We start from the raw sequence: 72,089 nt of genomic DNA, 5'->3' as shown, positions 1-72,089 counted from the left end.
AGTATGAACGCTTTGAACACCATTGTTGATAATGATATAGAAAGTTCTAAGCTTGGGGAAGCTGGTTTTCATGATCTTTTTAGTCCCCCAAGCATTGAGGAGAAAATTTTCTTTGATGATACTTTGCCTCCTATTTATGATGATTATAATGATATTGGTCTTTTAGTGCCGCCTACTATGGAGAGTAATTTTTATGATGATAATACTATGCCTCCTACACTTGATGAGAATAATAATGATAGCTACTTTGTTGAATTTGCTCCTACTACAATTAATAAGAATAACTATGCTTATGTTGGGAGTAGTAATAATTTTATGCATGAGACTCATGATAAGAATGCTTTATGTGATAGTTATATTGTTGAGTTTTCTCATGACATTACTGAAAGTTATTATGAGAGAGGAAAATATGGTTGTAGAAATTTTCATGTTACTAAAACACCTCTCTATGTGCTGAAATTTTTGAAGCTACACTTGTTTTATCTTCCTATGCTTGTTACTTTGCTCTTCATGAATTTATTTGTGTACAAGATTCCTTTTCATAGGAAGCATGTTAGACTTAAATATGTTTTGAATTTGCCTCTGGATGCTCTCTTTCGCTTCAACTACTATTTCTTATGAGTGCATCATTAAAACTGCTGAGCCCATCTTAATGGCTATAAAGAAAGAACTTCTTGGGAGATAACCCATGTGTTATTTTGCTACAGTACTTTGTTTTATATTTGTGTCTTGGAAGTTGTTTACTACTGTAGCAACCTCTCCTTATCTTAGTTTTGTGTTTTGTTGTGCCAAGTGAAGCCTCTAATCGAAGATTGATACTAGATTTGGATTTCTGCGCAGAAACAGATTTCTATCTGTCACGAATCTGGGCTGTTTTCTCTGTAGAAAAATCAGAAAAATATGCCAATTTACGTGCGTGTTCCTCAGATACGTACGCAACTTTCATTAGTTTTGAGTTTTCTGATTTGAGCAACGGAAGTATTTATTAGAAATTCGTCTTTACGGACTGTTCTGTTTTGACAGATTCTGCCTTTTATTTCGCATTGCTTCTTTCGCTGTGTTGGGTGGATTTCTTTGTTCCATTACCTTCCAGTAGCTTTGAGCAATGTCCAGAAGTGTTAAGAATGATTGTGTCACCTCTGAACATGTGAGTTTTTGATTATGCACTAACCCTCTAATGAGTTTGTTTCGAGTTTGGTGTGAAGGAAGTTTTCAAGGGTCAAGAGAGGAGGATGATATACTATGATCAAGGAGAGTTAAAGCTCTAAGCTTGGGGATGCCCCGGTGGTTCACCCCTGCATATATCAAGAAGACTCAAGCGTCTAAGCTTGGGGATGCCCAAGGCATCCCCTTCTTCATCGACAACATTATCAGGTTCCTCCCCTGAAACTATATTTTTATTCCGTCACATCTTATGTGCTTTGCTTGGAGCGTCGGTTTGTTTTTGTTTTTGTTTTGTTTGAATAAAATGGATCCTAGCATTCACTTTATGGGAGAGAGACACGCTCCTCTGTAGCATATGGACAAGTATGTCCTTAGTTTCTACTCATAGTATTCATGGCGAAGTTTCTTCTTCGTTAAATTGTTATATGGTTGGAATTGGAAAATGATACATGTAGTAATTGCTATTAATGTCTTGGGTAATGTGATACTTGGCAATTGTTGTGCTCATGTTTAAGCTCTTGCATCATATGCTTTGCACCCATTAATGAAGAAATACATAGAGCATGCTAAAATTTGGTTTGCATATTTGGTTTCTCTAAGGTCTAGATAATTTCTAGTATTGAGTTTGAACAACAAGGAAGACGGTGTAGAGTCGTATAATGTTTTCAATATGTCTTTTATGTGAGTTTTGCTGCACCGGTTCATCCTTGTGTTTGTTTCAAATAAGCCTTGCTAGCCTAAACCTTGTATCGAGAGGGAATACTTCTCATGCATCCAAAATACTTGAGCCAACCACTATGCCATTTGTGTCCACCATACCTACCTACTACATGGTATTTTCCGCCATTCCAAAGTAAATTGCTTGAGTGCTACCTTTAAAATTCCATCATTCACCTTTGCAATATATAGCTCATGGGACAAATAGCTTAAAAACTATTGTGGTATTTAATATGTAATTATGCACTTTATCTCTTATTAAGTTGCTTGTTGTGCGATAACCATGTTCACTGGGGACGCCATCAACTACTCATTGTTGAATTTCATGTGAGTTGCTATGCATGTCCTTCTTGTCTGAAGTAAGAGAGATCTACCACCTTATGGTTAAGCATGCATATTGTTAGAGAAGAACATTGGGCCGCTAACTAAAGCCATGATCCATGGTGGAAGTTTCAGTTTTGGACAAATATCCTCAATCTCATATGAGAAAATTATTAATTGTTGTTACATGCTTATGCATAAAAGAGGAGTCCATTATCTGTTGTCTATGTTGTCCCGGTATGGATGTCTAAGTTGAGAATAATCAATAGCGAGAAATCCAATGCGAGCTTTCTCCTTAGAACTTTGTACAGGCGGCATAGAGGTACCCCTTTGTGACACTTGGTTAAAACATGTGCATTGTGATGATCCGGTAGTCCAAGCTAATTAGGACAAGGTGCGGGCACTATTAGTATACTATGCATGAGGCTTGCAACTTGTAAGATATAATTTACATGATACATATGCTTTATTACTACCGTTGACAAAATTGTTTCATGTTTTCAAAATCAAAGCTCTAGCACAAATATAGCAATCGATGCTTTTCCTCTATGGAGGACCATTCTTTTACTTTTATGTTGAGTCAGTTCACCTATTTCTCTCCACCTCAAGAAGCAAACACTTGTGTGAACTGTGCATTGATTCCTACATACTTGCTTATTGCACTTATTATATTACTCTATGTTGACAATATCCATGAGATATACATGTTACAAGTTGAAAGCAACCGCTGAAACTTAATCTTCTTTTGTGTTGCTTCAATGCCTTTACTTTGAATTATTGCTTTATGAGTTAACTCTTATGCAAGACTTATTGATGCTTGTCTTGAAGTGCTATTCATGAAAAGTCTTTGCTTTATGATTCATTTGTTTACTCATGTCATTACCATTGTTTTGGATCGCTGCATTCGCTACATATGCTTTACAAATAGTATGATCAAGGTTATGATGGCATGTCACTCCAGAAATTATCTGTGTTATCGTTTTACCTGCTCGGGACGAGCAGAACTAAGCTTGGGGATGCTGATACGTCGCCGACGTATCGATAATTTCTTATGTTCCATGCCACATTATTGATGTTATCTACATGTTTTATGCACACTTTATGTCATATTCGTGCATTTTCTGGAACTAACCTATTAACAAGATGCCGAAGTGCCAGTTCCTGTTTTCTGCTGTTTTTGGTTTCAGAAATCCTAGTAACGAAATATTCTCGGAATCGGACGAAATCAACGCCCAGGTTCCTATTTTTCCCGGAACCATCCAGAACACCCGAGAGCCGCCAGAGGGGAGCCCTGGGGGCCCCACACAACACCCTGGCGCGGCCAGAGGGGGGGCCGCGCCGCCCTATGGTGTGGGCCCGCCAGAAGCCCTCCTGCGCCGCTGATACGTCTCCGACGTATCGATAATTTCTTATGTTCCATGCCACATTATTGATGTTATCTACATGTTTTATGCACACTTTATGTCATATTCGTGCATTTTCTGGAACTAACCTATTAACAAGATGCCGAAGTGCCGATTCTTGTCGTTTTGCTGTTTTTGGTTTCAGAAATCCTAGTAAGGAAATATTCTCGGAATTGGACGAAATCAACGCCCAGGGGCCTATTTTTCCACGAAGCTTCCAGAAGTCCGAAGACGAAACGAAGAGGGGCCACGGGGTGGCCAAACCCTAGGGCGGCGCGGCCCCACCCCTGGCCGTGCCGGCCTATGGTCTGGGCCCCCCGTGCCGCCTCTTGACCTACCCTTCCGCCTACTTAAAGCCTCCGTGACGAAACCCCCAGTACCGAGAGCCACGATACGGAAAACCTTCCAGAGACGCCGCCAACACCGATCCCATCTCGGGGATCCAGAGATCGCCTCCCGGCACCCTGCCGGAGAGGGGAATCATCTCCCGGAGGACTCTACGCCGCCATGGTCGCCTCCGGTGTGATGTGTGAGTAGTCTACCCCTGGACTATGGGTCCATAGCAGTAGCTAGATGGTTGTCTTCTCCCATTGTGCTATCATTGTCGGATCTTGTGAGCTGCCTAACATGATCAAGATCATCTATCTGTAATTCTATATGTTGCGTTTGTTGGGATCCGATGAGTAGAGAATACTTGTTATGTTGATTATCAAAGTTATATCTACGTGTTGTTTATGATCTTGCATGCTTTCCGTTACTAGTAGATGCTCTGGCCAAGTAGATGCTTGTAACTCCAAGTGGGAGTACTTATGCTCGATAGTGGGTTCATGCCTGCATTGACACCTGGGACAGTGACAGAAAGTTCTAAGGTTGTGTTGTGCTGTTGCCACTAGGGATAAAACATTGATGCTATGTCTAAGGATGTAGTTGTTGATTACATTACGCACCATACTTAATGCAATTGTCTGTTGCTTTGCAACTTAATACTGGAGGGGGTTCGGATGATAACCTGAAGGTGGACTTTTTAGGCATAGATGCAGTTGGATGGCGGTCTATGTACTTTGTCGTAATGCCCAATTAAATCTCACTATACTCATCATGATATGTATGTGCATGGTCATGCTCTCTTTATTTGTCAATTGCCCAACTGTAATTTGTTCACCCAACATGCTGTTTGTCTTATGGGAGAGACACCTCTAGTGAACTGTGGACCCCGGTCCAATTCTCTTTACTGAAATACAATCTACTGCAATACTGTTTTACTGTTTTCTGCAAACAATCATCTTCCACACAATACGGTTAATCCTTTGTTACAGCAAGCCGGTGAGATTGACAACCTCACTGTTTCGTTGGGGCAAAGTACTTTGGTTGTGTTGTGCAGGTTCCACGTTGGCGCCGGAATCCCTGGTGTTGCGCCGCACTACATCCCGCCGCCATCAACCTTCAACGTGCTTCTTGGCTCCTCCTGGTTCGATAAACCTTGGTTTCTTTCTGAGGGAAAACTTGCTGCTGTGCGCATCATACCTTCCTCTTGGGGTTCCCAACGAACATGTGAGTTACACGCCATCAGCCGCCTCTTCGCCTATATAAAGCCTCCGTCGCGAAAACCCTGATGCGTTCGACGAAACCCACAGAAACCTTCCAGAGCCGCCGCCATCGCGAAGCCAAGATCTGGGGGACAGGAGTCTCTGTTCCGGCACGCCGCCGGAACGGGGAAGTGCCCCCGGAAGGCTTCTCCATCGACACCGCTGCCATCTCCACCGCCATCTTCATCACCGCTGCTGCTCCCATGAGGAGGGAGTAGTTCTCCATCGAGGCTTGGGGCTGTACCGGTAGCTATGTGGTTCATCTCTCTCCTATGTACTTCAATACAATAATCTCATGAGCTGCCTTACATGATTGAGATTCATATGATGATGCTTGTAATCTAGATGTCGTTATGCTAGTCAAGTGAATTTTACTTATGTGATCTCCGGAGACTCCTTGTCCCACGTGTGTAAAGGTGACAGTGTGTGCACCGTGTGGGTCTCTTAGGCTATATTTCACAGAATACTTATTCACTGTTGAATGGCATAGTGAGGTGCTTATTTATATCTCTTTATGATTGCAATGTGTTTGTATCACAATTTATCTATGTGCTACTCTAGCAATGTTATTAAAGTAGTCTATTCCTCCTGCACGATGTAATGGTGACAGTGTGTGCATCCGTGTTAGTACTTGGTTTATGCTATGATCATGATCTCTTGTAGATTGCGAAGTTAACTATTGCTATGATAGTATTGATGTGATCTATTCCTCCTACATATGCATGAGGGTGACAGTGTGCATGCTATGTTAGTACTTGGTTTAGTCTTTTGATCTATCTTACACTATAAGGTTACTAAAATATGAACATTAATTGTGGAGCTTGTTAACTCCGGCATTGAGGGTTCGTGTAATCCTACGCAATGTGTTCATCATCCAACAAGAGTGTAGAGTATGCATTTATCTGTTCTGTTATGTGATCAATGTTGAGAGTGTCCACTAGTGAAAGTGTAATCCCTAGGCCTTGTTCCTAAATACTGCTGCGTTACTACTGCTTGTTTCTTGTTTCATCAGACACTACTGCTGCAATACTACCACCATCAACTACACGCCAAAGAAGCTATTTTCTCAGCACCGTTGCTACTGCTCATATATATTCATACCACCTGTATTTCACTATCTCTTCGCCGAACTAGTGCACCTATTAGGTGTGTTGGGGACACAAGAGACTTCTTGCTTTGTGGTTGCAGGGTTGCATGAGAGGGATATCTTTGACCTCTTCCTCCCTGAGTTCGATAAACCTTGGGTGATCCACTTAAGGGAAAACTTGCTGCTGTTCTACAAACCTCTGCTCTTGGAGGCCCAACACTGTCTACAGGAAAAGGAGGGGGAAGTAGACATCAGATAGCCGAAGGCTTCGACTAAGGACTCGATGGAAAGCTAGGGTTGTGTATGACCTAACTCTCGACTTATGGTGGTTATGGCTGGATTGATCGTGTGTCCCTCGGCAGACCCTCTCCTGGCCCTTATATTGGGGGCCAGGTCTCAAGAGTTCTGTCCGGGTTCGACTAGATTACAAAGAGTTTTACATCTATACTTTCCTTGTTTCTTCATCTTCTTGCCTTGTTCGTCAAGATTCCTCCCCTGGAACCGACATAGCGGCCCACCTTGGTTAGTAGATGATCTTCATGGGCCCCTGGATGGGCCGTAGGAGGTAGTGCAATTCTAGTTACCCGAAGGGTAATGTCCACATCAGTAGGCCTCTAGTGACTGGCCAAAGAAGCTTCGGGCAGGGACTAAAATTGCCTTATATCGAACGTTCATAATTGCTGGAAGATCTCGACTCCTTCGAAATAATACCGCCTTTTGTATCGGGTGCGTGTTCAGCGCTCCCGATGGGAGCAGCCCCCGAGTCTAGGCACGGATTCTTGCAACCGTGTGTAGACTCAAGTTGTACTACTCAAATGTTTTTCTTCTGCCGATGTTTTCCGCAAACTGGCGTGGTCACCCGATATCTTTTTATATCGGGTCTTCAATACCTTCAAGTAAGGTTATGCCTGTTGGTAGTATGTAAAGGATGCTGAGTAACGTGCCCAGCTTTACTCGATAAATCGATACTGATTAACTGCCGATGGCAAAACAGCGTTACCCTACTCAGAATCAAGTCCCCGGGCATGATCCTGGATCGTGTGATGTCTTCGAGTACACAATTTTTATCGGGTGCGCGTTCAGCGCTCCCGATGGAATTAGCCCCCGAGTCTAGGCACGGATGTTCGCAACCATGTATAGACTCAAGTCAAGCAACTTGATTGTTTCAATTTCCTTCGAATGCTCTCTTCTGATACTTTGTTCGAACGTTGATACTTCCCATGACATCATCAGTGACGTCGCTCCTGCGGTGGTTCGATTGACAGGACATGACCTGGCGGACCCACCCAACTTATGCGCGGTCAGTTAAGAACTGACTAGTCTTTGCACATTGTCAAAGACGCCTCCTCAATTTCCGCACGTAGTGGAGGAAATGTCCCTTGGTTAAATAGATGCTACGACACGTGGTGACCTAATTCTAGATCCCCTTTGATAACTTTTACTCTACAACCGTGAAGGGCGAAATTTATTCTTTCCATTCTCCCTTTCTACGGCCCTTCTTCCTCGCTCGCCCTTCTTCCTCAAAGCTACTGCGCCGCCACCGCTGTTCTTGGAACTTCCTCCGATTCTTCCGATGATGGTGAAGAAGAGGAACCTCACGACCGCCACCGGCGCCGCGACCAGCGGTACTGCTACCAAAGCCGCATCCGGCGCGCCAAAAAAGAGCATGTCAGAAGTTTCTGCTCCAGCGCCTACGCCGCCCGTACCAGAGGCTTCCATCGCGGGGCCTGCGCCTGGTGACTGGCCTGCTTCCACAGCGACCAAGCGCGACGAGAAAAAAGCTCGTAGCCTTTGCATAATTTCGGCCGACAAGGGGAACGTCATTCTTCCAGGTTCGGATTCACGCCCCAATCCTCCTACCGGTTTTACCGTGATGTTCATGTCCTTTCTATACCATGGGCTTTCTATTCCTGCCCACGAGTTTCTCCGGCGTCTTCTTCACGTGTACGAGATTCAGTTATGGCAATTGACTCCCAATTCGATCCTTCACCTTGCTATTTTCATTACTCACTTCAGTTTATGGAAGAAGATCTTCTTTGTAAAACGTTATAACTGTAGTAGCGGTTCTTTCGTCACTGGTGGAGTTGGATTTGTTGTCCGCAAGGAGGTGAACTACTTCAACTTCCCAATGAGAGAGTATGTTCAAGGATGGAGGTTGAAGTGGTTCTACATCAAAGATTCAACAGTAGCCAAAATGCGTATGCCGAAGTTTGTCGACGTTCTTGAAGCCGTGCCCAAAAGATCTTGGAAGAATATTCTGTCACCCGAAGAAAAACCGGCAGTCGACAAGTTGTTTGATAGATTTCTTCGAATCAAAGAATCTAACGGCCAAACTATGATGGGTACTGAGATAGTTGTCGTTTTCTTGAAGCGTCGAATCCAACCAGTCATGTCTAGAGCCCACCCGATGTGGTTATATTCGGGCCCCATGGATGAAACTAGAGTAAACGTTGCTGAATTGTCCGAAAAAGAATTACTAGATGAAATTAGGCGCCTGATCGACTCACTTCAGTCAGGAGGATTCAATCCCACTTCTATCTCCCCAGTCACCCTTCGATTCCGACCATCCGCCGAATGAGGTAACTTCTTATAATAACTGTTGTACTCGAGACGCACTCTTTTCTTTTTATTAAGATCTTTATTTCCTTCGACAGGTCCCATTAGCTCCTGAGTGCTTCCCAAATATATCGGATGACAACCTTGAAGAAAGAGATTCTTCCATTACTATAGAATCCCGTATTAAAGAAAATGCAGACCTCGAAGACGAAGACAATGATCCTGCGAATCCCGAAGCTCTTTCTACAGACCCTAGATCATTTGCTGATGATATAAGTGATACGGTGGAGTCAAATCACGACGATGACGCTGATCATGCTGCCTTTGTTGATGCAGCTACGGAGAAGGCCAACTTGCAATCTTCGAAAAGACCGTCTGGCGGCTGTGGATACGAGGATGATTTGTTTGACTTGTAAGTCTCTTCCGCCACTCCAGGAGTGTCTTCGTATTTTAGTAATTATCTTGATTGGTGTGTGTATTTATAGTGACGAGGGCTTCATAGAGCCTCCCTTGAAGAAGGCTAAAACAAGCTCCAGCAAGCCAATTCTGGCGGCTTCAGAAGCTTCGGCTCCAGCAGTAGCCCCAGCAGCTCAACTTTCGACAGCTTCTTCCCTTTCTAAAGGGAAGGAGCTTCCTTCGATAGCTGCCAACACAGCTTCTGCTCCTCCTTCTGGAAGACCTGTAAGTTTTCTCCGCTTTCTGACGTCGTCCTTCCTCTAACAGCCCCCGAGCCTATGTTTGGCTGATCACATCTGGATGTAGACTTTTGACAAGAATAATATTGTTGTTAATAGATGCTTCTTCTTCTCCTTTTATAGGATTTTCAAATGGTCATCACTACTTTGGAGGCTTTTGCCTCTCAATTTACTTCCCTCGAAGTTGATAAGATTCGACTCCAAAAAGAAGTTGAATCTACTTCTTCAAAGCTTGACAATGCAGTAAAAAATGGCTGCTGAATCCTGCCAGAACGCAGATTCTCTGAAGGAAGAGCTTGAGCGGCTGAAGAACAAACTGAAGGATGAGGAAGCTCTGAGGACCGCAACCAAAGCTCAAAGAAATGAGAAAGACACCCTTCTTCATCAATCCACTTTGGCCCTGCTCAGTAATCCTTATTGACTTATGTTTTGATTTTCCCTTTCTCGATTTTATTGTAACTATTTTTTTTACTTTTCGTCCTCTGCAGAAGCTGCTGATATTCCTGCTAATGCTTTGGCCAAGCTCCCAGATGATTCCCCTCCCGATGCTTTGTCAATGCCGCTTGAATGCAGCAAGCTTATACAAGACCTTCTTCAGAAGAACAAAGGAGTCATGTCGAGAATGCATGCGATGATTTTCCCTAAGGCCGATCAAAACAAAACTCTGGAACAGCTGACAGATGCTTTTTCCGTCGACACCAAGGAAATTATCGAGGTATTCAAACGCACCTCGCGTACCTACAACGCTCTTCTTGCTTTCCAACTTATGATGGGTCATGGCTTTAAAGCCGATATGGAACGGATGTCAAAAGAGCTGTCGAAAAAGCAAGATGGGCAACTTATCGACTTGAGTCTCTACAAATCATCAGCACGCAAGTGTGCGCTATAGTTTCTTGAATTAGTTTCGGCAAACAAGTCAACTGCTGGTCCAATCCTATCGACCTAGACTCAAGCTCCTTGATTCGTTTTCATGGAATTGTAATCTCGTCCGTTTGTTTAGAAACAATGCCTTATCATAGGAACTTTTTATTGTAATGAATCCTGCATTGGCAATGTTGCCAATACCCCTTTGCTGTAATACTTTAGTGCTTTGATTGCATGCTCCCGATGGGAGTAATTCCAACTGAAGGTCGTATTTAATGGTTTTTGCAGGTGGCTCCTGTGCCTTCTTTTACCGAAGGTCCTTCGGATGGTTATTCTGAAAATGATCGGCTCCAACATATGAAGTCTCGTATTCTCCAGATGGAAAGGGATATGTGCAGTATTCACGCCATTGCTGCCATTATAAAGAAGAAAGGCGAGTTAGCCACTGACGCGGAACGATACACTCTTACTGAGTTGCAAAAAGCAACAGAGAGTTTGAACTGTAAGTATTGTCCTCTTCCTTAGGCTTTTGAACATTACTAAGGAAATCATTCTGATGTCATCTCCGTCATTGCTTCTTGTAGTCATAGCTTTGAATTCATCGGAAGAAAACCAACGCATCCATGAACGTGTAAATTCCTTAATGAATCTGGCATCCTTTGATGAAGTCTTCTGGAGGAACCAATCAAAAGCTGCCATTGTTGCAAAGTTCCAAGATCGGGTGCAACAAGTGCACTGGTTCTTTGACAAGTGCTACACTGGTTTGAGGGTGATATGGAAGACAATGTTTCCCTTGAATAAGATTCCTTCTACTTTATTGGCTTCGATGTCAAAGTTCAGCAATGTCAAGAAGATCTAGAGTCTAATTTGTGCACAACTTATCGCTGGAGCCGAAACTGCTTTTGCTCTTGTTCTTTCGAGACATCCTTCCGCAAATTCAATGGCTATTGCAAATGCCGATGGTAACGTGATACATCTCTTTGCCAAGGCGAAAATTACTACTGACATTGCAATTGAAAGGTTGGAAGATAGTTCAAAGGTGGTCGATGAAGTAGAGAAAACCCAGAAGGACGATCATGAGAACATTCAAAATCTTGTTAGAGTAATGATACTTATGCACTCGATATTTTTCTGCATCTGATTGTTTGAGTATAGTATGTGTATGATGTAAATTTTATCGTATTTTTTTATGCTCGGCAAAACACGATATCTTCTCCAGGTGCCGTTGACACATTGTTGTTTGTTCAAAGGGGCAATTCTTAATGCTCCCTGGGCATCGTTGATGCCATTGTTTGTAAGTTATCAGAGGCGAATTTTTGAGTGATCAGCTCTTGTTGCAGGTTCGCTGAACCCGTAGTAATTTGCAACTCCGTTTCAACCGATGGTGTACGTTTTGGCGGCAGCCCCTGATTATGGAACTAAGCCCGCCGATGACTCCGTCCCTCTTTAGTACTTCTGTAGTTTAAAGTACCGGCATGGGTCTTGTTTGTAAGTATATAATTTTTATCCTTGCTATCTGTAGCACTCGCGTAGTCTTGAGGCTTTTAGCAAAGGATAATGTTATAATTCCCGTTTATATTACCTTCCATTGCAGCACTTGTATTTTCAGAGGCTTTTAGATGGCAATTTCGGGTATAATTTTTGACAACCCAATGTTCGCGGTAGTATGCGAAAAGGCCTTGATGAACTTGTTCGAGTGTCCCGAATTACTTCAATAAATCAGATAAATGAAACTTAAGTCTTTATTAATAAAGTAAACTAAGGACGATATGGCTAAAAAGCCTTATTGAAAGAAAACTTCTACGAGAAAAAGAAATAGAGGTGTATAACGTCACTCATCTTCTTTAAGTGAAAGGAGGGTCCTTCTTATCTTGGGTCTTGTCTAGGGAGCCGATGACTCTTGAGGTGTCGATGATCTTTTCACAAGTACTTGCAGCAAGTGCCAGAGCATTTTTTTGTCTTCGGCAGCGGCTTCATTATCAATTTCCGAAGGTCCCACTGCTGAAACTCCCAATGCAGGGTCATCTAGCTTCTTTTTCAATTTCTTGATGTTGTCGTCTTCGTTATCTTGAAGTGTCAATTGCTTAGAAGGGAAGTCGACGACTTCTTGTTTTATTCCAAACTTAGCAGCAATCCTCTGAAACTCGCGATCATAGTTATCCGAGCATGAAAAACTTCCATAGACTGTGATGTTAGTTCCATTGTTGCCTGGCATCTTGAGCTTGAGATACGCATAATGCGGCACAGCCATGAACTTGGCATAGGTTGATCTTTCGAGTATAGCATGGTACTGTGATTCCCAATTTACTACCTCGAACTCTATTTTTTCCTTCCTGAAGTTGTCGGGTTTCCCAAAGACAACATTCAAGTAAACCTTGCCAAGAGAGTACGCTGGTAGAGTGGGGAGGATGTCGTGAAAACATGTATCAGATTCTTCTAGCATCCTCATTGTAGATCCCATATTTAATCCACCTCCACCATCCATGAACACTTTGCTCATATTGTATTCTCCTATTTGCGCCTCAACTATCAAGGCAACATGACCTAGCTTTGGGATGGTCATCGGGTGATCCGCTCTGCTAAACAGGATGCTCTGTGACGACCAGTCGATATACTCTAGGATATTTCCCATGGTACTTTCTGCGAGGTTGATTTCTTGGGGTGAGCTTCTTCATCTCTCTTCTTGAAACACCAGTTTTGTGAATCATGCTCATCTGTCCCCTTGGTGGAGGGAAGGACTCGTTAGGGTTACGAGTTTGCACTTGCTAAACTTGGTGCTAAGGTGCTGGTGGTGGTGGCAGAAGATTCGGCTGCTGCTACTGTTGGATAAACTTCTGCATCTCAATGAACCGTCGACAATCCCTGAGCAGATGACTCGACTTCTTCTTATCATCCCTGGGGTCAATGTATGCATGTAGATAACAAAGAGCATTTATCTGCTCAGCAAAAGGCAGTTCTGGGACCCTTGAAGGTCGTCCTTTGTAGTTCCGTGATTTCCTGAATTACTACGATTGTTGTCCTATCGATCATCACGTTTGTCATCATACCGATCATTGCATCGATCAGAATATCCGGCGGCTACCATGTTGGTATCATCGTATCCGTGTTCTTTCCTTTTCTTTCGGCGATCTCTTCGATTACCCGAGTCATGCCTTGGCTGATCATCATCTTCATCGTCGCTGTGCGGGCGAGGCTTTCTTACGTTATCTTCGCCATCAGCCCAGCTATTGGCAATTTCCATCAGCTTGGTGATAGTTTTTGGTTTCTTTCTCCCAAGCTCCTCGATATAGGATTCTCGTCGAATACCATCACTGAAGGCGTCAATTTCTCTATCAACATAGACATCTTTGGCAACGCTCAAGAGTTTAGTAAATCGACCAATGTACGTGCGCATCGACTCTTTTGGTTTTTGTTGGCAATGACGCAATTCCTCGATTCCAACGGGTCTCTTGTATGTTGCCTGGAATATTTTGATGAAAGCATCAACTAGATCCTCCCATGATTTGATGGAGCCCTTTGGCAAACCTCTCAACCAAGCTCGTGCCGAATCCTTCAGGTAGAGCTGTAAGCATTGCATTGCAGCTATTTGCTTTCCTTTATGCAAGATCATAGTTTGCAAATAATCATCTATCCAGGATCTCGGCTCCTGCTACCCGTCATAGTTAGCAGCATCAGTAGGAGTAGGTTTCAACCTTTTGGGCGGCATTGTCTCTCGAATCTTATAACTCAAACAATCAGTTCCTCACTTCTCGCCGTCGTACTCCTGAGTTTCCTCAGAATTGCTGCTATCATAGTCTCCTCTTGCGGCCCGCCGTCGCCGAGCTTTATCAATCCTACTTTGAGTAATGTCATCTCGAGCGTCTCTCGAACGATGCTTGGAGCCACTGCCCTGATGCGTGGACTTCTCTTTTTGAGGGACAAGTTTGTCTCCGAGAATTGCTAGGCTCTCCAGAGCACCCCGATGAGCTTGCGCCATGGGCCCCTCTGGTGGTGGTTGCTGGTTAATTAGGTATGTTGCGAGATTGTCAGTAGCTTCCTCAATGGTTTTTGGTCTCAACATGCCTGCGGTGTCCATAGTCATAAAAGATTTGGACAAGTTCGAGGTTATCTCCCTTGCATCTTCTTCCGAAAGCCGAGACATCCTTGCTCGATATCTTCCTGAACCTTGATTGCTCCGAGATGCGCCTGCCTTTGAGGCCCTTCAGCGCTCGCTAGATTGATCAGCTACGACCCGACGTCGATCGAGAGTTGATTGCTCATTTGACAGCCGCACTCAATTTCTCTCTAATATGGAGCGATATGCATTAAGGGTCCCTACAGGGGTCCCAGAGGGGAGCCCAGTATGGTTGAGTATACCAGCTCGAGCAGCTGCCCATTCTTCTTTGGCGATAGTGTAATCGCTGTCGTCATTGCTGGCGCTGTTTTCGGGGTTGCGGCGCCAGCTAGCGTGTGGTGTACGTTCTCCTTCTTCTCCTCCGTTCGCTGAATTGATAGCATAGATCTGATGATGCGCCATGTTCCAAGCGGTCGTCTTGGCGATGATGTCGATACTTTCCTCACTCGAAGAATAGTTGGCACTACAGACGAACGGTGTGTCGTCCGAGCCCAACCCGTGCCTGGTATTGCAGTTTAAACAGTAATATGAAGTCATGTCAGACGATATAGAATCATCAGATCCAACTGATATAGATGACATTGATCGGGGGGTCGTTGGCGGTGAAGAATTTGTCGATGCAGTCAATCCAGCCGACAGATCAATTGATGATGACATAGTCGATCCTGTTGCTGATGAAGATGGTGCCCTTGCTGAACTAGAGACGAACGGATCGGGAAACCGAAGGACTCCTTCAGTGTTGATGTTGTAGTGATCGCTTCCAAACTTCATGCCCAAGCCTCCTTGTAGATCCGAAAAGGTCGGGCGGGACAGGTTGTCATGTGGTGTGAATTTGAAGGACCCGAATCGAATCGAGTTCCCAGAACTTGGTGATGAGGGGGCCGACGATACCGTCGGTGATGTGATGAAGCTGTTGATAGCATAGCCGAAGGGGCCGATGCCGAGTCTTGCACCAACAGGCTTCCCACAGACGGCGCCAATTGTCGAGGGTGCTCCTCGGCAATGCCCACCTTGAGGGGCTTAGGGTTCATGGATGCTGAGCGTGGAGTTGATGAAGGAGAATGTATGCGGAACGTTGAGTGGAACCCCAAGAAGAAGGTATGATGAGCACAGCAGGAAGTTTTCCCTCAGTAAGAAACCAAGGTTTATCGACCAGTAGGAGAAAAATGTTCTCTCCCGAGGTGTTGCGAACCAACTCGTGGAAGGGCGCACTGCCGGAGTCAGCATCAACGTGGAGACCTGCACACAAACAACCAAGTACTTTGTCCCCAACTTTCAGCGAGGTTGTCAAGCTCACTGGTTTTGCTGAAAACAAAGGATTAAACGAACCGTGTGGAAGAAGAATTGTTTGCAGAGAACAGAACAGGAAAATGCTGTAGAAGATTGCAAATAAAAGAAGAAGGACCGCGATCCACAGTTCACTAGAGGCGCCTCCCCAATAAAATAAATATGTTGGGTAAACAAATTACAGTGGGCAATTGACAAACAAAGATTCTACGCTAATGGTTGGTGCAGAATACATGCTATGAAAGTATGCGGGCATTACAACAATATACATAGACCGTAATCCAACTGCATCTATGACTAATAATCCACCTTCAGGATTGCATCCACGACACCCTTCAGTATTAAGTTGCAAGCAACGGACTATCGCTTTAAGCAATGTGTGTAAAGTAAGCGATGAAACTACCCTTGAATAGAACACCGATGTTTTGTCCCTAGTAGCAACATCACATCTACAACCGTAGAGAACAAGGTCACTTCCCATGGTTAAATAGAGGCATGAACCCACTATCGAGCATAAATACTCCCTCTTGGAGTCGCTATCATCTACTTGGCCAGAGCATCTACTAGAAACAGAGAGCATGCAAGATCATAATAACATAATACATAATCTCAACCAAAGCAGCGCAATCTCTCTATAATCGGATCCACATCAAACCAACATGTAGCAATTACAAATAGATGATCTTGATCATGTTAGGCAGCTCACAAGATCAATACATGAAGCACAACAAGGAGAGGACAGCCATCTAGCTACTGCTATGGACCCATGGTCCCGTGGAGGACTACTCACGCATCACCTCGGATGAAGACATGGCGATGTAGAGGCCTCTGGTGGTGATTTCCCTCTCCGGCAGGGTGCCGGGATGGATTGCAGAACCCTCCCGACTAGGGTTCCGGTTGACGGCGGTGTCGGAACTTTTCGTGGATGGGGGCTCTGGTCCCTGGGGTTTTCCCGATACAAGGAATAAATAGGCGGAAGGGCGGAGAAAACAAGGCGACGAGGCGTCAGTACATGGGCCAGGCGCAGTCAAGGGTGGGGCCGCGCCTACCCAATGTACTGCCACGTGGCAGCTCGCCTGCGCGTGTCCTTTTGGCTCCGTCTTCGTCCCGGAAAAATAATACTCTGGGCTTTTGTTTCGTCCAATTTCGAGAAACTTTCATGTACAACACAAAAACAGCAGAAAACCGGAACTTGCACTGCGACACTGCGTTAATAGGTTAGTCCCAGAAAATGCTAAAAAGTGTGGAAAAGTGCACATAAAACATATAAGAATTGTAACAAAACAAGCATGGAACGTCAAAAATTATAGATACGTTTGGGACATATCAACATCCCCAACCTTAACTCCTGCTCGTCCTCGAGTAGGTAAGTGATAACAAACAAATCATTTTTGAGGTGACATGCGGTCACACTACTTTGATCAATCTAAGTGTAAAAGCAAACATAGCTGGAATCATAGAATCCTAACATAAGCATGATAGATATAATCAAACAATAAAACATAATAAACATGCTAAAAAAATGAATAGTAATCAAACAAAAGAAAATGTATAACGTGCATGGAAAGCAAACTGATTGTCAAGAGCATAGCATAGATACATAATAAAGTGGTACTCAGCTTGTCCCATAAGTGGAAGCAAAACATAAATGCTTGGACACCTTTAAAAGATTATAAGGATGACTAGAAACAAAAAGTTTGAACAAGCAATACAATAATTATGAATCAATAAATAAAATCTTGGGACCATGCACATAAAACTAAGAATGACAATTATGCTCTCATAAGTGGTGCATAAACTAGAAAGTGGAGACTCAACATAAAAGTAAAAGAAGGTCTCTCTTTGAGAGGCAAGTAAGATCACTCATGTGCTAGAGCTTTTTATTGAAACAACAAGAGTATAAAATATACTTTTGAGAGGTGGTTGTTCATGTCAACGAGTAGTAAAAAGAGCTATTGTTATCTTCCATACTAAGCAAGTTTGAGAGCGGTTCCGAAATATTTGGGCGAAGCCTCTTTTCATTTATACGACTTATAAAATTGTTACACTCCTCCCAACCTTTGCTTACACATACCATGGCTAACCGAATCCTCGGGTGCCGACCAAGCAATCACAAACCATGGAGGAGTGCCCTTTTCTTATAATTTTCCTATTTTCTTCCCATATTGGAAGTTGTGGTCAAACCAGCTCTTTTTTTATATACTTTTTTATGTGACAAGCAAGATGAAGCTCGCGAGTCTTTGAGTTACTTAACTAGTATGGAAGACGACAACCACAATTTTAATTTACTTCCTCATGAGCTAAAAACAATGTCACAAAACGAGGAACTATTTGAATGTTTTAAAGGTAGCACACGAGCAAAATACTATAGAATGGCAATGAAATACCACATTGTTGCGGTCAAAACCCACCGGCGGGCAGTGACGGGCAACACGGTAGAGCCGGGAACAACTTAGGGCTGCGGCTGGCCCTGGTCCCTCCGAGCGACGGCCCGCAAAGCCTTGTGGTCACACGTCCGATGCTGATTGCAAGGGCGTGCCACCTGACCTATACCTGGTCAGGAAGGTGATGGAGATGCCTCGCTTAGTTTCCTGCATGGCATACACGTAAACATTAAATACGAGCCTCGATCGGCTCTCAGGTTATCCTGTGAATCGGCTCAAGGAGCCGATCCACCCATGATTCGTACGAGGTGCACGAATATATGGTGGTCCTGCTTGATCAAGATAAAGCTAATGAGATCTACGACGATTTAGGGCTTTCACCGCATAATCGGATCATCCTACTCACGATTGGGCCTCGCGGCCACGCACGGTGATCGTAAGCCGATCCTAGATAGGGCCTAAAAACCAACACGAGGTTGATCCCCGGAACATCCTGTCTAGGACTAGCAAACGACACCCTACGTGCCGCTGGATCCTCCAACCCTTTGTAAGGCCTAACTATTGCAGATATTAAACTAATCCTTGTAGAACAAGGAGCAACCGTAACGGATCGGATCTACTAAATAATGATCAAGCGGGGTGCCGCCCCTACACCTAAGATAGGTGTAAGGGCGGCTAGACATGCAAGGGTTGCACTATGATAGCATGTTATACGAAGAACTATGCTAACCCTAACACATCTATGATAACTACGTTGCTCGCCATCAAAAAGGCTTCAGTACGAGCAACGCATGAACAACATAAAGCTTGTGCTGCCTAGATCGCAAGATGCGATCTAGGCAGCACGTTGCTTACCGGTAGAAACCCTCGAGACGAAGGAGTTGGCGATGCGCCGAGATTGATTTGTTGGTTGAACGTTGGTTGTTGTTTATTCCATAAACCCTAGATACATATTTATAGTCCAGGGGACTTTCTAATTTAGGCGTGCACCTAACCGTGCACGGGTAAAACTCTAACTAACCGACACGTATCCTAATATGTTACAGATATACGGGCCAACTAGCCCACACTTTGCATATAAAGGCCGATTCACATATTTCTTCCATGTATATCCTTCAAGTCCATCTTGATCGCGGCCCACCTCTGACTCGGTCAAATCCTGGTGATAACACATGCCCCCCTGGTTTTGGTAATGATAATTTCAAAACCACTCTGTTTTTCCTTCGAAGGGTCATGTCGTGACAGAGCAGAACCGTTGCAGTATCCTTCATTATTATGCCCTGTCTTCTCAGCTTCTCTGCAAAATTCGACAGCTTTGGCATCACCTCCTCGGAAACTGCAATGGCATTAAATCTCCACCAGGCTCCTCATTATTTAACCGTGCCGAACGATTAGCCCTCTTCATCACCTTCCTCTGTTCCAGCTATCGGCAACAAAAAACCCTCTTCCCCCGTAGCAATGTCTTCCTCCTCCTCAGCCTCCTCCGGCCCTTCCCTCCAGTCTCCATCCTTGAGCGAGCTGGAGCAAAACTCCGATCATGCGCCAGACGGCAACCTGCCTCTGACCGACGGGAAAAAGGACCATAAGTACCTCGCCGAAGGGAAGCCGATAAGCGAAGGCGAAGACGACCTCCATCTTCGGGTGAAACCCACCTCCTCCGACGGGAAGGAGGAAGAAGAAGTAGAGGAAGAAGAAGAGAAGGAGGAGGGAGACCCCTCTTCCCCCGCTAAGCTTCTGCCGGCAAAGCGGCTCCGCGTTTGGGCGGACAGTGAAGACGATGATGATGACGAGGAGGAAGAAGAGGAGGATGAATCTTCCTCCTCCATCGGGTACCCGTCGACGAAGCGCTTCCGCTCTTGGGCGGACAGCGAGGATGATGATGATGACGAGGAAGACGAAGCTCCGGCCAAAGACTGGGGCAACAGCGACGAGGAGCTTCCTGGGAGTAGCGCCGACGACATCGACGATGGCGATGATGAGGACAGCGACGACTAGTAGAGTAGGACTAGTAGTGCACTAGGCACCAGATCCTTCTTTTGAGAGCCATCGGCTCTTTCTTGTAAAGCCGCTCCTTCGAATTAATGAAAATTGTTCTTTCAATGAATCCAATTTCACTCCTCCCGCTTGTCATACCAAGACCGATAGCAACGTATCGGATTCCTTTTCCTTTGGACGCCCGTGAAGCCGGACTCAAATGTCGATTAGACCGTCAGTCAAGCACTTCTCAAATTCAGGCTGCGATTTGATATCTGACCATAATTTTTCGCAATCCCTTAGCCAATGACTACTCATCGGCTATTTTGAGAATCCAGTCCCTTTCCTTTTCTTGCAGCAACAGGACGGTCCAGAAGCTGACGGCCTCCTTTTCCGGTTCCTCTCCGTAGCTTTAGCAGTTTTCTTCTGAAAGTAGCTCAGCACTTTCGGAGAAGGCCACGATGCAGGGTCAGCCGATGCAACTCCAATCGGCTCCCGAAAATAGAGCATCTACCAAATTAGCTGCCCCCCGAGCCTTAATCAAGGCGAGAACATCAGCGAGGATGCATCGATACAACAGAAAAGGGTTTGACCCCAGGTAATCTGGTAATCTGAGACAGCCACCAGGAACAGTTAGCCAAACTTGCCCCCATTGATCAGCTTTCTCCCATTGAACGCCGATGTCTTGCATGCCAATTGATGCTACCGCTGAACTGTCGTAAAGGGTCGTCGGCTCGTTGCAACCGAGGTTGCTTTCATTACACATTCCCTCCAAGGAAACAGAAGCTCTTGAAGCCAAACCATCTTGGCGCAAATCTGAGCCTTGAGCGCATATCTGGTGGGTCCCGTGTAATTGTTCTAGAGTCGATGGCTGTGCATCGGCTGTATACTGTGAATTTTTTTTTTTCACTGGCCAATTTTTTCCTATCGCCCCCCCCCCCCCCCAATGTTTCACTGCACACATGTTCATCTGCACCTGCTCACCTGATGATTGCCCCCCGAGCCGAATCCGTCAGGTAACTGCAGATATCGGCTTTGTGGTTAGCCAAGGCACTGTACTTGCACGTCGGCTCCGCGAGGATTCGTGCTGACCTTCATCCGCCGACGTGGCTGCTGCCCAGTAGATCGATGTTGAACACAAGCAGAACATGTGGTGAAGATAATTTTGGCCGATTGCTGGAATCGGCCTCCATATCGATTGAAGCGCTGACTGAAGGTTCTGTAATGCCCCTTCATAATTTTTGGGGCCGATCACAAGGATCAGCCTCGCCCCGTTTGCTCATCGGTTTGTTCTTGCTACTCGGTCAGGCTGGAGGATAAAACCAGCCCAACCTCTGACTTTATCATGTTGATGCGCTTGCTGTCGTCCACCTTGAGTGCATAGTGTAATCGTGGAGCACTAAGCTCCGTCGGAAGGACGAGCACCATGTTTGTACCAGCCGATGTTTCATCATCGGCTTTCCTTTGCTTGGGGCGCCACTCCGTTTTCCGTGGTCGACCCTCTTCGTCCAGGGTTCGCTGAACTTTCACAGCCAGATCAGGTCGCGCCTTCCTTAGCGTATGCAAGTATACCCTTTCGGCTTCCTCCAGGCCGCGCAATCGCTGAACCCTGCGCTTTTGGGAACGGCTGAGTCCATCAGGGCACCACCTTGGCCGGTGGTACCTGTCTTCTTCTTCTTCTCCCTCGTCTTCTGAATCCTCGAGATCTTCCAGGCGAGGGGACTCAGCTTGTTTGCTTCGAGGCGGGAGAGGTCCTAAGCGTTGGAACACGGACACGTTGGCTGCCTCCTTCTTCTTCTGGTTGCATTCTGGGCAATTGCCGATTGTGGGCAATCGGCTCATTCCTGAGTCCCAGCAGTGTCTGAAGAAGGGACAGTCCCAGTGCCTGTCCTCGTCGTCTCGCTCCCTTGCCTTTTCCTTGGCACGGCGCTCGTGCTCCTCCTCATCGCGATCATGCCGACGATGTCTTCTGGCTTCTCTAGCCAGACGATCTCTTTCATCATCATCGCTGGATCGTCGGCGTTGGTCATACTGACTCACATACTTGTTGAGGAGGTGATCAGAGAGGGGTCGCTGATATCTTATGTTCTTCACTTCTCCCTCTGTGACGTAGCGCTTGCCATCGTGACGGAGCCGATCGCGTGGAGCGGCCTCCTCTGTGTCCTTGCTACGAGAGCAGCTACCCTCGTCTCCATCCTTGCCAGCGTGGTGTCCAAGTCCTACCATGTTGATGCTGAACGAGGATCCTGGCTGGCAACCTTCAGGGTAAGTGCACTCCACCATGTTAACGGCGGGGAAAGGTTGGGTGTCGACCTTCATGGCGTACTGGTTGAAAATCAGACGTCCTTGTTCTATCGCCATTTGGATCTGCTGACGCCAAACCCTGCAGTCGTTGGTGGCATGGGAGAGCGAGTTATGCCATTTGCAGTATGGCTTTCCGTTCAGCTCCTGTACTGTGGGGAATTTGAGACCTTCAGGTATCTTCAACTGCTTTTCCTTGAGCAGGAGGTCGAAGATTTGCTCAGTTTTGGTCACGTCAAAATCAAACCCCCTGGGCGGGCCTGGTGGCTTTACCCATTTGCAGGACACGGGGGTTGCCCCCCGAGTCCATTCAGCCACTGCTACCTCTTGATCTCCCGCAGAAACTTTGTCTTCCTCTGCCTCGACCAGGACTACTGCACGCTTGAATTTGTCCTGGTACAAGTCCGGGTGGCGCTGTTCATATGCCGACAGTTTCTGAACCATGTGCGCCAGTGAGGGGTAGTCTTCTTGGGAGGCCATGTCCTTGAGCGGTGCTGCAAGGCCCGCTACTGCCAACTCGACTGCTTCCTTTTCAGTCACACGAACCGAATAACATCGGTTCCTAAGATTCCTGAAGCGCTGGATGTATTCTGTCACAGTTTCTCCACGCTTCTGACGTATTTGTGCTAGATCGGCAAGGCCAGACTCGGAAGCCTCTGAGTGGTACTGCATATGGAACTGTTCTTCCAACTGCTTCCAAGTCCGGATCGAGTCTGGTGGCAACGAGGTGTACCACCCGAAAGCCGATCCCGTGAGGGACTGTGAGAAGAACCTCACGCGTAGTTGATCCGACACTGAGGCCGGTCCTAGCTGTGCCAAATATCGGCCTACGTGCTCGATGGAGCTGGAACCATCTGATCCACTGAATTTGGAGAAATCAGGGAGCCGATATTTAGGTGGTAGCGGGATCAATTCGTAGTCGTCGGGGTACGGCTTGGAATAGCCGATTGCCCTCTTTTTCGGCACCATGCCGAACTGGTCTCTCAGTATGGTACTGATCTGATCCGCTGTGCTGGCTGCAGGAGTTGAACTCGGAAGATTCGCTGGGGTGGCGTACTTAGCCAGCCATGTTTGCTTTTCCAGCTCTGAGCCAACTGCAGGAGCTGAGCCCTGGAGGTTCGTCGGGGTGGCGTACTTAGTTAGCCACGTCTGCTTCTCAAGATCTGTCGCTGACGTCCCTCCTGTTTTCCCAGAAGTCCCTGATGTTGTGGCCTGGTTTGTGAGCGCCCAGTTACCGCAATCTGGCACATACGTGCACGTGTACCCGTGAGGGATCTCCTTAGGCGCCTCATGCAAGAACTGGCAGTCACTAGGGTCACCACCGATCTTGTAGACGACGAATGCCGGTGAATCCGGCACTTCTGGTGCTGCCCACGCAAATGGCAGCGGCGGACGGGACTGGAGTGGCAACTCTCCTTGATGCGTCCCGAGAGCTGGTCCTGACGGCGAGTACTGGTGCCTCATGATCTCCTGGATCACGCGAAGAGCGACGCGCTCCAACGTGTTTACCAGGTTCTCAGAGTGGCGGTGTAGCGAGTGAGCCACCAAGTAGTTGATCTCCTGCCGCAGGGACCTGGTGCGTTCTTCCGACGGGGCAGAGAGGTCAATCCCATCGAGTGCACCATTAGGCGAGAACCCCTTCCACCTGATGCCATGTGAACGGGTTCTGTGGAAAGAGCCGATGAGGTCGGCTTCGAGGATGACTTTGATCTCTTCATACTTCTTCTTGAGCTCGTCGGTCAGATCCTCGTACGTGACTGGAGTGCCGTCCGCCATCTCAGATGTAGATGGCGAGGTGGTTGATGTCGAAGCTGGTCCCACCAGGCGTGCCAGAATGTGTTGCGGTCAAAACCCACCGGCGGGCAGCGACGGGCAACACAGTAGAGCCGGGAACAACTTAGGGCTGCGGCTGGCCCTGGTCCCTCCGAGCGACGGCCCGCAAAGCCTTCTGGTCACACGTCCGATGCTGATTGCAAGGGCGTGCCACCTGACCTATACCTGGTCAGGAAGGTGATGGAGATGCCTCGCTTAGTTTCCTGCATGGCATACACGTAAACATTAAATACGAGCCTCGATCGGCTCTCAGGTTATCCTGTGAATCGGCTCAAGGAGCCGATCCACCCATGATTTGTACGAGGTGCACGAATATATGGTGGTCCTGCTTGATCAAGATAAAGCTAATGAGATCTACGACGATTTAGGGCTTTCACCGCATAATCGGATCATCCTACTCACGATTGGGCCTCGCGGCCACGCACGGTGATCGTAAGCCGATCCTAGATAGGGCCTAAAAACCAACACGAGGTTGATCCCCGGAACATCCTGTCTAGGACTAGCAAACGACACCCTACGTGCCGCTGGATCCTCCAACCCTTTGTAAGGCCTAACTATTGCAGATATTAAACTAATCCTTGTAGAACAAGGAGCAACCGTAACAGATCGGATCTACTAAATAATGATCAAGCGGGGTGCCGCCCCTACACCTAAGATAGGTGTAAGGGCGGCTAGACATGCAAGGGTTGCACTACGATAGCATGTTATACGAAGAACTATGCTAACCCTAACACATCTATGATAACTACGTTGCTCGCCATCAAAAAGGCTTCAGTACGAGCAACGCATGAACAACATAAAGCTTGTGCTGCCTAGATCGCAAGATGCGATCTAGGCAGCACGTTGCTTACCGGTAGAAACCCTCGAGACGAAGGAGTTGGCGATGCGCCGAGATTGATTTGTTGGTTGAACGTTGGTTGTTGTTTATTCCATAAACCCTAGATACATATTTATAGTCCAGGGGACTTTCTAATTTAGGCGTGCACCTAACCGTGCACGGGTAAAACTCTAACTAACCGACACGTATCCTAATATGTTACAGATATACGGGCCAACTAGCCCACACTTTGCATATAAAGGCCGATTCACATATTTCTTCCATGTATATCCTTCAAGTCCATCTTGATCGCGGCCCACCTCTGACTCGGTCAAATCCTGGTGATAACACACATATAGGTAGATATGGTGGACACTTTGGCATATTTGGTTTTTGGTGGTTGGATGCATGAATAAAATACTCATACAAATGAAGGCTAGAAAAGACCGGGTGCGATCAACTAAGAGAGCATAATGGCCATAATCATGCACAGCGACAAAATATATTAATCAAAGCATAAAGTGATACACAAGTTGTAAACTAAATGATCATAGAGGCAAGAATTGACTGGAATGTAGTCATAACATGTTGCAAAACATGTGCCAAGTCGACCCAAATAAAAACATTTGCAGGAGAATATATACCACAATATTATGCTTTTCTATTGTATGCTAAAAACAATGCATGAAACCTTCAATGGCACACTAAATAATCTCAGTATTTGAGACTAATAATAATGAAAACATAATTAACAAGCTCATCATGTGAATAACATCTAGCAAGATATGCAAAAATAACTATGCCACAGTCTAAAAATGCTTCCATTTGCATCACATACACATCACACTTTTTTCATGCTTCCAACGCCAACCAAATGAAACCAAACAACTCTCATATATGAAAAACAAGTAAATTTCCAGAGAGCTATTGAAACTCAAATAAATGTAAAAGTGGAGCGTGTCTCTCTCCAACGCAAAATGCATAACGGTGGAGCGTGTCTTACTCCAAAATAAACATGCAAAACAGCGGAGCGTGTCTCACTCCAAAGTAAATATGCAAAGCGGTGGAGCGTGTCTCACTCCAAAGTAAACATGAATGATGGGATCCAACTTTATTGAAAGTGAACACACAGAAAAAAGTAAAGACGCTCCAACGATAACACATATCACATGAAAGAATAAAAATATAGTGTGTTGAAAAATGACCTGGTGCTTTTTGTTGATGAAGAGGGGATGTCTTGGGCATCCCCAAGCTTTGACGCTTGTACTCCTTGGATATTTCTTGGGGGATCCAGGGTACATCCCCAAGCTTGAGCTCTTGTCCATGCTTCATCTTATTGCATCATTCTTCTCTCCCTACACTTGAAAACTTCCTTCACACAAAACTCAGCACAATTGATTAGCAACATTAGTGCAAATAAAAATATATCAAACCAGCAAGGCTTCAGTAAATGGCACATATCAAACACTCATTTTAACATATGCTAATGTAGCTACTTCTTCTTAAAGCTCTTTTTCACAAAAGAACTCAAAAAGACAAAGCATAAGACACAAATGCAAAACATGGCAGAAATCTGTCAAAACAGACCAGCAGGCAGAGATCGTAATTAAAGAAATAGTTCTGTTACTCAAATCGAAAAATGCTAAACTAACGAAAGTTAGCTAACATACTGGGGCATAAGCACAAAAATTGCAGCTCAAAATAACGTTCTGGGGATTTTTAAAATGTTTTTCGTGACCAGCACAGAATCTGTTTCAGAATTGCAAATACCCCAAACACTGCTTTCTTTCTATTAGAGGCTACCCTTGGCACAAAAACGAAATAAAAACAATAAGGAGAGCTTATTACAGTAGCAAGAACTTCCAAGACTCAACAAAGCAAAAATAACAGAAATAAAACATGGGTTGTCTCCCATAAGCGCTTTTCTTTAACGCCTTTGAGCTAGGCGCAGAAAGGGTGCAAATCAAGTATTGTCAAGAGAGAAATAAATAAGATCGGGAATGAAAGTAGTTTCAACCAGGCATTCTATGCTATCTATAGTGGGTTTTTAAGTTCCTCTCTCAGCACTTTTAGGTTTACTTTCTTCATCAAATAAATTCGCAGGAACAATCCAATCAAAATTCCTATCGTAAGCTTCATGCACTGCTGAAATTTTAAGAGGTATTGGTATATTGATTCTCTCTGGTTTAACTTTACTAATCTTACCAAATAATTTCAGAATATCTATGCTTGATCCTAGCATACCATAATGATCAAATATTTTCCTTGCTTCTATAGCTTCATACCTAAATTTTCTAAGCAAGGTTTCAAGAATAAATTATTTTTTCTCACCATCCTCAATTTCATGAAGTTTAAGAAACATGTATTGCAAGGATGGGTGAAGGCTAACAAATTTACTCTCTAGCATTTTAACTAGGCAAGCCATAGCGGTTTCATAATCGGGAGCAAGTTCAGCTAAAGATTTTTCTGGGATTTTCTCATACTTACTAATATGATTAAAGAACTCTCCAATATTATTTATCCCTACTATAGATCCATCACCTATAGATAGGTTCCTAAACTCAAACTCGGGAATAATCATGGTAAACTAAATGCAATAAAAATAACAACTACACTATTTTTTTAGATTTTTGATATAAAATGAAAACAAGATAAATATAAAATATGCAAGTAAAACAATAACAAAGTAAGAGAGTTGAGAGTGAGAGACTCCCCTCGCAGAAGAGATGCTTTTCTCCCCAGCAACGGCGCCAGAAAAAGTCTTTGCTGAGAGCGGAGTTCATGAAGGAGAATTTATGCGCAACATTAAGTGAAACCCCAAGAGGAAGGTATGATGAGCACAGCAGGAAGTTTTCCCTCAGTAAGAAACCAAGGTTTATCGACCAGTAGGAGAAAAACGTTCTCTCCCTAGGTGTTGCGAACCAACTCGTGGCAGGGCGCACTGCCGGCGTCAGCAGCAACGTGGTGACCTGCACACAAACAACCAAGTACTTTGTCCCCAACTTTCAGCGAGGTTGTCAAGCTCACTGGTTTTGCTGAAAACAAAGGATTGAACGAACCGTGTGGAAGAAGAATTGTTTGCAGAGAACAGAACAGGAAAATGCTGTAGAAGATTGCAAATAAAAGAAGAAGGACCGCGGTCCATAGTTCACTAGAGGCGCCTCCCCAATAAAATAAATATGCTGGGTAAACAAATTACAGATGGGCAATTTACAAACAGAGATTCTACGCTAATGGTTGGTGCAGAATACATGCTATAAAAGTATGCGGTCATTACAACAATATACATAGACCGTAATCCAACTTCATCTATGACTAATAATCCACCTTCAGGATTGCATCCGCGACACCCTTCAGTATTAAGTTGCAAGCAACGGACTATCTCTTTAAGCAATGTGTGTAAAGTAAACGATCAAACTACCCTTGAATAGAACAACGTTGTTTCCTACCTAGTAGCAACATCACATCTACAACCGTAGAGAACAAGGTCACTTCCCATGGTTAAATAGAGGCATGAACCCACTATCGAGCATAAATACTCCCTCTTGGAGTCGCTAGCATCTACTTGGCCAGAGCATCTACTAGAAACGAAGAGCATGCAAGATCATAATAGCATAATACATAATCTCAACCAAAGTAATCTCTCTATAAATCGGATCCACATCAAACCAATATGTAGCAATTACAAATAGATGATCTTGATCATGTTAGGCAACTCACAAGATCTATACATGAAGCACAACAAGGAGAGGACAGCCATCTAGCTACTGCTATGGACCCATGGTCCCGTGGAGGACTACTCACGCATCACCTCGGATGAAGACATGGCGATGTAGAGGCCTCCGGCGGTGATTTCCCTCTCCGGCAGGGTGCCGGGATGGACTGTAGAACCCTCCCGAACTAGGGTTTCGGTTGATGGCGGTGTCGGAACTTTTCGTGGATGGAGGCTCGGGTCCCTGGGGTTTTCCCGATACGAGGAATAAATAGTCAGAAGGACGGAGCAAACGAGGTGATGAGGCGCCAGTACATGGGACAGGCGCGGCCAAGGGTGGGGCCGCGCCTTCCCTATGCACTGCTACGTGGTAGCTCTCATGCGCGCGTCCTTCTGGCTCCGTCTTCATCCCGGAAAAATAAGACTCTGGCTTTTGTTTCGTCCAATTCTGAGAAACTTTCATGTACAACTTTTCTAAAACACAAAAACAGTAGAAAACAGGAACTGGCACTGCGGCACTACGTTAATAGGTTAGTCCCAGAAAATGCTAAAAAGTGTGGAAAAGTGCACATAAAACATATAAGAATTGTAACAAAACAAGCATGGAGCATCAAAAATTATAGATACGTTTGGGACGTATCAATGGAATCATGCAGGCTGACACGAGACATCGGATACCAAACAAACGGGGAGAGAGATTTACCCAGGTTCGGGGCCCTCGATGAGGTTAAACCTTTACTTCCTGCTTGTCTGATCTTGATTATCAAGAATATCGGGTTACAATGGGGTAGCCGAAGGCTTCGACTAAGGACTCGATGGAAAGCTATGGTTGTGTATGACCAACTCTCGGCTTATGGTGGTTATGGCTGGATTGATCGTGTGTCCCTCGGCAGACCCTCTCCTGGCCCTTATATTGGGGGCCAGGTCTCAAGAGTTCTGTCTGGGTTCGACTAGATTACAAAGAGTTTTACATCTATACTTTCCTGGTTTCTTCATCTTCTTGCCTTGTTCGTCAAGATTCCTCCCCTAGAACCGAAATTGTGGCCCACCTTGGTTGGTAGATGATCTTCATGGGCCCCTGGTTGGGCCGTAGGAGGTAGTGCAATTCTAGTTACCCGAAGGGTAATGTCCACATCACATGCTCTCCGTTGCTAGTAGATACTCTGGCCAAGTAATTGCTTGTGACTCCAAGAGGGAGTATTTATGCTCGATAGTAGGTTCATGCCTCTAGTTTTCTGAAAGAGTGACAATAACTTCTAAGATTGTAGATGTGTTATTGCTACTAGGGAGAAAACAAAAATGTTTTGTCCAAGGATAATTTTATTGTTTACTTTACATACTTTGCTTAATGCGATAATCTGTTGCTTGCAACTTAATACTGGAAGGGATTCAGATGATAACCGGAAGGTGGATTATTAGTCATAGACGCAGTTGGATTACGGTCTATGTATTATGTTGTAATGCCCAAACGAATCTCACAGTAATCATCTTGTCATGTATGGTCTTTATTCTGTCAATTTCCCAGCTGTAATTTGTTCACCCAACATGTTATTTATCTTTATAGAGAGACACCTCTAGTGAACTGTGGACCCCGGTCCTTTCTTTTACACTGATACAATCATCTTGTTCTGTTTACTTACTGCAAGCACTGTTCTCTATAATTCTACTGCAAACATCTAGTTTGACATTATACATTTAATCCTTTGTGTTCAGCAAAACCGATGAGATTGACAACCTCACTGTAAGTTGGGGCAAAGTATTTTGGTTGTGTTATGTGTAGGTTCCACGTTGTTGCTGACGCCGGTAGTGCGCCCTACAAATAGTCAGTCAGCAACACCTTCAGATGCCACGCCTTTCTCCTAATGGTCGATTAAACCTTGGTTTCTTACTGAGAGAAAACTTGCAGCTGTGCTCATCATACCTTCCTCTTGGAGTTCCCCAACAGTGTGCAATTTGCGCTCATCAGCCACTCGGTTATTTCCTCCAATACCGCACACATCTACATACATCACAATCCTTAATATAAAAACACAGATATGACAACACATCAATGGTTTATTTGTCGTGTACATACCGCACTGCTCTCATCGGCCTACACTTAGTGTTGTCAAACACCCCTTGACGTGCGAAAACAAGGGATTAACACTTACACTGATCTTAACTAATGAAGTATGTAATCCTAATGTGCTTCAAGAGTATGATCAACTATAAAAGTTTCAACATAACGGTAAATGCATAACATGCATCATCTCACACCAAAATAACCACCATAGAAATTACATCTATAGCACCGTAATCATGATAGGCATGTCATACATATTATTATAATAACAATACATAGAGAGATTGGATCAATATACTACCACAAACCCCAAGTATAGTGGGTGAACTACTCCCACCTCATGGTGGAGAGCGACGTGGATGTGTTGGTGAATGAGGAGAGGCCACTGGAGGCGATTCCGGCAGTGGTTCCCTCTCCAATCTCCCTCCAATGGTAGACTGCAGATTCTCCGTTTTGATCTTTTTCATCCCCGCCTCCGTGCGTCACAAAATAATATCCCAGGGGGATTTAAAGATGGTTTTGGTCAAAGCGAAGGAGGTAGCACAAAGTTTGATGTGGGGCCACGAGGCTCCAAATCACCTCCATGGCACGACGTCTCGGGGGTGCTTCTGGGTCTTCCCAACTCATTTCCCCTCCATTCATAGTCCTTTATCTTCATAAAAGGTGACTTGGGGGAAATCCTAGCTCTGTTTGAGTTCGTGAAGGTCTCTGAAACTACACAATACATGTTTTCATTCCCTGCATAGTTAAATACAAAATAAATTGGGACTTTGTGTAAAACCCTCGAAATCGATGTAAAACAACTAGGTAACCTCACATATCATGCATATATTATATAATATCGTATAAAAATAACAAATTTCATGGATACATATTACATGTATCAACATCCCAAGGTACAACCTATGCTTGTCCTCCATCATAAAGGTAATACAAATTCATGGTGTCACATATTCCGACTCTTAGTTGTGACCATTAAGTTTGTATTTTTTATGTTGATGTTATTCGCAATATTCTATTCAAAAAATTGAAGGAAGATGCTAGAGACAATACCGTCCGAGAGAATCATATATCAGAGCTCCCAACGTGTCTAAATGTTATACATTGACAAACATGTTATTTGACCCAGTTAATTAACCTACCAAAATGAATGGTAACTCTAGTAAGTGGACGTGTCCCACAAACATTCCTTGTATGACGCATGGGAGTTAGACATCATCCTTGTAAAGCCATATACAATGCAAGGTGCTTAATGAGGTTCTGATTAAAAATAACTAATTCTTTTTACAAGCACTAGTGCTTATTTGTACAGGAGAGGTACCTCGGTAAGCATATTTCTAGATTAAGTTTTTAAATAAAAACTGGGTTTTCCCTAAACATCTCTTTAAACACATTGCATTTACATGCTCTAAGAACGAAGGTGCCAACGACATGCATCCATGCAAAAGGATTCCACATCCAAAAATCTAAAATAAATTATCTTTGAGACCTATAATTCAATTGACGACATGTTTTCACCGTTGGATTCGTCTTGTTGAGTACTTTGAAACAAGATCCCATTTTAATATGTGTTGATGATTTTTTTTTGCATCGCCAACTGCCAGGGTATAGTAGTGTAGTTACCATATTACTACTTAACGGCAACCACACAAGTAATACATAGTTACATGATAATTTTAACATTTTTTTATCATTGCGATGATCTAGATGTTGAGAGAGTGAGTACTGGATCAACTCTAAACACATAAAGGATAACATTACCATCATGCAAGACTTACACCGGTGAGGAGTTAAGCACAGAAAATTCGATAACCATTTGATTTTAACCTGGTAACCAACTTAGACTATACTTGGTGATAAAGCGACTATAATCTAACGAATAGGGTTAAAAAATAAGTTGTTAAAACATATCAACACGGGATATAATCTTGAAGACGTTGCAACTAACCCAACCGCAAACTCTGGCCAACTTTGAAAACATATATGAATTTCAACTTACACTTGAAAAGGGAAAACATTTTAAAGTTTAAAATATAAAGGGAATCTATGTGGAAGTTATCATATTATGAGTCATGCAATAAAAAAAACTAATCTATGTGTTCTTAATTCCTTATTAGCATCATTCCAAAATAAAACGAACAAATTTACCCACCCACTTGGGTTAACTTGGGTCTGAGCTTCCCACACCTGGATACTACATGATATGGAAAATATTTTCTTATTCTTGATAAGATATGCGAACGATTTTCACTACTAAAAAACAATAATTAAATCTAGATTTTCACAATTGAGAAATACTTTCCCGTCTCAAAATATAAGGACACCACGTATTTAAAGGTGGAATTTTGACTAACAATTTAACCAACGAAGTATAAGTTATATGTCACCAAAAGTATATCATTGGATTCATATTTGAAAGATGTTTCAGCAAAATATTTTATATATTTTTTATATTTATTGATCAAATTTTTGGCCTGAAATACGAAGTGGCCTTACATATAAAAACAGATGTAGTACTACTTAATTTCCATGATATGGAAACTCGTTTATTAATCATGATATGATATAGTATGTTAGATCTTCACTGATAAAAATAATTAGTACCAGATTTTTAGAGCTAAGAAATAATTTATTTCCATGATATGGAAACTCATTTAGTATTCATGATATGATATAGTAGTATATGTAAGATCTTCACCGCTAAAAATAATAAATTCCAGATTTTAACAGCTAAGAAGTAATTAATTTCCTTGAGATCTCGATATCGATGAATCAAGGGAATTAATTATTTTACATCTGTGAAGATCTTCCGTATATATTCTGGAAATGATAAATTTCATTGATTAAAAAGATTTTGCGTGTGTACAATAAATTCTCCCTAGTCTATAAATGAGTCTGTGTCTTTATTATATTGTGTTGTCTTACAATCTGAAAATTTTGTGTGTCCTCAACTCTCCTTTCATGCCATCTATTTATAGCCTTTGCTTCAATGACATTTTAGATATATAGCCCACACAAGCCTACTTGACTTCCAAAAAATATAGTAAACTTAGCTATGAAGGAAGCTAGTAAACTTGATTTTCAAGGAAGCTAGTAAGATTCCTTGACCACCAAGGAAAATGATCTTGTGTTTCGTAACAAAATTCTATAAATGAGTCTGTGTCTTGTTTGCATGGATTGCCAGTGACGAGTAAGGAGTAAGTATGGCGGCACCGTCGGAGGGGCCAAAGGTGCTGAAGGCGTACAAGGAGGCGCTCGCCACCGCAGCCTCGGTGAGCGCGTACGCCATGCTTGCGCGCGGCATGGCGCGGGAGTTCCTCCCCGACGAGCTGTGTGCAGCGGTGCGGTGGGGAGCGTCCTTGGTGTGCTCCCGCCTGGGAGCCCGCGAGAAGGCCCGCCACACCATCATCATCCGCCGCGTCGAGAACAACCACTTATTCGACGCGGCACGCACGTACCTGGCCGACAAGATCAGTCCGCGTACCATGCCCCGGCTGCGCCTCTCGCACTCCCGCGTCACTGATGAGTCGGACGGGAGCAGCAGCTGGTGCACGCTCCTGAGCATGGAGGATGGCGGCTCCACCACCGACAACTTCGACGGCGCCGAGTTCCGCTGGCTGTACGTGGAATCCGGTGGCGACGACAACGGTAACAGGGGCCGGGGCGGCAGCGAGTCCTTGGAGCTGAGCTTCGAGGCGGAGCACGCGGATACCGTGCTCGACAGGTACGTTCCCTTCGTCGTGTCGGCGGCGGAGGAGCTGTGGCGCCAGGACCGCGCGCTCAAGATCTTCCTCAACGACGGGAGCATGTGGCATGGGATCAACCACCACCACCCGGCCTCCTTCGACACGCTCGCCATGGACCCGGCACTCAAGCGGGCCGTCCGCGACGACCTTGACCGCTTCCTCAAGAGGAGAGACTACTACCAGCGGATCGGCAAGGCGTGGAAGCGCGGCTACCTGCTCTACGGCCCGCCGGGCACCGGCAAGTCCAGCCTCGTCGCCGCCATGGCCAACTATCTCCGTTTCAACATCTACGACCTCGATCTCGCCGGGTTGTACGACAACACCTGCCTGCAGAGGCTTCTCGTCGACATGTCTAACCAGTCCATCCTCGTCATCGAGGATATTGACTGCAGCTTCGACACCATGTCTAGGGAACGTAGCAAGGTATCGGAGTCGGCCGACGCTGAGGAGGACGACGACCGAGACCACCGCACCCGCGACCGCGAGGAGCCCAAAATTACACTTTCGGGGCTGCTCAACTTCATCGACGGCCTGTGGTCAACCAGCGGCGAGGAGCGCATCATCATCTTCACCACCAACTACAAGGACCGCCTCGACCCGGCGCTGCTACGGCCGGGACGCATGGATATGCACGTCTACATGGGCTACTGCTGCTGGGAGGCGTTCAGAACGCTGGCCCAGAACTATCACCTCCTCGAGGATCACCCTCTGTTCCCGGAGATACAGGAGCTGCTTGCGGCGGTGGAGGTGACACCGGCCGAGGTGTCCGAGATGCTGCTGAGGAGTGAGGACGCTGATGTTGCGATGCGGGTGCTTACGGAGTTCCTGCAAGAAAGGAGCGGGGCAACAAAAGAGTCAAAGCACAAGCCAGACGAGGCACAGTAGAGCTGAGATGGCTATGTTGTAACCTTTTACTCCTTTATTTACTACTAGTGGACAGGCGCGACTCGCCTGTACCTCGTCTTGTCATACTGTAGTACATCCAATTTTTTTTTTGTTTTCAGCTCAGTTTTTTGTTTGTTTGTTCGATCTCATGGTCGATCAAGAGACGTTTTTCGATCAAGAGACGTATGTGATGCTATGGGTGTTTGGACGCGGTCAGAGTGTAGTGCGGACGCAGCCAGCGCACACCTGGTCTCATGGGGTCTTGACGACGGGAGGAGTGGCATGAACTTGTAAACAACAATATTAATCTTCTTTTGATCTACATAACATGGTAACTGCTTAGTTACCTAAACTTGTTAAATACGAAGGTAATATGTGTATAATACATACTGATTAACAGAGTAAGCTCAAATCCGAGAAAAAAATAGAATAAGCTGCACAAAACTTATCATTACTCCTATAAGATAGCGAGACATATGCACTATTTATACATAAGCACCATTGAATCATTGTTGGCACCATTGAATAATTGTATGTATATTTGTAGGAGTAAAGGAGCGACCAAGCTATACCAGAACCAAAATCCGAGCAATAGATATCAGCCCAAGGAATATTTCTATGAGAATCCGACATTGGTAACGATAGCACTTAACAGGAAAATTTGGGAAGACGGGCCGCGACCAACCTCTCACAACAGGAAGCATGTCTACCAGTGGAAGATTAAACGAACCGGCCAATCCTTAGAATTCTTGGACTGGGTATGGCACTTCCAATTTTTCTTGACCAGGCAAGCACCAAAATCAGGACTAGACCTATATTAAGCAAAGAACTTGAGTATGTATGTAACCAATAGTAGGTAACATGCTACACTCTTGGATTCTGGATGAACATAATACATGGGCAAAAAAAAGCTATTCATCTGGAGGAGTATAGCCTTAGCCCTTAAGGACACAAAAGATAACATGGATATAGAGGTAGAATATATTCCCAGGTTTTATAACCATGTGAGAACTTTTCATACTCAATTCCTAATGCAACCATAAGAAATAAGGAAGTGTGACTATTTTGTGTATATTTAAGGATATACTCCGTATAAGTCTATTTCATTAAAATTTGGTGGAGACTTGAAATATATTACATTATACTATGAACATAAAAAACAAATACCACCGGTTATAGCATCAGTGTCATCCACCTGCATGATACTTTTTTTTCCAGAGAAACAAAGATCAACACAAAGAAAATCAATGGAATTTGGATCGAATAAATAAATAAACAAGTAAATAAATAAATATAGACCAAAGATTGAGGACCTACATGTCCCAGAATGAACACTCAAGATGGTGAGGTTTTTATAGGCATGTTTTTGGGGATCCGGTGCCTCGAATCCAGTGGCACATTGGTGTCATCTACTACCGGCAGTGTTCAATTAACTACTAGTGTTCTACTACTCATTTGGTTTTCCGTGTAAAACCATGGGTATACCTTCTTAGAGAGGGGTGCCAGTATTCCAGAGTAGCATGACATGTGAAGAGAAGTTCTGACTACATCACACTACATGATAAGCTATAAATTATAGTAGATACACAAATTGTCAAATAACATGAGTTACGGATTTGTAGTCAGACACGCGAGTAGTTGGACAACTTAGCTAATGGATACACGTATACTCCGACATCTTGACAAACCACTCAGAAAACATAGACGTGCATACTACTAGGAAGGATATTTGTACATAGTCCATAACATGCACGACAACGAGAACCATCAAACATGTCCTTGGTGTTGTTCATAACGAGCACACAATGTAAATAATGACAAACACGAAAATAAGTATCTTAATAACAAAACCTTGGCACATGTTAGTGTCAAGCCAACAGATTCCCTAATTTGGAAAGGACTCAAGAGAGCCAAGGAGAACTTCTTTAGTAGAGGGTCATTCAAAGTTGCTAATGGCGGGATTACTAGATTTTAGGAGGATGTTTGGTTGAGAGAAATCTTCTCTTGTTAGTCAATATTCTTCTCGTTAATAATATAGTGCAACAGAAAAATGTTTATTTTCATACCTTTATATCCCAAGCACCTCTAACATCTGTTTCAGGAGGATGATATCGGGAAGAAAATGGATTGTATGGTGGTAATTTTTTTGATGAACCGGATAGTTTTGTTTGCAAACTAACAACATAAGGCATATTTTGGTCAAATCAATGTACGAAGATTAAAGATGGCAATTTTGCCCATGGGTACGAGTACCCGCATGGGCAGGGTATGGGTACACTTTTATGCCAATGGGTAGTACCCATACCCTACCCGCTAAGTCATGGGTAGACATGGGTTTAGCCTCGTACCCGCGGGTATACCCATACCCTGCCCGTTTATTGTTACCTTCTTACGTGATATGTCTACTTTTATTTACTTATGAGTTATGAGAATATGATTTTTTATTATGTTAATTGTTATGTACTCAACTACCTATTATTGAGTTGAGATAATTAATTTTTTAATCAAATTTGTTATCGATAAATTTAAAATTGCGAGTGACTTGTGTACAATTTAACCTACCCATCGAGTATCCAATGGGTATGGGTACCCGCCGGGTATGGGTATGGGTAAAGTTTTATACCCATGGGTACGGGTATGGGTAGAAGTTTGTATCCATTGAATATGGGTATGGTATTGCTCTACCCTGCCCATACCATACCCATTGCCATCCTTAACGAAGATTTAATGAATGGGCATGGCCCTCCCATGATATAAGTATGGAAATCGAAACTTCCGTTAAAGATAACTGTCATGTGCTTCCTCAATAGATAGGTTGTACTCACAAAGAACATTTTGCAAAAGAGAAAATGGAGTGGGTGTAATAAGTTTATTTTTGTGACTCGAAAACTAGCAGATGGGACCCACCTATTAGTGCTATTTTGCTAACGATGGATTGGAACCCACTTGTCTGCTCACATTAAGAAAATGAGCATACCTATAGAAAAGGGGGGAAAGGGAAATCTGGAAAAGGAAAAAAAACATGAAGTCCCCCAACCACTTTTCAAAAAATCGGCCGAGATACGGATTTATCGTCCGATTTATCGTGAATCAGGTGGTAACCGATAAGATTTTGGCATAACGTCTAATTTATCGCTCAACCGATTTTTCGACCGATTTTCTACCTGAGAGACGATATTTCGCCTGATTTTCACTCTCATGGCCGATATTTCGGCCGATTGTCAATTAAGTTTCGATGAAATTTGGCATGGTAGCCGATATTTTCGTCCTATCGTTATGTAGAACTATGCATTAGCTCAAAAAAAATTTATTGATTCAAATGCAAGGAATCAAGGTAATACTTCTATTCAATGTTCCTATATTATTTTTCTATAGCATATTATAGAAAATTTAGTGTCGAAAATTAGGATTTACAAAAAAATAAGCCGATAAATGGCCGACCGATAAAATCGATTAATCGGACGATAAGCGATTAATCTCCATTTTAAGGTCGTCCGATAAGTTAAGATTAACGATTTCTTGAACATTGCCCCCAACTGATGCCTCCCCACACTCAACCCCCACCGCCGATGTGCTCAGGTGAGGCAGGCCGTTGACGCACGCAGAGGAGGCAGATCGCGAGCGCGTCGACGACCAGCTGCACAGCCGGAGCGGGCTCGCAGACGATCAGCTCCGGTGACCGTCGGCCGCGCTCCCCTCCCCTCTATTCCCGGCCGCCCTCCCCTCCCCTTTCTTCTCGGCCGGCAGTCCCTCGATGTCCTCTCTCTCTCTCTCTGTGTGCAGCCTGAAGCCTTGGGCGCCACCTGTGAGCTCGGGATCGAGATGGGGGAGGTTTTTTTAGCACGACGGAGGAGTTCGGGAGCGGGACAGAGGATCCCGGTGGTGGTCCCCAAGGCCATGCCCATCCTTCGGTACCCAAGGAGCGGTTCCTATGCCCACCCTTCAGTATCGAAGGAGTAGTTCTCTACCCTATGCCAACGTCCTTGTTGTCGAGCTTCTTGCGGGCACGACGGTTCTGGCCCTACCCGAGGGAGGCGGGGGGGGGGGGGGGGGGATAGGGGGAGCGGTGAGCATGGCTACGGCGATGGCGGGGTGCTGCGCCGTCGGGTGCCAGCTCTCGCCGCGGAACTGATGGCCGTCTTGGAGGATTGAGCGGCTGCGCTGCGGTCCCAGTGCGGGGAAGGTGGCCTTCTGGCGCACATGCGGTGGCCTACATGCGTGGGCGGCCTCCTGGCGCGCCGGCGACGTAGCTCGGGTGGGATTAGGCGCGGAAGGAGAAGACCCCTCTGTTTATTTTTTTTAATGAGAATTTTTATTTGTTAATATGGGTTAGCTTATCAATATTACCACATCAGCCTTGCATGTGAGCCTCCCATGCCAGAATGGGTATTTTTGCGAAAATTTTAATAAAATGTGGTAGTATTTTGCTTCCAAAACATAAAGTAGTTATAAAATCAATATTTAGCCTGAAATACGGTGATTTTTTTTATGCTAACAAGTCGTCGTGTTTGCTTAGTACTCCATGTATCCATACATCTGGGGAAACGTGGTCGCCTACCCCTAGCACGTGTAGCGACACGAATTGGTAAGTTGTTCTTCTACCAAGTTGCGCCGCTTTTAGCATGATCCACTACGCGTGTCGAGTTAAGCAGAAAAGTTTAGCCTAAACCAACTAGGATCATGTATAAACAAATAATGCATATGACGATGACGCGCGACCAGCCTACTAATACTAGCTGGTAGTAATGTACTTATCAACTTGTACTTATAGGACCACCATTAGTTTAGTTAGCCAACGGAATTTCATCACTACTGCTAGTACTGATCAGTACGACAAGTATAGTAATAAGCTTTTTTACTTCCCTTTTAAAAGGGGGGAACGAAGCACGGCACCTCCATCAAAACAATGCATATGGAGTTTATTTAGCAAAGATCTCTTAAAGGTATACGCTATAAAAAAAACCCGAAACCACCACTTAATACCTATAAACCTGACAATGAGTGAAGAAACATGTCACTAAGGTCTTATGCCCTGAAAACAGAAACCAACACCCATCAGCTAATCAGGTACCGAGGGTATCACTGAGTCACTCTATGGTGAAACAAGAGTACACAACCGGTGTAGTATGTTATATTGTGATCCAAATTCATACTAAAGGGAGGCTAACTTCTGACGAGTGGAGCGAGGATCGAGGATCGATGCCACCGCCTATATATACCTCTTGCAAGCCGCCGGCTAGGGTTTATCAGATTATAAGATAACCCACGGCGTTTGTAAATACTCCCCGATATAGTGAAGTATTTGTTGGCTTGCGCCCGTGGTTTTCTCCCTCTGTGTTGGAGGGGTTTTCCACGTTAAATCTTGTGTCTCCGCTGCGATTTCCTTTCGTTTTTCGTCATTTGCTTATCGCTTTTACAACATAGTAGACCCTCCGCAAGCACTTCATGCTCTCGCTTCAGAACTTCATGAAATTCTTTTTCGGCCGCGTTCGCAGTTCCTTTCCGGAAGGGGGAGTGACAAGCCACAATTCATAAACACTCTGCATAGTTGTGTTGATTTTCCCATGAGAGAGCTTATTTTTGTTGCCAACCGGACGAATTTTTTCCATTCACACTTCCTTGGTGTGAGGCCTAGTATAAGGTCCAAGCCAATCTTTATCTTTCTTCGTGACCCCGCATACCTACCCGTTATTGTAGCCATCCCTAGTTTAGTTTCCGACTTCATCTTGGTCACTTACCCCTCGGCACATGACCCTCAGACTCACCCTACAACCCATCGTAGATACACGGTACCATCGTAATAATAAGGGGCTCCCACCCTACCAGAACTTTGCTAGCCTTCAGTAAAGTCTATCTGTTGATATGCAAGAGGAAAAAGGTACAACTGACTACTCCGTCACACTCTAGATCTTTCGACTAACACGAGTTTTACGGCGCAAGAATCACTAGATGACATTTGTTGTTAAGTCCTATGTGTATATAACCTAGTTGCAATGGAACCTCCACCAAATTCATACCACGGTTCCATTGCCCACCACATAATCATATACATAATCGGAAAGTAATTATTTACTTTGTAATGCACGAGTGATACGAATAATATTTTGCAAGTAATTTGATAAACATAATCAAATGTTATGAGAAAGTGATGAACTTGCCTGGTAGACTGCAAGATTATGCAGACAACATCTTCGAGATGTGATAACTCCAAATTATGAAATAGCATCATTGTCAGGTAAGGATAATGTATAAAGAACTGACAAAGATGCTATAATGCATAGATATGAGATGCAATCGTTCTAAACATAACCTAATTCTAATGGTTTAAAATTGGTGAGTTGTCATGATATTTTGGAGTGTCTTGCACTTTTCGAGTGATTTCACAAACAAGTTCCTTATTAGGGTTTTCGTTAGCTTAGTATTGCTTACGAGTTGTATATCAAAGCATAAAAGTATAGAAACATATAATTGATAATGGTGGACATGATATTATCATGTGAATAATACTTGTTAGCTTTAGGTCCTATAAGACATGTATTGATTACTTGTTATTTACTTCAAAAGAATAACTTTTAAAGAACATGTTTCTTATTAAACAATAAGTATTTAAAATGGGCTATTGGTTTCTAGGGTCGTTTTAGTTGCTTCCCTAGGTAAGTATTAGATGGTCTTAAATGAGATAAGTTCATTTACATCCAATACTTACATGGTTTTAGCTGAGCAAGAGCATACAAAGTGAAGTACTACACATAATTTCTATTATAGTTCATTATAGTGGTGTTGCACAAATGAATGATGATTAATGGTGATGACATGAAAGTAACAATTTAGGTTTTACTTTCATTTCGTGCTACTTGATCACACATGGTTTATTCAAAACGAAGACATTAAATGACCCCTTCGTTTGTATTTGGGACTTTTACAATTTTAATAGAACATGAGCATAGATTTACTTGGGAAATACCTATAAGTTGTTGTTAATACAATTTGGTTACTTTTTATATGCTCCTAGGGTTTAACTAAATTAGGACTTCATATAAAATTAAGGTTTTATTCATAACAGAATTAGGATTTCTTATTTGTGATACAATTTTAAAAGTAATAACTTTTTTATTCAAATTTAATTTAAGCAATAACTTTTAAATACAATTTATTAATGGGTCTAGCATTTTTTTGAAAATGATAATAATTAATATAAATATTATTTAGAGTTTAAACACATGTAATAATTATTTTAATGAGATTATGATAAAATAAAAATAATTTGGGTGTTTTCTTAATTTTCTAAATGATTATTACCTATTTCGAAAATATTAGTAATATTTAATGTTTCTAGTATTTAGAATATACGGAAAGGATTATTTAATAATTACTAAATAACTAAATTTTCATTTTTATTAAAAATTTGATATCATATTTGTAATGGATAGATCTTATTTTTGTGATTATTTCAATATCTTATTTGTATTTTTTGATTTTTACTTATTTAGTTATGAAATTTCTAAGTTTCTTAATTTTCCTGGAATTAAATCCTAAACATAAAATGATTTTTTGGATTTTGAATTAAACAGGAAATGCTATTAGTACATGGTTAAACCTAACTACAGACGCTGACTGCTGCAACCTTGGCCACGTCAACTACCACATAGGCGGTTGACCAGGTCAAAATCGAAGATGTGGTGATGGACACGGTGGCCAGCGGGAAGTCGACGACAGCGCCGTCGTTCCCAGGATCGGGAGGACGGCCAGATGGTTCCATTCGAACCAGTGGCTCCCAGTGGACCTAAAAGTGGTGGCGCCGCTTCCTAATTGTCACCGGAGTGTTGTCGACGATGAGGCGGAGCACCGGTGCACGGAGATGAACGACGCGACATCGATATTGGGCACGAGAGAATGAACAAGGGCACTGGGAGATGCAGCAGCTCACCAGGAGTGTGTAGAGCTTGACGAAGAGGTCAGAGGTGCTCGGACGGTAATGGAATCATCAACGGCGTGTGGCAGACAAAGTCGGAGAAAAAGCTTGATTCTCCAGAACGGGGCTTCCCGGCTAGCGCACATCGATGGGCATGAGGCTAGAGACAAGGCGGAGCTCGTGGAAGTCTCGACGGATCTCCCAGTGGGCGAAAATGGTGGGACGAGGCAAAGACCAGCGAACTAGGGTTTCGTAAATTAGCACAAAAAAAGATGAGGAACGGGAAAATGGAGGGCTAGGATTTTTGGCCACGGCACGACGATACTTACAACCATTTGGAGTCGGTAGAAAGGATCTTGGCCCGAGCGAGCGACGAGGCTCTGCCACCAAGCTTCTTGCATGATCTAGAGGTGGAAGACGATCCCCTACATCGGGTTTATTTCAGGCGAAAGGTTATGATGGGCTGGCTGGTGCTAGTGGGCTGCTACGACCTGGTTCGGCTGGCTTTCCCTCTCTTTTCTCTTTTCTCTTTTCCTTTTCTTTTTTTCTATTTCTTCATTTTGGAATTATGTTTAGAAATTTGAACCAAGGTGAAAGATTTGGTATATTTAGTATTTCTACTAATTCTTCATGGTTGATCTACTAATATTGTTGTTGAATATTTATTAGCTTACTTATCCCTAGGGTTGTAAAGAAGAAAATAACACTTAGCGTTATTATTTGATATTTTTCTCTAATAAGTTCCCAAGCATGCTTCGATAAGAATTTGTAGTAACTCATATTATTGAGTCCAATTCTACTATATTATAGGGCAACCCACTCCATTTTTCTCATAGTTTTGAGGCCTGCTCTGAATTACCGCAGTGGTGACACGTAACACTTTTGTTTGATATGGTTTTCGCAAGGATTTTTCTGTGTGCGATTTGGTGCTGCGTAACGATTTGGGTTATACTATTTTTCTTCGTTTGCTCGGTGGTCGCATGTTGTGGTAAATCGCTCGGGTGGAGGTAGCCAAATGTGGATGGAGCGGTGCTGGGCCATGGGCACTACCTGTTGGTTCAGTGAGAATTGGTCAAAGCGGTGCTACCTGAATAATCGAGATGACCTATCCAATTCTTTTGTCTCGCCCAGTGAATATCTCCATCCGCGCATCACCGATGGGAATCCTAGATGTCTACAAGCCTTTGAGTGGAGGTCGCCGGCGGCGAGTCATCCAACCATGGTCATCTCTGACCCCCCTTGCAGCCGCAGGTACCTCCCGCCATTGAAGGCCTGCTCCGGTCCGGCGTCGATGGGACCTTGTTGCCCGAGTGGTGCCCTCCAGCCAGGGGACTCAGAGCGGCGGCCGGCGGCCGGCGCCACGGGTCGTCCAGCTCCGGTGGTCGCGTTGGCCGGCGGTGGTGTTTGCTGGGGATGCAGGCTGCCGCATGGGTGGAGGCGTCGCGACATGGGATTGGGGCGTCATCTGACCGGCGGTGGTGTTTGTTGGAGAGGCCGGTTGTAAATGGGTGGAGGCGTCCCGGCGTGGGATCGGGGCGTCATTTGGTCGCGCTCGATTCGCTCGCTCACGATTTGGCTACCACTAGCGGCCTCCTTTGCCTCCGTCCGGCGCCATGTCATGTTGGTGTGTTTGGGAGGCGCAATGGCGAGCGGTGGTATTGGCGGCGTGAGGAGCCTTCCGTGCTGATGCGAGCATGATGTGGGCCTGGTTGGGCTGCGTCCAGGGCGGCGTTAAAGAATTTGTACTTCTTCGACCTTCAGGAGATCCACACCTTCTTTCTTGATGGCATTGCCGCAAGGATTTCAAGGGCGCCAACAAGACCACCGGACAGATCTGCTTCGTCCTTGCTAACGGCGTTCCTTACGGCGATGACAATCGTGGCCCGCTCCCATCTCAGGTTGGTCACACCCTCCCGTTCATAATCTCTGATGTTTCCTCTCGATCCCAAAACTGAACCCTCCAGGCCATCTCCGTGCTCCCCCCCTAATTTTTTGTTGGCTTATGCTCTTTTACCCTGGCATGTCTCCTGCAGCGCCGCAGCTGAAGACTCTTCGCTAGCAGTTGGGACAATTCAATCGTGGCCTAGGTGGGTGCGGCACAGCTACTCTCATCGACTCAGGTGAATTGCTCAAACTCCCATTACTTCCAGGTTGCCTTGGCCACTCCGATGCCTGTGCCATGCTAAGTATCTGCCCCTTCAACTAGACTGATTATTGGTTTTTTCTTGTTTTTAGAACTGTCCTGTATTCATTCGTTCGCAGTGTCCAGATCATCGATCTGCCGGCCTGACCTCGCGGCCGCCGCCGCACTCCAAATGGGGAATTAGAGGGATTGTTCCAAAATCATCTCATTATATTTTCAGTATCTTTTGTTTGCTCGGAAGAAAGACCCTTTTTGCAGGCTAACTGTTACAAAATGATGCTAATTGCGATTGACTTATGTTGTTCAGGTCAAATGTTTGATAGATTGTTCCAAGTATTCAAAAATCCTTTATGTTTCAAATTCTATATATAAGAGATTTTTTATATTAGGCGGGCAGTCTGTTCTCTGTTAAGAGACTAGCATGTAGGAGATGGTAAGAATATTTTCTCACTACGTATTATGTCCAATATTACAGTGCTTATTTAAAGGTAAAATCGTAGATTGATTATGGTTTTTTAGATTATTCATTACTTTCCCAAATACAAGATGTATTGTCTCTACTTGATTTGGAGATCATTGTTCTTCTACGTGGAATAAGAATTGGCAGTATCATCAATAGTTATGCATAGGAGGAATTTGAGGACGAACTGATGTTCTTGGCTTTTTTGCTTTCCTTCAAATAAAACTCCACGGTTACCTGTGGGGTTGCAGTGAACTTTGTTTTATCAAGGGCAAGTTTGACCAATCCAACGATTTTTCAGGTCAGAGTAGAATGGACTGTTTTCATGTTGGGTAGTTCTTTTGCATGACAATAAAAGTTGTTGTTGGTTTAACGTGCCTAAAGCGTAATTAATAGCTGTGATATACCTTAGAGGCCATGGTATCTCTCACTAGGCATTATCTACCACCATGTGAAAAGAGTTGGTCCCCTAGAGCAATGATTTACCATCATTTTGATTTCTCAAGCACCAAAACTGAAGCCTAATTAGTATACGTTGTATACATTAAAACCATTGTAAAAACTTCATCTCAAATCCATTTCAGCCTTGATTGTGATGGAGTCCATATTAATTTCAGGTTTAGTTACTTGCGATTTGCCTATTTATTACAGGTTGCTTTCTGTACACTGGAAAATAAAATTAACATGCAGACACATATTAAGATTTTGAATTTGAAGAGTCACGGTGGAATTTAGTTGCACATTAGCTTATCAGCACACAATAATCTTCTACTTTACTGAAGTTCATAGATATACCTGGCACATATATGTCTCTTAACTCCTCCTGCAAACTTTTGTTGTAATCCATGGAGAAGACCACTCTTGCAATCTCAAATTAAAGCACTTTATCAACTTCTGTGTGTCATCTGTGTTAACGCGCCTATCTGAATATTTGCAGTGGCATATTGTAAGCTGCCAGTTTGGTGCTGATTGTATATGAAATCACAACACAACCATGTAGCAGTGTCTTATGGCATTACTGTAGTATGTGAAGGTGTATGGTGTCTTTGTCTTATTCATATGGATGTTACAATTTGGAGCAATGTGAAGGTGTGTGGTTAGTTGTATACTTTCCTGTGTTTTCTATTTTTCTTCCTGAGTTTCTCAATATTTGTGGATCAGATTCAAATTGTCATATTCCTGTGTGAAGCTAAGTACTACCTGCATTGTTACTTTAGGAAGCATTGGCTGAGTGGTTCTACAGACTGATCATGGCTTGAAACTTTTTTGTTTGGAAATTCTATATCCGCAATTGAGCACCAAGTACTTAATTATAGGGTAACCAACATCTTTCTTTTCATAATTTTGATTTTTTTTGGGATTTACGTTAGGATGACACGTATACATTGGAAGGGCTGGGTCTGGGTCTGCGCGTGCGCGTGCGCGTGCACGTGCGCGTGTGTGTGTGTGTCTGCGCGTGCATGCCATGTGAGTCGACTAGAATTCTCTCCGAATCCTTTCTTTTTTTTCTATGGTGGTCGGCCATGTTTAGTATTTTATTGGTTGAGCAGAGTGAGAGACCCTATCGTACTGTTGCCATAGAGGTACATAGTACCTGGCCATGTGGTGAAAAGGAATGAAATTCATTGAGTTGGTTCTTGGTAGATATAGCAAGCTAATCCATCAGCATTACAAGGAAAATAACTGATCCATCAGGAACAACAACTGCTGCTGCATAAATCGAAGTGCTTTGTATTGACTTCAAAAAATAGGCTTTATTCATTGGAAGTATGTTTCAAATATTTTGGGAACAAACTTCTACTGAAAATTCAGATCATACCTTGGCGAGCCGCACGAGGTCACCATCCTCAGCTGAAGGCCTTTAGCTGCCGTTGTCAAATTTTACTGAAGCCAAATGGTAGTCTGAGCATACATTAAATATCCCCTCCCCCCAAAGTTGATTCGATGGATTATTCCGAACATTAATATGTGAAGCTCTTTGGACCGTGCTGTTACTGGTTAGTATAGTATCTAACTAATGCTAGGATGTTAAGGTGTGGACTAATTGAAACTGTTGTTTCAGAACTCTATTATATCCAAAGGATTATAGGCCTACTAGCCCGATTCGAAGTTCTGTGTTTGTATATAGGCCTACTAATCCTCCAAGCATGCTCCATTAGAAATTTGCATATATTCAGGGACTCACTTTTCAATTTAGAACCTAGAGATAGTTTTTGACACCGGACGCCCTGACTGCTTTGTTTTTACACATGGAAACCAAACTTTCCATTAACATCCTAGCAATATAGCTGGCTATAAAAACATGAATAAATTCTGGCGCATCTCTTGGTCATTCTTGCGCTCGCGGTGGCGCCGCTGCCTTCCGTGCCAACTTTCCTGCATCTTCCCACATTCATCATCGTGGCCGACACCCTCTACCTCGCCATCTTCTCCTCACTGATGCCTCCCTGTTTCGGTTGCTGCCCTGGGTCGCCCGCGCTGACTAAACGTGGAAGAGTTATGTCTGCAAGAAAACACATTACAACATATTTGCATAATTTAGTTAGTATTACTTTGGTCTTTCTGAATCAGAAGGTTTGCTCACAAATTATCTGATTTTTACAATCATGGATAGTAATATTTACATTTGAATGCAGAGAATGATTATCATTCGGCATCAGTTAATGGTTTTTTTATTCCTTACCTTAGATTGTCCTGTTTGCTATCATCCATTTTATTTGACCAATTTATATTTAGTTTTTGCATTACTGCAGTTGCGATTTGTACCAGCATCCATGTCCACCATTACTGAACATATCTTCTTACATGGACACTAGAAGAGCGGCCATGCAGACAACCTTGGTGAAGGATCTATCACCTTGGGGATTTCAATGGAAGATCATTGTGTGTGTCGCTCAAATCTGGGAACATAGGGATCAATTGACCCGTCGTAATTTGTTCGAGCTGGACTTCATTGTAATTGGCTAAGAGGTACCTTCTAAATATTGAGACTCATAAATATAATGCATGTAATTAACTTGAGTTATTTACCCCCTTATTTGTCAGTACCCACTATATTATATGAAAAACAGTCAGTGGACACTTTTGTTTTTTGTCCTGCCAGGCCCGTACAAGCACCTACTACCCTTACATTTCAAGTGAATGGCTTTCTGCTGTATAGTGAAAGGATGCTAAATTTCCATATGTCATATGATCATTTAGTATCAAAATTAAATTTCTCTAGACGATAATACATTCAAAAATTAACTGATGTTTCAGGGCAACAAAATGGAAGGATGCATCCCAGCCAATCGAATTGACCAGTTCAGAGATAAAATAAAGGATTGTTCGATACCATTTTATTCGTTGTAGTAGGATCTACTCTGAATTCAGTTTGTGCATTTCAGCATTAAGCGGTTTCCATGGGTTTTAAGGTTAATCTATGGGATTTTCAACATTATTTATTGGGAGGGAACACCCTGTAACTACGTTATATTTTATTATTTCTGTATCATTTTCTGTTCGGGAACTATCATACTGTTTGTTTAAATTACATGATTATTTCCTGCTCTCTACTTCTCTTCTTTGGTCTCTGGATCTTGGTAGACTACTGATTTGTTGCTACCTCTTGTGAGTATGTTGCAAGGGAAATAGTACAATGCTCTTATGTTGAACATTTAGCTTTGTTCTTGAAAATATTATGCATTGTGCTTTCTTGTGGGATTTGTTTAAGATTTCCGATGTATTCAAGTGGTCAATTTTAGGTTTGTTGACTTAATGATCCATGCCCTATTTCAGGGCACATTTTCTTCTGACGGAATGAGATAGTGACTCAGATTGTTGTTTTGCTACGTGGGGGTATATTTCTTGCTGATGAGATTGGATGGATCGGTCCTAGACTCCTAGCTATGTGTCTGTGGGTTAGACCGGAACTTATTGTAGTGACTGATGGTAGGTGTGTAGCCTCATCGTGGTTTAGTTGAAAGCTAGCTTTCGAGCATGTAGATAGTTTGTATTTTGCACTTAAAGCCTTTTGTAGTGATATATTATGTTTATATATTCGTTGAACTTCGTAATGAGTACACATTTTTTAACATGTGAAGGCGTCCAAATTTCATTCAATTCTATAAAGATCTCTCTTAATATGGAAGAATGATGCAGCAGGACTGCCTTCTTAATCTTAAAATTATTGTCACAACCATGGTACACGGTCGGCACGGCGTGCCGCCGCGCCTATTCCTGCTAGTACTTTGTAATAAGGTTTTTGAATGCTTTTTTTAGAATAGGTGTAGAAGATAATTCCTATTTAAAGGAATGTAGTATGAAGAAGGTATTCCTTTCTATTATTATCAAAAAAATCAAGATGTAGTGATGTTGGTCACTTGTTTCTTAGGTTTGAATTTTAATTCTTGTGTTGGTCAACTAATCAAAGTACTTGTATTGAAAGGTAGAGTTTAATATTATGGTTTATCACTAATCACCTAACATGTACACCAAAATTCAAGGTACGGTCTTTAGGTTTTACTTGTGATCACCCAAGTGATACACCAATGAGGATTAAAATATGGTTCTAGGGTATTAGTTGAGTTTAGTAGGGTTGCTCTTCCTCCTAATAAGGTGATGGTTGCTTCAAAATAGTACTAAGGTTGGCATAGGTGCTTGGCTAGGCAAGGTTTTGGTGTAATGCATTTACTTCATTGCTAAATGTGTTAAAATGGATTAGGGTTGTTTATTAGCGATCTCCCTATGATTACTTGTGATGGATGATATCTAAACTTTGGATGGTTATGTTTGATTTTATCATGGCATGATCATATGAGTTTGAAAACACTTATAGTTTCTTTTATCCAAATAGTTTGAACAAAAATTCGTAATGTAAACGAATTTAGTTTCGTGATATTCCCTGTTGACAAAGGGTTAACTTCATCAATACCCATGATGATAGACTTGGTTTTCAAGAAGGAGGACACAGGCGAATCAACAAACCGGTCAGCCAAACTTAGGCAGCCGACGAGTATTACTATCAAGGGCGAATCGCCGAGATTATATATGTGGAACCAGAGTTACAGGGGTATTTTCTCTGATTGAATCTGTCCCTCCTCGGTGGCCCCTCCCAGCCCTTATATAGCGGGCTAGGTCTCAGAGTCCACCTCGAGGTCGAGTTACAGTACATGTCGATTCACCTGATATGGGCTTAGCTTTCCTAATAAGATATCTTCGGATTCATCTAGAATTCTTCGTGGGCTTTCCTCTATTCCCTTTTGGGCTTTGTAACAGGGATAGCAATGCTTAGGACCCGATATGGCATACTCATGTCACATGTATTTAATAAATTATGATTTAATAGTTTAAACTAAAATTCGTAATGTTAACGAACTTGATTCTTAAATAATGTGTTGTTGTAATAACTTTAATTCCATTTTATCTAACCTATAGATCAAATCACCTCTAGCCAAAATAAGGTTTTAGCAAAGTAACATTGAAGTTTACAGCGCTTGATTTGATAATCTACTTCAATTCCATCAACTCAAGTGAAACTTCAGTCTGTGCGATAAGCTTATTTAAAAACGTGGAAATTCCAAATTTTCAATGCATGGATGTATTGCATACATTTGTTTCCTTTCTTTTGTAACTTCAAAAGCTGGGATGTTACGCAATGTCACAATGTCACTCTGTGTAACACATTTTTTTTAAATGAATAAACAGATCATGAATCAGTATGTGTAGATGTCAGGGTTTAATATCATTTTTTACGAAAAATGTGTGTTGTGGTCAATGTTTTAAATAGCCGGCTATAGACTATACCCGCAGCCTTCTAAAACAGCTATAGCCCGGCTATAGTCTGGCTATAGCCGGCTATAGGCTATACCCGCAGCCTTCCAAAACAGCTATAGCCCGGCTATAGTCTGGCTATAGCCGGCTACGGCTATTTAAATAGAGGTTGTGGTACTCTAACATTGCAATTAATCGACTCTAGTGGCTAGTGCAATGGCAACATTTGTAACAAACATTAAGTAAATAAATAAATGGTTGGTGACATCGATTGATCCAGAGTTTAAGGTGTTTAGTCTCACTTCTAAAATATACATTTATGCAAATATATGGATGATTATAATACACAAAAACCCATACAATTAGTCTACGTTATTCAAAAAACATTGCGTTGAAAAGTATGCATGCATTACATTCAACAAAAGCAAGTTGGTTTAGTACTCGGCTGCTTACATGTCAATCCCATTTGGTTGTAGGAATAGGATTACTTATTACAAATTTAGAGTCATCTAGATATAAAAATACATTGAACAAAAAAATATGGTACCAGTGGTCCATCCAAGCATGCAAGTTAAGAAATGGTTAGATTAGTATTTTTTGTATCCGGTAGTTCTACTCCCCACCACGTTACCCTCCGTAAAATATTGGTAAACCAAAGAGGTGGGCTCAGCCTTAATTTTCTCTTACAAAAGTATGTCATGTACACACATACACATCTAGTGAGCTTGGTATAGAAACAGGTGTAGAACAAGTACAACTAGAATGTACCCATCAACACCTCATGCACCCTCTCCATGACAAAGCTAGCAACAATCAACAAGTCTTTCTCCTCTAGCTAGCTAGCTAGCTCACCATCCTGCATCCCCATATATAACACTGAGGGTGTTGTAGCATCACAAGCTTACACCAGGAAAAAGAAGGAGCAAGAAACATCACAGATCGATGGGGGAGAAGAGGAGCTAGCTAATCGATCTTCGGTTCCTGGATCGACATAGCTAGATGCAATTTCTCCACGACTCCGCATACGGTACTAATTCTCCTTCAATTCGATCTGTGCTAGTAGCTAGAGAAGATCAAAGTTATCGACATCCCTTTAATTGCATCTAGATCTTGAATTCTTCATCAAATCAGAGGTAGGCAGAGCTGATCCCCATATATGCATCTGATGTAAGCATATTATAGATTGTTCACATGAAGAATTTTTCGATCTTTGTTTGTATGTTTGCCCAGATTAATTACGAGACCATATGCATGGTGTAGGGCTGGCAAGAAGAGCTAACTTCTAGCTGCAAATTACAAAGCTGGGTACAAGGAACAGGGCTAAGAAAGAAGGAAGGAAGCACTAGCTAGTTAGGTTGGATTAGAAGAAATTGAACCGAAGCTGGCGAACAAGTGGTGGGACGAAGGGCGGCTGGGCCTCCCGCTCACCACGGAGGCGCCGCCGTCAGTCCTCTCCAGCAACCAGCAGCTGGACGCCATGGCGGCCAAGGCAGACGGGGAGCACAGCGGCGGGGGCAGCGGCCAGGACGACGACCGCTGTGAGCCCAAGGAGGGCGCGGTGGTGGTGCCAGCGAACCGGCGCCCGCGCGGCCGGCCCCCGGGGTCCAAGAACAAGCCGAAGCCGCCCATCTTCGTCACGCGAGACAGCCCCAACGCGCTGCGCAGCCACGTCATGGAGGTGGCCGGCGGCGCCGACATCGCCGAGTCAATCGCCCACTTCTCCCGCCGCAGGCAGCGTGGCGTCTGCGTGCTCAGCGGCGCCGGAACCGTCGCCGACGTCGCGCTACGCCAGCCGGCAGCGCCGGGCGCCGTCGTGGCCCTCCGCGGCCGCTTCGAGATACTCTCCCTCACCGGCACCTTCCTCCCCGGGCCTTCACCGCCGGGCTCCACGGGGCTCACCGTATACCTCGCCGGCGGGCAGGGGCAGGTGGTCGGGGGCAGCGTCGTGGGCGCGCTCACCGCGGCGGGGCCTGTCATGGTGATCGCGTCCACCTTCGCCAATGCCACGTACGAGCGCCTGCCGCTGGACGAGGTCGAGGAGGACCACCACCAGGACGCCGCCGGAAGGGGCGGTGTTCACGCTCCGATGATGAGCGACCCCTCGGCAGCGATGCCAATGTTTGGCGTGCCAGCGAACATTGGAGGCGGGCCGCTTGGGCATGCGGCTGCGGACGGGATGCCATGGCCGCAGGGGCATGCACGACCGCCATACTAGCATCGATCATGGATTGAGGCGCGCTCCAGCTCCTCGATCCTCATGGATCTGTTATACCATCAATCTAGCTAAGCTCTAGCTCCCACCATTACCAATAAGTGAATTAAGGACATGCATGCATATATATACTCCATGTAGCAGCTGACTAATTATTACTAGTATGATATTTACTTATTTTGCTCTGAACAAACAGTAAGATCGAGTGGAACTATATAGCGATCGCCTGATTGATCATGCACTCTCTAAATTTATGGCTTTTTTAAATCTCTGATTGCATGCATCCTCCTCAACATTCCCAAAGTTTGATCGGCCTAATTTTCGGTCCTACTAATGACGACTAATTCAGCTGTGTCTTTCATGATACTCCTTGATATGAATAAAAAGGGAGAATAGATTAGTAATCGTGCTAAGGAGCATTTGGATATATAACATGCTGTTCAAATTTTGCTAGATCCGGTGCCGGTGGATTTTTTTTGTCCCTGCAATAGAATCATGATATGAGATATGGAGTAAATAACTGACGCATGGCCGATTTCCCTATAATGGTGATCTTAGTGTTTTTCTTACATTTTAAGTACTTCATCCGTTCTTAAATAAGTGTCTCAACTTTTTTTTAGATACGGATATATCTATAACTAAAATGGATCTAGATAATTATTCAGTTTTGTCACCTTATTTCTTTTGCGACATCGGTCTTCCAAAAAAAAAAGTAAATAAGGACACGCACAACATGACCATTATGTACTGTGGACTGTGGTGCAAGCAAGTAAACTTAATCGGCCGCTGACATTGTTACCTGCATAGCATACTATTTCTTTACCTAAGTAAAGCATTAAGATATGAAATCTTCGAAATAGATACCACATGTTTAACTACCGTATGTTAATTGAGTGGTGACATGCTCGCATGCGGTGGCCATGTGTGTGCCATCAAACAGTCGAATTTACGGACCTCCTTGATATGGCTACTTGTTTTTCTGCAAGTAGATCCTGAAAACACGGGTGAATACGTTGTTTGATTGCAATAAGAATAAACGACAGTAGCCTTGCTACTGCATACTATATTATTATAGAAATTTCAGGTTTAAGAGTATATTCAAATTAGATATCACACGTTTAACTACCGTATGCTAAGTGAGTGGTGCCATGCTCGCATGCCGCGGCCATGTGTGTGTCATCATACAATCCTGTTTATGGACCTCCGTGATATGGCTACTTGTTTTCTGTAGGGATATGCTGAAAACACGGATTAATATGTGGTAGAAGTTGTTTGGTTGCAAGAAGAAGAAAAACGACAATAGCCTTGCTACTGCATATTATCATAGAAATTTCAGGTTTAAGAGTGTATAGATGTACAAGAGATTTGTACTAAAAAAGAAAGACCTTAAGCTCATTTAAATGATAACGGAAACTATCAACCTATGATGAAAATAGAGTAGGTCTTCCTGCTCTGTACTTGTTGCAATAAGAAAAATGTATATGATGTTTCTTATAGGTCAGCTGGCATGAGTTTTTTTTGTGAAAATTTCTTTTCCAAATTAAGCGTAATAGAGTGATCTCAAAGAAAGAAAAAAATACGTGAAGCGTGATCTAATTGTACCAAGAACTCTTAAGTGTACTACACTACTATAGTAAATTTTAGTTTATAGGCTTAGCGGTATCCATGAAATACAAGTCAAGATACTGTTAGTAGGAGTATCCCATATGCATGGCGTGGTTCCAATATTCGAGTTCTGGCACACGCATTGGAGAGATCGATATGAAAAGTTAAGTAGCTAGTTGCCCAAGAATCAAAAGCAAGTTAATATTCCTCATTGGTCTTGATATTGTTCAATGAAATGGCACCATAGCTACCAGCTCGGGGACCATATTATTATGTGTACACTATTTTAAGAGAAAAGTTGAATGTGTACATATCTACAGTACTAGCTATCTATGTTTGGCTTTTAATCTGATATGGGTTTAACTAAGGGATGTGCCAGGAAGAGAACATCCTCGGGAGTACTCATGGCACATAAAAACTACCCTTCCGTTCCAATGAAAAAATCCTATATTATTTTAAAAAATCAAGTTAAGTGAAGTTTGACCAAAAAAAAAGACTATCAACAACTACCCTACCCTTCCGTTCCAAGGAAACTATCAACCTATGATTGAAATAGAGTAGGACTTCCTGCTCATATTTTTTAAAATTTGGATGTATCCATTCACTATTTACTATGTAGATACATCCGATTTATATAAATCTAAGACATCCATTTTGGGATGAAGTGAGTATATATCATATGAAAATATATATAGTTCATGATGTATCAAACAATATTAATTTCGTATTATGCATGTTAATGATTTTTTTTCAAAAAACTTAATCAAACTTAACATAGTTTGACTTTAAAATACGCTTTATTTATTAAAAGGGAGATAGATTAGTACTCCCTCCATCCCATCAAAAAATGTCTCATGTTTGTCAAATTTTGAATGTATCTAGACACTAGGTAGATATATTCAAATTTTAACAAAGTTGAGACACTTTTGGTGGGATAGAGGGAGTACATTTAATTCTTAGTTGTGGTGCGTGTGGGAAAAAATATGTAAGCAAAATGGTACTCCCTTTAATAGAGTGACATTTTAAGCCGAGCATCTAGTGATGGCCCTACTCTCCTTTACCTACAGCTAGGATTGGTCTACCTCCGAACTAGCTGCCATCATCGTCATGGTTTTTTTGAAAGCCACCACAACATCTTTATTAATTATTGAATAAATTTACATCGTTTGCCAAGTGGCCAGTAAGAAAATAGGCGGATCCTCATCCTTTTTCTCCTTATTATAAGCCTATGCAAGCGCTTTGTGCTATACATGGCCTAAGTTGAATTTTTAGGGTTGGATGAATAAGCTGATGGGCCGGGTGGAATGGTATGAGTTGTTTGGCAAGATGGATATATAGTTCGATTTGGGCCAATTGGCCAGTTTGAAGTGTCGGGCTAAGATGGACCTGCCTGTCAACCCAAGTTGTCCAATCCGTAGTTCTGGTCTTTAGTCCTGGCCCATGGGCTGCTATGCGGCTAATGTACGCTGAAACATAAAAATAAGAGAGGTGCAGTAGTTCAGTGCCGCTGATGGACAGAAAAACGAGTCCATCAATCTTTCAGATCTCCTCTGCTATTGTAGTGGCCACTACTGTGGTACAATGCTATTTTGACAATAGAACAATTTGCTGGGAGCGAAATGAAGGAATGGAAGGGTCAAGAATACTGCAGGAGACCATCAAAAAAGAATACTGCAGGTGCTCCTGTGCAAATCATATTCAACTAGTTGACATGGGTATCGATCCAACGCTCACCCAATTCAACCCTTCATCAAATTTGATTTGACAACGTACAAGAATGAAGGTTATGTAATCACTTCCTTTCTACAGGAAGAAGGATATCTCCGGGGGTTGCATAAACGAGAAGATGTCCTCGCCGAACACCCCGTGCAGCGATTCCAGGAGATGTCCCGTGTGTTGGTCCTCCTTCCAAGCCTGCCTCAGCACTGCAGACGCTCTTTGCGCGTGGTGGTTGCCTCCCTGGTCTCTCTGGATCCCGCCTGCTGCTGCTATGCCGTCTGCCATTTGTCCAGAGGATGATGCTTGCATCATGCTGGGGTTGGGTAGCTGCGCAGAGAATCCACCCATGCATCCTGGCATATTTCCTGCCACTGGAGCTGCTGAACCCATGAAATTCTTCGACGCATCCGATGCCATCTTCTTCAGAGGTGGCTGCGATGCGGAGAGATCTGTACTAGACTTGTTTTTATCTGAAATTTGCACAAGTAGAAGCCATTAATTATAATGATTTCAACCTTTTACATCCGAGATGAAAGGGCATAGAAATCACACGAACCGAAGACTACACCGTATGAGGCGAAATTTATTGGATTTATTGCCAAGTGGTACATCTATGGTAAATACAATGAGCACTTACTTGGGTTATTAGTTGCAACTATTTTATTGCTCCTCAAAGGTGGCTGAGACGGCGTAGAGAGCAAGCCAGGAAATAACTTGAGCCGCTCATACAAGCATTTGCCTGCAGCACACTGAAAGAATGGATCCAGCAGTAAGCAACAAAAATAGCAATTGCCAGGTGCACCATAAGGCAGCATATATACATTCATAAGAAATTCAAAAACCTGGTGCTGGGCACAGTCAATAAAAAATATATTCTTCTTTACTAGCCCACATGTAGTGAGTATAACTTTAGAACCCTATATCCATTCAGTTGCTACTCCTAAAGAAATCTGACAAAAGGACCCCACATGTTAATTGGCTGGTGGACTATGCCTTCTACACTTCTCCATCTGCCTAGCACCCACCACATTGAGTACCCAAATGGCTGCACATCCATATGTGGATCGGTGCAAAAAAAACGGAATACATTTCTGAAATGTACTCTATTGGTTCAGAACTATGAAACTAACCAGCAGGGCACTGTAAACATGCCATGCTTCCTTTCTTTTCATTTCATTTATCTGTTTCTCAAGTTGCAATTCAGGATCCAAAAGTTGCATGTATGTCTCGAGCTTGGGCAAAAGCAGAAGCCTAATCTGGTAATCAACAAGAAATTGCCAGCGAATATTTCAGTATTCATCTAAAGTCTAACCTACTGAAGATTGAACAGGACCATAATGTTGTGTCAATGCTTTATGAGGATCACAAAATGCACGGATCAATATCTCTGTTAAGGATTTGGTCATTGCGATACGCGTGGCCATATCTACACTAAATCATTATGAATCAGTTAAGAGGTACAGAAAATGCCCCAATGTTAAAGCGAGTACAACTTTTGCCTACAGAGCCTATGCAAATATGTGAACAGTTGATTTAGAGCAATTTCCGTAATGACCACAACCGCAGCCCTCTGTAGTGGAATTATGTGCAATGCAGAAGTGGTTCAATTTTTTAACTAGGAAATTAACAAACAGCAACTGTTATTGTCTGTTTGAAGATGACACGAACCTAAGATGGCCCCATGAACAAGGAATACAGAGGACTAGTACAGAATAGAGATAGAGCCACCAAGTTGGCACTCATCCTTAACTTGTTACAAATAAATACTATAGCATACTTCATAAAGAGTACGCAATTTGGTGGAAGGAACTATATTGAATTTGTATGAATGGTTCTAAAGATCATAGTATGGTAGATGTAACTAAATAACTTACAAAAGTTGCTTCATTCTAAATAATCACATTTGAACCTATTACAGAGTATAACAATTGTTCATCGTTATACTTATAATCTTGAAATCTCAGTATACACTCACCTCCGACTCCGACATTCTGAAGCAACCACATTGGCAGAGAAATCGCAAAGCTCCCAATGATTGTCTGAAAGCCTATGCCCTAGCCTTTTCAAAACGATGGAAGTGACTATTATGCAACTAGCAATGAAAACAAGTATTGCTTTTAGAATATGCTGAAAACGGAATGATGCAATGCTTTAGTGGGACAAATGGCAGGAAAACGTATCAAACTTGACGGTCAACCACTTACATATGGTTCAATATGAATATGTGGATTGCGGAGAAGGCTTTGGGCAACACGCATGAGAGCAAATAGAACAGGAAGGTTGGACAAACTCCTGGTAACCTGAAATTTATACAAACGTGCAGTTAAAGTTAATACCAGTTCATCCATGTGGCTAAGAAAGTAAGATCGCAACCTCATCCGCAATGAAGTACGAAAAGTAAGGAACCAGCGGATGAAGGCATGAGTCTTTTGACAAGCTCACTAATGCTTCTCTAAATAATGGGCTGTTTGATCTACTCATAGTAAGCTCCGCTATTTTATCAAAGTACATCTGCAAAATCAAAAAGGAAAGAGGAATGTAAATTTCTCATAAAGATCTAAATCAATAGACAGATTACAGGTATATACAATATCATAACCGTAATACCTGGAGCTCTCTAGATAATATGTGCTTAACGGGAAGCTTGATGTCAACTGGTACTCCTGTCCGCCATCCTTCAGATGGGCTACTTCTATTTTCCATAGGTGATGAAATGGCTGAGGAAAAATTCTAGTTGTCTAGAGAAAACGAAAATCTACAAGAGGTACATGTCTCAATAATAAATAATGGACATAAGGACTCTTCATACATGCACCTGTTAGTGTCGTGGATCAACTAGTGTAGATCTAATGCCAGGGTACTGACTCTATGCATGTACTGTGTACGAGCGAGAGGGGTCGAAAGAGAGAGAGAGAGAGAGAGGGTTACCTTCTCCCTGTGAGGAGGAACATGACGGCGTTGACATGGTGGCGCCGGCGGCACGTGGGTGAGCGAGAGGGGTGCCGGTGGCACTCGACACGAGGTTGCCCTGAGTGCCGCACGCCCCACTGACACATCACCCACCGATTAGGGTTTTGCGCAGTGCCGACGGGAAGCTCCACCGCCACCCCTCTCGCTCACCCACGCGCCGTCGTCGCCACCATGTCGACGCCGTCAGGTTCCTCCTCGCAGGGAGAAGGTAACCCTCTCTCTCTCTCTCTCGACCCCTCTCGCTCGTACACAGTACATGCATAGAGTCGGTACCCCGGCATTAGATCTACACTAGTTGAACCACAACACTAACATTGTTATCAGATCCTACTAGTTGAGTAGATCTTTTGTTTCGGGAAAGAGACATCATGTGACCAAACCCTAGGCCTAGATCGAAAGAAAAGGAAAAAAAGAAAAAGCTCACCGGCGCAGGCCCTCGGGCTCACCGGAAAAGGAGCACCGCCGCAAGGCCACGCCGTTCCCTCTCGATCCCGATGCGCATCGGCAAGCCGAGGCATCGAGAAGAAGAACAACACCCCTACGGGGCAAAGGGCTTACCGGATGTTGTTGCGGCTGCCGCTGCTCGTCGCCGGAGAAGGGCGCCGCCGCTGAGCCAGTTGACGGCGGTGCGTTCACCCTCGAGGTGCTCGCGCACACCGGCAACGGGGCCAGAGGGGCGCCGCTGCTGCTTCTCCTCGCCGCTATCGGTGTATGGTGGATGGGAAGGGAGGGGGAGAGATCCTCGTCGCCGGCATGCCACCGCGCGTGCGGGAGCCGCCGTCTCCGAGCCGCCACCGGAGAGTGCAGAGAGCCGGGTTTTTTATACGGGGCGAAAGGCGCGCGGGACCGTCCGATCCGATCGGAAGGTTGGCGTCGCTCCCGCGTAAGGGATCCGGTGCGGGCCTCAGGCAAGCCACGTGTCGTGTTTTTTGGGCCGCGCTAACAGGCCGAACCCTGACGCACCTAGCGGCGCGCAGAGTTTCGGCGCTCACGTGGGCTGTGGGCCGCGCAGTTTTAGTTAGGCCATGCACAATTTTATGTTAGTTAAATCTAGAGGCATTTTTGGGTTGTTTTTTCGCCAATTTTTGTCTAGATTTTTTCTGAATAAATAGGACCAACGAAATATTTGTTCAGGAATTAAAAAGTGAGAGTTTATGCCTCTAAAAAGTTTAAAGTTTAAATTCAAAATTTCCGCTGCAAATAATTAAAAGATGCATTTTAAATTGAACAAATGCAAAAATGATGCTTAAAATTTAAAAGTTGACTAAAAGTGATTGTTGAAACAATTATGATTCTATCATTTTATGACCAACGCTATTAATGGCATGATCATGTTTTGTTGCAATGATGCATTTATCTCTATTTTCTGCCCAACGATGATATAGTTTTGATTTTAGTTGCACAAATTGTTGCATGTCCTTGGATTATAATATGCAATTGTTGTATTGTTCTCACTTCATTCTGGTTTTCAGGCGGGTACTACTTGATGAGCTACATCAAGGATGTTCCAACCCTCAGAGGTGATAACTACATTTAACTACACTGAGTGGAGGAAGAAGGTGGATTTTGCGTTCGTTTGTGCTAAGGAAGAATATCATTTTTAACAAGTCTTTCTATTCTCCCCCTCGAAATATGGCCTAAGCAACAGGCCCATAATTTCGATAATTCATCATTTCTTTTTCTTTTCTTTTGTTCTTTTTCCGACGCGGATACTTGCTCATTCACTTTACACACACGACACTTTTTTCACGCAAGGATAATAAATAAAGCTCATTCTGTAGTAAAGCAACACCCACATAAGTATTATTACACCATATGGCACACTTGCCATGTCCAAAATAACACTGATAACTGTCTTTGTCCAAACGTGAAACACTAATCAAGTTTCTAGGTAAAGAAGTAACAAATAAAACATCTTTAAGCAGAATAGTTAAGCCGTCAGCTAACTCCAAAAGGACGTCGCCAATAGCTTCAACTTCTGTTTGAACTCCCTTAGCGACTTTAATGCATCTTTCGCTTCTTTGCGTAGTGCACGTCGAATGGAATCCATGTAAAGAATTTGCAACATGAACTGTTGCACCTGAGTCAATCCACCAAGTAGATTTCGAAAACAGTGTATACAAGGATTCATTTACAAAGGAAATTATATTGCTACCTTTCTTTGCCATTAGAGATTTTAACCAATCAGGACAATCTGTCTTGTAGTCTCAGTCTGAAGACACTGATCTTTAAAAAACCAATCAGGTCAAATGCAGCATCAGTACCTGAACAAGCCAATCCCAGTGGACAAAGATCAGTGTCTTCAGACTGAGACTACAAGAAAGATTGTCCTGATTGGATAAAGTCTCTAATGACAAAAAAAAAGGTAACAATATAGTTTCCTTTGTAAATGAATCCTTGTATACACTATTTTCGAAATCTACTTGGTGGATTGACTCAGGTGCAATTGTTCATGTTGCAAATTCTTTATAGGGATTTCATTCGACGCGGACTACACAAAGAAGCGAAAGATGCATTGAAGTCGTGAATGGAGTTTAAGCAAAAGTTGAAGTTGTTGGCGACGTCCTTTTGGAGTTAGCTGATGGCTTAACTATTCTGCTTATAGATGTTTTATTTGTTACTTCTTTATATAGAAACTTGATTAGTGTTTCACGTTTGGACAAAGACGGTTACTAGTGTTATTTTGGACATGGCAAGTGTGCCATATGGTGTAATAATACTTATGTGGGTGTTGCTTTACTCCACGATGAGCTTTATTTATTATCTTTGCGTGAAAAAATGGTGTCTGTGTGTAAAGTGGAATAGCAAGTATCCACGTCGGAAAGAAAAACAAAAGAAAAGAAAAAAACTGATGAATCATCGAAATTATGGCACTGTAGCTTTCAGACATGGAACAATGCATAGATTGCATTCAAGAAAAATTTGTAAAACAAATTAAAAAGGTTACAACTTGAAGCACTACAACACTAGAAATAATTCACACCGATATATGTGGACCATTTCCTGTGAAAAGTGTGGATGGCTATGATTCGTTCATAACATTCAGATGATTACTCCCGATATAGTTATATTTATCCAATCAAAGAAAAAATAGAAGCGTTGGATAAATTTAAAATATTCAAAGCTCCTTGGGAACAGGGTTCGCAATAGTTAAGGTGTGCAAAATGGACTTTTCCGTTTCATAGCCAATCCGTGTCTCACCCTCTCCCCAAAAATTCAAAAAGAAAGGGTATATTCCGTACGATATCAAAATATGAACAAAACTTGTGAAGATGTAAAGAACTGAGAACTAGACATTATGAATAAATATAGGAGCTAACCATCAGCAGGAGGATTCTCTGGAATTGCAGGTTGGACGCCCTTAATAGCTAGCCAGTGAGCTACAACTCCTGTGTCGAGAGGAGCTTTCGGTAGAGGAGCTTCAATAATCTACATGACAGAAGTACATCAACTCCAATTGATTATCAAAATAAAGTAGTCTAAATGTATTTGATTCGTTCATCAATAATGCTCTTACCTCTTTGAAGTCTACCTCCCTATCATCAAAATAGAAGAGATCCATATGGCCCAGATCTCTCTTAAACCACAAGGGGTCATCAGAAGCAAATCCATATACAGACTGAGTATAAATGCAAAGCAACAAATCAGATGGCGTCAGTTAGGCTGTTTCAAAAATTCCATACTTATTACTCATGCTCACGTCGGCTAGACTGTTAGAAAAAATACTGAACAAGATTCCAGAAAGGAATCAAGGCAAAATGTACCAAGATAATTTTACTAACCAAGTCACATATTCAAGTGATACTATATCTAGTTATCTACAAAACTCTGCATTCTTACCATCCCAAGTTTTTATTGTTCGAAGGGAAAGCACCTCAACATTCCCGAGGCTGAGAGCACTGTCAACATCGTCGGCAGTCAGAACTGTCCTCTTTGCATGCCGTGTACACTTGATGGCATCCTGAAACAATGCACGGAATACTGGAATTAATATAATACAATACCAATGAGCAACTGGTATGTCCTGAACATGTGAGATACGATTATAAAGATGGAACGGGAATGCCATTTTTCGGGATTCCATGAAAACTTCTCAAGTGGTGAAATTAGCTGTTGTGGACAGCAAGGGAAGTATATAATCCAATATATCTAAACAGCAAGTTCCCTAGTACTGCAGTTTTCTCCAGCATCCTCACTCAGCCACGTCATAAAGTATATCCTGATGGTTCTTTTTTTATCGGCTTTCACTAAATACCATTGGATTTGGTGGCACTTTGCAGCTAGCTTACCTCCAACCGTTCTATCCTTCACTCACCCAATCTCCACTCTTCCTCCTGCCTAAACTGCTCTTCCAACCTCCTCTTTCATTTCTTCACCCATGCCAGACCTTATGCATTTCTTCTTGAGGTTAGGTCTTCCAACTAATTTTTACTTTGTTAGCGGATTCAGTGCAAAGTTGATTTAAGCTTCAGATTGTTTTACCATAACACAATTCAAAGCATCTCCCATGGGTACCGCGAAGCTAAGCATGTACAACAAATGTGTGTAAATTAAGGTTCACATAATTAGCGTGATACTACGTACATAGTTTCTTTTTGAGATTGTTTCATGCTGTGGATAAAGATTCCCTTTTGAGCCCAGATTGAGATGGAATATTCAGATTGTGGGGTATTTCCGATGCCTCACAAGGTTCATGGCAGGTGTTTGCTAGTTGCTATGACCATGGTTCGTGTTGGCCTTCCTAGAGAGAGCTAGTACTCATCGAGTCTGAATCTTTGTATGCTAATCGTTACTGCTTCGCGTACCACGGCAATCTTTCATTCTATAGAAAGAAGTGCTCGGTATTTAATAGACAGTCGGTATGTGTTGTCAATTCTCTTCAGATATGATTGGTTGACTCAGGGGTGGAGCTACACCCCGGCAACTAGGGCCATGGCCCGGGGCGCAGCAATTTTGTCGGCTTACTACCTATGGAGAATTTCGATCTGGCCCATGGTGCGATGCATCATCCTGGACCAAACGGATCGAAGGCGTCCTTTCCTGCTTCATTCCCTCCCCTCACAGCGGCCGGAAACACGCGTCGTCACCGGCCCGCAGGCTCCCTGGATGACCGGAACCCGTCCCAGCCATCCTTCTCTGCCGACCCCCCGCACTCTGCTCGACTGCTTTCGCTACCGCTGCTCGTCCGACCTGCCTGACCTTCTCATGCTCTCCTCCACGCGAGCGCGACCATAGGCCGGGAGGTGCGAGTGCTGGTGCGGTCATGCGCCTCTACTCTACGTCTTCTACTTTTCGTAATACATGCTTCACTCAATTAGACTATGTAATTGACTAGGCTTCAAGCTGCGGCTCCATCTGTGAGCTACGTAAATACGTAATTGACTGATTATGTTCATCTAAGTGTCTCGGTTGAATTGATCAATAGACTGTCCAGAAATCAGATTTGTACGTGTACTATCTTTCTGTAAACTGTATTACTAGTTTTTCGTATTATGTGATTTTTAATGTACTTTGTTGGATCGCTAACAACTCAGTTGATTTAGATGTTCATTTTTGCAATTGTAAGAAAAAGGTGTGCTATTACATGAGCTTTTTAGCGTAGTTTTTTCGCCTTTATTTTTTGGCCCAGGGTTTGCTCTAATCCTGGCTCCGCCACTGGGTTGACTACCAGCTTCAATAATTTTAGCTCCTACGACGCTATACGCCCATCTCCCCACGTCACATTCAAACCCAAATTATGTATGATTGGAATCTGTTGGGGATAATCGCAAGGGCAAAGGGAAGGGCAGCGGACCTGCATTGGCTCCCGGAGGCGGTACTCGGCGTCGGGGGCGAGGGCGGCGGAGACATCGGCGGGCAGGTTGGAGATGCCTACGCTCTGGGCAATCGCCTCGATCGTCTCCTTGGGAACGATGCTCATCCCTCCCTCCTCTTCGCTTCCCTGGTTCCTGTAAGCCCTATCCTAGGATCCCGCGGGAGCAAGCCGGGGCAGAGAAGAGGACGACCGGCGGGAGGCGGGAGGCGAAGGTGGGGGCGGGTGACGGAGGCGGTACTGTGCGGCGGCGGCGCTGGCCAGCGGGTTCGTGGCGGCGACGCTGGGCAGCGGCGAGGGTCTCGGGGAAGAGTAGGTCGGGTCTCGGGGGAGGGGAGAGGGTTAAGGCATGGCTGCTGACTGGGATGGTGACGTGGCGAGAGTGCTGACATGGAGCTGCTGACGAAGCACACTAAACTAAGGTGGAAGGGAATATCTAGTGCTCCCACCCTTGGTATGCTTCGGTTGCTACTGTATAAAAAATGTATTTTATACGTGCCAAAAAGTTATACGAAAAATTGTAAGTGCTCATGAAGTATGTCCTACAACTATGTGGAAGTATGTCCTACATGTATAATTTTTTGATACGTATAAAATACATTTTTTATACGGTAGCAACCGTAGCATACGAAGGGTGGGAGCACTAGATATGTTCTCACTAAGGTGAAAATAGTGATGATAAGGACCTGCTGAGTTTTCGTCGAAACAAAGGTCTGGAGAGTAGGAGAAGGTATCTAGCGATATCCCACCTTATATGATACCCTGATACTGCTTTTTAAAATTGAAATTAGAAAAAAAAATCTATAATGAATTTGTGATTCTTTAAAAGTATTTACAATCCCTCGAATTTGCAAAACCAAACTCAGAACACATTCAAAGTACCAAAAAGCTAAATCAAACATGAATACTATCGTAAAAGATGAAACACAAAATGACACTATTCATATAACAAATTGTCTTTTTATTTCTTTATGTATATTTGGAATTCAGTTCTAAAAGAATTAGGGAAGTGTAAACACACATCCTGTGAACGTTCACAAATTTTTTCTAGAATGGGGTGCAGGCGAGGCACATTCGTAAGGTTGCGCACATCCATGTCACCAATTTTGAGAGAACCAAGCTCAATTAATAATCTAGTTTTGGTTTCAAATGCCTTACAGGGAGAGAGATAAAGAATATAGGTATTGAGGGGCTTCTAGCTAAACTATGTTGGGTCGTTTGGAAGAAATACCAAAAGAAGTTGGCCCCACTTCATGGATATTTCAGCTGCATCAAAATGTTCCTTTCCCGATTCTCTCTCCACATCCTCGTGAAATCGTGTGTCACCTTTTATATCGATGGCCCTATTTATGATTGCAAATGCACATATCACGTGTGTACCTAGTTTCAAAAGTAAAGAATATTGAATCATGGTGGAGCTATTGGTAGATGTCTTTTATGTCTCTCGTTATTGTGTACCAAACATACCTAAGAGTGTGTGGAAAATGGTTACGGGTGTTTATGTTTAAGAGCAAGACAAAGTAAAGTAACTACTAAAAATAAATTAAGAGCATGAGATGTAACTTATGTTGGTTATATTTGTGTGCAAGGGTGGGGTTTCATACATGGTTGTGACCATACAACATATACATCGCACCACACGTAACAACCAGTAGTCCATGCTCATAAGCCAACAATCTATTGCTCTAGTAATTAAGGTTATTACTATGGTTATGGATATCTACTTTTTGGATCTCCTATTTATCCCTCGTTAGAGCATCTCCAACAGGCGCGCTATATCACGGCACGCTAAAACTCAGAATCTGCGCGCGGTAAACAGCTAGCGCGATGTGCCGTTTTTTCCTCCGCCGGACGCGCTAATATGCAGCGCGTGCGCGGGCTGAAAAAATGGTCCTCCGCCGAGCGCGGCAAAATACAGCGCGCGCGGGCGCGGAAAACAGTTTTGTAGACTATTTTGCATTCACAAAGATCAAATAATCACACATAATTCATGAAACAAATGACACAAAGTGCAACATACATCACATAGTTCAAGAACGACACACAAAATAGCGTAGTTCAACAATGACGGCGGCGCGACGGAGGCGGCACCGATGTGCGGCCATTTGGTCGACGGCGCCTTCCCTCTCCTCGGCGCGGCCGCGCGTTGCCGGCGCCCTGCGCGGCGGCTGCAGCTGGCGCCCGCGGCGGGACGAAGAGCGCGCGCGCAGCAGCCGTTGCATTACCGCCGTCGGCGCCGCCGCTAGGGTTTGGCGGCGGCGCGGCGGAAGTGGTGGCAGCGGCGGAGGGTGGGACGGAGTATGGAGGGGTCGGTGGGTTGCCGGAGGGGTCGTCCATCGTCGGGATTTCACCGGCGGCGCGCGAAGACGACGGATTGGGCGCTCGGGCGGCGACGCGGAAGAGGAAGTTTCAGCGCGGGGGTTCTTTCGCGCTTGGACGAGCGATGCCGCGCGCTGTAGCCGACGCGTCAGATATGCCGCTCCGGTTTGTGCAAAACGCCGCACACTCTAAAAAATTTACAGCACCGTGCCGTTTACCGCGCCTACTGGAGCGCCTGATTCCCTCCCGCGCGGTATACCGGTTGTTTTTTTGCAGCGCGGCCGATATATAGCGCCTGTTGGAGATGCTCTTAGTACATGACAACGGAGACGGCAATTTTAATCACTATCGCCCAAGTTTCACTGACCACACGCGACGCAGCGATAACTTCCCATATGTCCCAAAGGGCAAAGTGAGTGAGAGTGAATGATACACACTACCCCATGAGATCTATTTATAGGCTTGAGGGGCTTGCGAAATTATCAAGGATATCCTCCCCCTACCATGTGGGAGGGTAGTTGGGGTCATTTCTCGTTAAAATATCAAGAATGCCCTCCTACCTACTATGTGGAAGGGTAATAGAGGTCACTAGACCATAAAGGCGCGCGTTGCCGCGCCCGTCCATCTTAAAGAAAGAATTATACAAATGTTAAAAAAATTGTACCATAAAAAATAAAGAGTTATTTAAAAAAAGGTAATGGGACCATACAAGTAAACAAAAAAAAGATTAGGAGTGCAGATAAATCCATCATCAGTCAACAAGCCATGTGAAAGGAACTGCATCTAGGAATGGAATTTCCTTTCTGCAAGAGGTAAGAGCACACTCATTTTTCATAAAAAGGAACCAATGCAAGCTTTCGGTAACTCAAGAAAAAGGAGTAGTTAGAATTATGGACAGAAACAAAATGAGAATCAGCACACGGAACAACAAACTAAAAGCATTCTTGATTCTATATATGAAACTTTGAGATTCAGATAATGGACAAAAACGAAAAGCAACACATACATGCTCTTCCATCGAGAAAAACAATGGCTGGTAGGATAAAACTAAAAGACCTAACATTATCAAAAGGAGGCAACAATTAAACAGAACCATAATTAGATTCTCTTGCGAACCTATTATTCCCCTTTTGCTGATCCATAACAATGCTGATGGCATGTCACAGCCTGAAATAAATGCTGGTGTAAATAATCAATTAAATATGAAAGGATAAATCAACATCTGATTGTCAGTTTGAGGATGTATTACTCCTCTTTGTTTCGTGTTCATTGTGGTGACCCTCATGGAGCATATATAGAGGTACATGGAGCAGAGCGAATTGGAGTACAAGAATATCTAGAATCCTAGTCTATCTATCTGCTTATATGTATTCTAACATGCTCATCAATTGTACAATGCTAATGACATGTCTATCAAATGTAGAAATATGAAATAAACATAGATTATTAGTATTGTTGAGTGATCTGTTAGAAAATATCAATTGTTATTGGGATATATGCATAAGCATGTCTACTGGAATTTGAATTTTTTATTGGAAGGCTAGTGTATGGCAACCAAAACATAGAAAATATTCGGATGATCTTACGGGAGAACTATCACTATCACTGGTATTTATAGCCTAGACTAAACCATTGCCGATTCCATCTTGCCTGCAACGAATTCAGATGTAAGTCTATCCAGTTGTGTAGAAACACACAAAAGTATTACCAGCCAAGCAGGGAACAGGGCAACAAGCTTGCTTGCTTCTAAGGTTTCCTTGACCTTCAAGTCTTCTTGGTGGAGTTCTCTGAAAGAGGATTTTAATCAGGAAGATCTCTCTACAAGAAATAGTAAAGCTAAAACAAAGGATAAATAGCAGGCATTTGAAGATTCATGCAATTAGTATTATAGAATGCCAAACAAGTAGCAGTGATTTGGATGTGTGACTGAACACTGAATAAATAAGTAAACAATCACCTGATCGCTATTGATACGTCTTCAACGTATCTATAATTTCTGATGTTCCATGCTTGTTTTATGACAATACCTACATGTTTTGTTCACACTTTATGGCATTATTATGCATTTTCCGGAACTAACCTATTGACGAGATGCCGAAGTGCCAGTTCCTGTTTTCTGCTGTTTTTGGTTTCAGAAATCCTAGTAAGGAAATATTCTCGGAATTGGACGAAATCAACGCCCAGCATCTTATAATTCCACGAAGCTTCCAGAACACCCGAGAGGGACCAGAGGAGACCCACAGAGCCCCCACACATGTGGCCGGCGCGGCCCAAGGGGGGCACGCCCCCCTATTGTGTGGCGCCCCCGTCAGCCTTCCGACTCCGCCTCTTCGCCTATAAAAAGCCCCCTGACCTAAATCTTCGATACGAATAAGCCACGGTACGAGAAACCTTCCAGAGCCGCCGCCATCGCGAAGCCAAGATCTTGGGGACAGAAGTCTTTGTTCCGGCACGCCGCCGGGACGGGGAAGTGCCCCCGGAAGGCATCTCCATCGACACCACCGCCATCTTCATCACCGCTGTTGTCTCCCATGAGGAGGGAGTAGTTCTCCCTTGAGGCTAAGGGCTGTACCGGTAGCTATGTGGTTAATCTCTCTCCTATGTACTTCAATACAATGATCTCATGAGCTGCCTTACATGATTGAGATTCATATGAGCTTTGTATCACTATTAATCTATGTGCTACTCTAGTGATGTTATTAAAGTACTCTATTCCTCCTCCATGATGTAATGGTGACAGTGTGTGCATCATGTAGTACTTGGCGTAGTTTATGATTGTCATCTCTTGTAGATTATGAAGTTAACTATTACTATGATGGTATTGATGTGATCTATTCCTCCTTTCATAGTCTGTTGGTGACAGTGTGCATGCTATGTTAGTACTTGGTATAATTGCGTTGATCTATCATGCACTCTAAGGTTATTTAAATATGAATATCGAATGTTGTGGAGCTTGTTAACTCCGGCATTGAGGTGCTCTTGTAGCCCTACACAATTAGTGGTGTTCATCATCCAACAAGAGAGTGTAGAGTGGTTTTATTATGTGATCAATATTGAGAGTGTCCACTAGTGAAAGTATGATCCCTAGGCCTTGTTTCCCAATACTGCAATCATCGCTTGTTTACTGTTTTACTGCATCTCTACTTCCTGCAATATCTCCCACGTCAACTGCACGCCAGCAAGTATTTTCTGGCGCCGTTACTACTGCTCATATTCATTCATACCACTTGTATTTCACTATCTCTTCGCCGAACTAGTGCACCTATACATCTGACAAGTGTATTAGGTGTGTTGGGGACACAAGAGACTTCTTGCATTGTGATCGCAGGGTTGCTTGAGAGGGATATCTTTGACCTCTTCCTCCCTGAGTTCGATAAACCTTGGGTGATCCACTTAAGGGAAAACTTGCTGCTGTTCTACAAACCTCTGCTCTTGGAGGCCCAACACTGTCTACAGGAAAAGAAGCGTGGGTAGACATCAAGCTATTTTCTGGCGCCGTTGCCGGGGAGGAAAGGTAAAAGGTGAACGGAAAGTAGCGAACAAGAGGGGGGTGAATGGCGCTACGGCAATTTTTAGTCTTTTTCAAGTTTTATGCAACGGAAGGTAAAGGTGTGACTTTTAGCAATGGGGGTGATCCTACAATGAAGCTAGAGCATGTGCAACAAGTAAAGGAATCAA

The 72,089-nt window shown here is 43.5% G+C and overlaps 2 protein-coding genes and 1 pseudogene across 3 annotated transcripts; 2 read left to right on the top strand and 1 right to left on the bottom strand.

The window, feature by feature from the left end:
• Positions 1–34,070: 34,070 nt before the first annotated feature.
• On the top strand, positions 34,071–35,816 carry LOC127346023 (AAA-ATPase At3g50940). The gene has a single exon (XM_051372554.2). It carries the CDS (start codon positions 34,081–34,083, stop codon positions 35,506–35,508), a length of 1,428 nt encoding a protein of 475 aa, XP_051228514.1. The 5' UTR covers positions 34,071–34,080; the 3' UTR covers positions 35,509–35,816.
• A 16,694-nt stretch (positions 35,817–52,510) lies between these two features.
• On the top strand, positions 52,511–54,179 carry LOC127346021 (AT-hook motif nuclear-localized protein 20-like). 2 transcript variants are annotated; one of them, XM_051372552.2, is made up of 2 exons: positions 52,511–52,801; positions 53,035–54,179. In XM_051372552.2, the coding sequence occupies exon 2, from the start codon at positions 53,252–53,254 to the stop codon at positions 53,987–53,989; it is 738 nt and encodes a 245-aa protein (XP_051228512.1). In that variant the 5' UTR covers positions 52,511–52,801; positions 53,035–53,251; the 3' UTR covers positions 53,990–54,179. The 2 variants fall into 2 exon arrangements, with proteins under 2 accessions (XP_051228512.1, XP_051228513.1); XM_051372553.2 differs by having other exon boundaries at positions 53,005–54,179.
• Positions 54,180–57,329: 3,150 nt separating this feature from the next.
• Positions 57,330–66,415, bottom strand: LOC127346020 (transcription initiation factor TFIID subunit 6-like; annotated as a pseudogene).
• Between the last annotated feature and the right edge of the window lie 5,674 nt (positions 66,416–72,089).

This window comes from Lolium perenne, chromosome 3 (genome assembly GCF_019359855.2).
Source record: "Lolium perenne isolate Kyuss_39 chromosome 3, Kyuss_2.0, whole genome shotgun sequence".
NCBI lineage: Eukaryota > Viridiplantae > Streptophyta > Magnoliopsida > Poales > Poaceae > Lolium > Lolium perenne.
The sequence above is the reverse complement of the archived record's forward strand: the minus strand, read 5'-3'. Positions and strand labels throughout refer to the sequence as shown.

Coding starts and splice junctions, on each gene's coding strand:
- LOC127346023 (XM_051372554.2), top strand. CDS start 34,081: ATGGCGGCACCGTCGGAGGGGCCAAAGGTGCTGAAGGCGTACAAGGAG.
- LOC127346021 (XM_051372552.2), top strand. CDS start 53,252: ATGGCGGCCAAGGCAGACGGGGAGCACAGCGGCGGGGGCAGCGGCCAG.